Below are 72089 nucleotides of genomic sequence, written 5' to 3' on the forward strand. Positions count from 1 at the left end.
AAAGGAACCAGGTAATAGAAATTTCCCCCTCAAATTCTTTAAAACAATTATCAGCATCGTTATCTTACATTATTTAATTAATGTGCTAAATTCTGTGCTAGTAAGCAATTTGCATGCGTTGTTTTTTAATCTCACAAGAATTTGATAAGCTATGTATTATTTTTTTAGTTTAATTTTTATTATTATACCCATTTTACAGAGGAGGAAACTGGGCTGGGAGAAGCTAAGTAAACTTGCCTTAGGCAAGCTCAGGGGCAGAGCCAGATTCAAAGCTACGTCAGCCTTGTTCCAGTCTGCATTTTTTAAAAAATTTTTATTTTGTTTTTATTAATTTTTTTTAATGTTTATTTATTTTTGGGACAGAGAGAGACAGAGCATGAGCAGGGGAGGGGCAGAGAGAGGGAGACACAGAATCCGAAACAGGTTCCAGGCTCTGAGCTGTCAGCACAGAGCCCGACGCGGGGCTCGAACTCACGGACCACGAGATCATGACCTGAGCCGAAGTCGGACACTTAACCAACTGAGCCACCCAGGAGCCCCATTCAGTCTGCATTCTTAATCATGGTGCTAACAGCGGTGGTTGAAGACCAAGAAACAGGTAACTGCAGAATGAGTTTCTGGAGCTCTTTCTCTTCATATTTGCTGCACTGGGAAGTCCCCCCAAACCCTTGAGAAAGCAACTGTGGCAGATCATGCAGAGACCACTGTTTGCCACCTAAGAGCAAATAGCCCAGATATCCCGGGTTCTGGATACACAGATTTCCGGAAACACTTAGTACTTATTTCAAGTTATTTTTTAAAGCAAAATAACTCACATTTGTTGTACTTTCTGGTAAATAAATGTTTTACAAACCCTAGCTCACTTAATTCGTAAAACCATCTTATAACACAGTCGGGCCTATGATCTTATTCTTCCCATTCCCCAGAGGAGGAAACCAAGACCCAGAAAGATTATTGACTGTGCCAGTAAGTGGCTGAATAGGGATTTGAACCCAGGATTTTTGCTTCCTTCATGTCTCACGCTCTTCCTATTTAGCCCACTAACGCTCATCTGTCCCTCACCCACCCCCTTCCCTGAAGCAAGCTACAGAGAAATTGTTTTCCGGAAGGAAAAACAAATAATACTAGGTTTTAAAATATTTCGAAATGGTTTTTTGGAGGTATCCAGTCCCGATAGCTAGGAAAGCTGTTGTTGAAAGCACAAAGCTGAGTGGTGTGAATTCAGCCAAAACTGGGGGAAAAATGCCATCCAGAGTTTTCACTTAGGTGGCCAAAGCTACCTACGTTTTTCTAGTAGTTTCTGGCCAAAGCCCACATCTGACAAACCGTCTTGAGCCCTGAGAAGTCTCCCGCTCGCCCACCTCCGCAGAGAACAGGATGGGTGAGGTCCAGGTAACGGGAAGCCAGCAGGGCAGGGGCCGCACTCTGACTCCAGCGCGGACGGACGCCGGGCACCCACAGGATGCCGGTTTCCACCGGTGCCAAACACGCATGAAACGCCCAGTCTTTTATTTCTCCATATTCAGGTCGGATGCAGAGCCCGTTCACCTGGACACTGAACTTTTTGGTTGAAAGCTTACCTGAAGCGAACAGGGAGTTTCTGTGCTGGGTATGTTCCCGGGGCCGTGGGTCCACGGGGGTGAGGGGAGGATGACTCAGCGGCGAACAAAGGCCTGCCTGAGTCACGCAGGGCCGCTGCTGAGGACAGCAAAGACAGCGGAGAAGAACGGCCGCAGGCCCAGGGAGGGCAGCCGCCAGAGCTGTGGGTTGTTTTCAGGAGCCACCGCTGGGCTCGGCCGGTCTGCTCCCGGGGCCGCAGGGCCGGCGACCGCCGACTTGGGGAACGTGGGGACGTGGGGACGTGAGGTCTAGCCCAGGCCGGGCGGCCTCCTGAGGCCAAAGCACTGTTAACAAGAAAGAAAAGGGGCCAGACCAGGGCAACAGCCTAAGTCAGGACAAGGGGTGAAGGTGTGAGAGCAGAGAGAGCAGGGGGAGAGCGGGATCCTGGGTGTGTGTGTGTGTACGTGTGTGTAAGAGAGAAATCCTTTGGGGGTGGGGGACAACCAGGTGAACTGGTGGCCCCTGGGAAGTGGTGGACATCACTTCCTCTCTCACCTCAGGCCAGTCCCTGCCCTGGCCACTGCATATCACCACCTCCACCCTGCCACCCCCTACCCCCCACCCCTGCAGCCTTCCTGGTCCCAAATGCCCCAGGAATCACTCAGCCCTTCATCCCTCCTAGCAAGCACCTCTTCTGTTTTCCCAGCACTGTTGAAGAAGGTTGGGACACTCTAAACAGTCCTTTGGGCACCTTCCAAAACTATACGTCTAAAAAGAAAGGGGGGTTGTAAAAGAGGCCTTTTAAAATGAGGGCTCCCTCACCTTCCTTGACTAGGAACAGACTCAAATCTCCGCAGCTCACTGCTGTTTCTCTCTTCGGAAAGATGTTCCCCCTGCCCGCCCCCCTCCCTCAGGCTGTCTGTCGGCAGGGAGGGAGGTTTGGAAAGCCTTCAGGATAAGCAACAGTGGGAACACTGCGCTTTCACCCAGAGAAGGCCACACACGGAGACAGTGCACGAAGAAACACACACACACACACACACACAAATACGTGCAAACAAAAAGAAATCTCCATTCATTCCATCTTTCAACACGAAGCAAACGCATGGCAAACATTGCAAAATCTGGGCTTGGCTGGAGGTGGCCACAGGGTCTTTAGATGGGTATTAAAGCAATTGGCAGACATTAACCCTTTGTGTGCTGTCTGTCATTTTATTCTTCACACGAGAATGGAGGGAGATACTGGGTTTTAAGAAAGCCTCAAAAACAATCAAAAGTGATGGCATCAGAGAATGCAGTTAAGGAAGAGAAGCAGGACACTAAACTGAACATTTGAATGATATTAAAATAAAATTAAAATGTTTTAAAAGTCGATGACTGCCGTATTAATTATTGCGTATTTATCCCAACTTCAGTAACCATATAAACTACCAGGAGGTGAACTCAAGTGTGGTTGTGGGATTATCTAGCTCAGGGCTTCTTAAACTTGAATATGCACACAACCCCGCTGGGGGTCTGGGGAAAATGCAGAATCTGATCTAGGAGGTTGGGAGTGGGGCCTTGCTGACAAACACCTGTGGGACAGCGGCTGCTAGCCAAGGGTACATGGGTTTTTCTCTTCTTTCCATCCTATGGTATTTTCGAATCTTCTCTAATGAACCCAGTACTTACTTTAACAATCGTGAGGATATTTTCCTTCTGGAGATAAGGTATTTGTAGATGGAGCCCAGCGCCTCATCTGACCGGATCCTGGGAGATGAGACTTCGCAACAGGAAGGGCAGTTCAGAAGCTTTGATCCTCAGCCTAGAGTAGGGGTCGCTGGGGAATCCCTGGGAAGCTTGACAAAGCGTTTGCCCCCTGGGGACTTGTCGGAATGGGGTGGGGGGAAGCTGTGTAATTGGAGCACTCCTGGACCACACACCACGCTGGTTCCCCAGGGCAGAGAGCCACCACTGCAGACACTCTGGCTCAGACTTTCCACTTAACTCTCATTCAGATCTAGGCCTGCATGTGGCTCTGGCTGCAGTGGCCTGGAGTGGCAGAATAGAAACATACCATATTTTATGTTCTCAACCAGTAAAACCCAATGTTTATATAAGGAGGGCCATTCACCCCTCACACTTTGTGTTTGTGCTAAAGAAGCCATCCCACAACTCACTTTTATATATAATTGGGAAACATAAAGAAGTGGCAGCGGCCGAGGGGTGAAGGGGTGTGGGAGGTACAGACTTTCAGTTATGGAGTGAGTCAGGAGGACCACAGGTCCAGCACAGAGAATATAGTCAAGGGGGGAAATTTGGTGTGAGCTTGTTGCTATCATAGTTGCAGACTGAGGCAAGTAACCAAACAGGACCCTGGGTTTTAGAGGTTTACAAAGTGGCACCAAGAATCTGATAGTTACAAAATACCAGATAAATGGGCATCTTGGTGAGTCTTTCCGTCAGTAGGATAATGTGAGAATAAGCCCACTGACCCAATCAAAGGAGGGACACAGAGACTCAGAGCACAGTGAAGAGAGGCTTTAATCAAGGCATTTGCAAGAGCAGGTGTCTGATGGACAGGCACACTTGGGGCAGTTACAGCAGGTAATTGATCTCCTAGCAGGCGAGTCCTCTCCTGGTTCCTCATTGGCTGAGTACTACAGAGTCACAGCCTTACCCGGAGGTCACCTATGCCCCCGAAAGGCAAAAAGTAGTCTGATTGGAATAAACATACATTCCTTGAGGTGATGCAGAGGCTTTCAGTCCCTCCTCCCTTTATCCTATGGCGCATGCTCATTGCAAAGCCCATGAAAATAAGCCCATGAAACCAAGCCTGTGAAATGGAAAGGAGAAGAACCAGGAAGTGAGGTGTGTACAGGTTTGGGACTCCATTGTAGGGGGTGGGGAGAGTTCGTACATATTTCCAGTAGGTTGTAAACCTACTGTTAACTGGCCAGCTTTTATTTAGTATTTCTAAAAATGAATCATCTTCCTTACTTCTCACAGATAAGTCAGAAGCATCACTGCCCAAAATGTTCCTCTTCTATGGAAATACAGAGAAATTGGGTTCATTCAAAATGCTGTCATAGCAGATGATAGTTACACATGGGGTGAGCATATCATAAGTATAAACTTGTGGGATCACTACGTTGTAACCCAAAACTAACATAAAATTGCATGTCAACTATACTTAATTTTTTAAAAAATATAATAAATCCAACTGCTCTGCAGTGAAATGTAACTGATGTTAAAAACAAGACAACGGGTTCAAAATGGAGTCACTTATGCCAAGCCTCACATCACCCAACCAAGACTTAATTACAGTCTCAGCTCTCCCAAAAATGAAATTTTAAACCCGTCAGTCAGGAATCACCTGATCAGCACTAGTTAGTTAAACTGCCTAATAGATCCCTGCCATCCCCTGAAGACAAGGGAAAGGAAAGAAAAAAAAACTTTGCAATAACCAACCCACTTTTTTGCCTACTATAACTTCTTGTATCTGCTCCCTTCTGTCTATTAAAGTCTTTAATTTTGCACAACAACTTGGGCTTCCTATTTACTATATTGAATTCTGCCCAGTTTGAATCATTTTTGCTCAAATGAGCCCTTAAATGAAAAAAAAATGCTGTCACAAATACAGCAATATTAGTTTAATCATCAGTAATGTGCACATTTACATTTTTTTTGTTGTCATGCTTCAAGGATAAGGAAAATGAGGTAGGTTGGTTTGTGTGCTATATTCTCTGTGTTTTATTTGATTAGTCAGGTCTCCTACAATTCAAACCAGTGTAAGAAAATGAGAATATATTGAATTATGTAACTGAAATGTCTACCTTCAGACATAGCCAGATCCAGAAACTCCAGTGAGGCCATCAGAACTTAGCCTCATTCTTTCCCTCTCAGTTCAGCTTCCCTCCATGTTGGCTGTTTTATCAGGCAGACTGGAGACAGATGCCAGGAGGTTCAGGCTTATTCTTTATCCTCTGAAACTCTAGAAAAAGAAGAATCTCTGTCGTAACAGTTCAAACATCCCCTCACTGAGTCTTATTAGGTAGGCTTGGATTACATACAGGAATCTAGACCAATCACTCCGACATGGGAAATGTATTCCTCAGGCCTGGGGTAGGTGTCCACCTCAGATCCAGACATAAATGTAGTCAGGGATTTAAGAGTGGAGAAGCATTCTGGAAAAATATGGATTCTATGATTAAAAGGAAAATATTTCTAGGCAAGAAAAAGAATGTGTCCAGTTCGGTATATAATTATCAATATACTAATATTCATAAATAGTCTTTTTTGAACTTTACAATTCAGGTTGATTAGCTGGAGCAGTGGTTCCCAAACTTCTGTATGTCTTGGTTCACATGGAAGAATTAGAATGTGTGTAGGCAGCCTGGGGTGGGGAGGAGTTGGGCTTTGGGATCCCCACGGTGGCTGCTGATCCCCTGACCAGAAGTTCCAGGCATCCCAAGTCCTGAGAGGAGCAATAACTTGTTTTGCAGTCAACTCTTGGGAACCTCTAAGTTTGGGCACAATACGGTGCTTCAGGCCAAATGTGGCCATTAAAGAAAGAAAGAAAGAAAGAAAGAAAGAAAGAAAGAACTATTGCAACACAGTTCCAGGTTTATTGCTACCTACCCTAATAACTTCCCCTCCTCACCACACCCCACCTTACCTCCAAACAATCATTTTCTGAAAGCAATTATTTATTGAGCAATTATTTATTGAGCACATGCTGTGTGCCAGACAGTTTTAGGACCCTGGAGTATATTAGTGAATAAAACAAAGATCCTCATCTGGCAGAAATTCTTTCGAGTAGATGTAGGTGGGTGGAGACAGACCATGAGTAATAAACATAATACATGAGTAAATTAAAAAGCATATTAGAAGGCTGTGTTAGGGAAAGAAAGAAAAAGTAGAGTAAAAGAAAAAGACTATTTCAAAAACAATTCAAGAAATGGCTCTGCCTCCAGTAGTTTGAGCTTTCCTTGTCTGTAAATTTCAGGAGACTTCAGGACAACGGATTTCAGTGCCCACATTTGGGCATCAGAGCATACCTGGAAGTTCTGAGCCCAGGTCTACAGAGGAAAGGAAGGGCAAGACTTTTGCTCAAGAGAAATATAGCTAGTATCAAATACCAATATGGGCAAGCCATCACAGTCTCGAGCTTCAGACCTGCAAGGGATCTTCTAGGTTAGAATCACTTGCTTGTGCTGTAGATGAGAGTAGCACCAGGCTGGTCTCTGACTCAGGGTCTTGTGTGAGGGGACACAAGTCGCAGCTGGGGACTGTATTTATTATCTCTTGTTGCATAATAGATTATCCCCAAATTCAGTGTCTTATATAAGAATGACTTGTTAAAATCGCAAAGTTTCTGTGGGTCAGGCACCTGGGCATGGTGTTAACAGGGTCCTGTTCTTCAGGGTTGACAAGGTGTTGGCTCCAACGTCACCATGAGCTTTAAACAGAGATTCTCAACTGGGGCAGGATCTACTTCCAATCTTGCTGGGTGGTTGTCTGCGGGATTCGGTTCATCCGAGGCTGCTGAGCTGAGGACCTCAGTTCCTGCCACATGGGCAGTTTCATCAAAGCCAGCAAGAGAGAGAGGGTGCTAGCCAGATGGAAGGCACAGTCTTTCGTAACCTAATCATAGAACAAGTCAGTAGGCCCAGCCTGTGCCCAGGGCAAGAATTGCATCAGGTTATGTCTACCAGGAGGTAGGAATTGTTGTGAACCATGTTCAAAGTCATCTACTCCTAGGACCCTGGGCTCTGCCTTCAGGATTTCTCTGTTATGTTTCCTTGGCCCCTCACATTCTGTTTCTACTAAATGACAGCAGTGCCAGTCCCACCACATAATTTCTTTAGTCTTGAATGCTAGGGCGTGCTTTCATTCCCTCCCTGCATCTGCTTTTCCAGGTTTCTCTTAGTGAAGTTCACCCAAGGAGGCCGCCTCACTCAGAAGCTGACCGCAACTCAGCCAGGTCCGCATGGCCAGACGACTCTCACTCAGCTGGTTTTAACTCCATTTCAAACTCCTAGCCCCAGTCAGACCCCACACCCGCCAAACCCACTGAGACACTTAGGAAGAAAGGGTTTTCCCCACAGGGAATTTGGAACAGGAAGCTTTTGTCAAACTGAGGAGTGAGGCCCCAACAGGGAGGATCAGTGGAAACATTTGGTCGGTGTTCATTGCTCTTGGGCATTTCCTGAGAGGATGGTTTCTCACGAGCTGGCAGATAAATGATAGTAATGGATGGTTCTAAATAAAGAGAATTCTAACAGCCCTGCTCCAGCCTTGTCCATACAGGCCAGATTGCATTGTAAAGAAAACACAATTGAGCTTTCCTTCTGAGATCCAAATAAGGCAATACCACAATTGATAGGGCACAGATTTGGTGGATGGCTGTAATCTCTCATGGTCCTTTCATAATGGGACATAGAGAAACACTGCACAGCACTGTGTCTGTGGCCCACAATCTAACACTATTCTGAACACATGCAAATGAAAACTTTGATGTGCTGACACACACTTCCTTTGTCCCTCCTCTTTAGTCCATTTCTTTTTTTTTAATTTTTTTTTAATGTTTATTTATTTTTGAGAGACACAGAGTTTGAGTGGGGGAGGGGCAGAGAGAGAGGGAGACACGGAATCCCAAACAGGATCCAAGCCCTAAGCTGTCAGCACAGAGCCCAACGCAGGGCTCGAATCTACAGTGAGCCCAAGTCAGATCCCCAAATGACTGAGCCACCCAGGCTCCCCTAGTCAATTTCCCATATTTTATTATATATTTTCTTTAAAATTTTTTTTAATGTTTATTTATTTTTGACAGAGAGAGAGAGAGAGACAGAGCATGAGAAGGGGAGGGGCAGAGAGAGAGGGAGACACAGAGTCGGAAGCAGGTTCCAGGCTCTGAGCTGTCAGCACAGAGCCCAACATGGGGCTCGAACTCACAGACCGTGAGATCATGACCCGAGCCAAAGTCGGATGCTCAACCGACTGAGACACCCTGGTGCCCCTATATATTTTCTTTAAAACCCCTTTTCTATTATGGCATCTACCCATAGTGGCCATTTTGAAACTCCATCTGCTAAAACATTTGGGTCATTTATGTCTTGTCTCCCTCCCTCTCCCTTCCTTCATCCTTTTTTTTTTCCTTCCTTCCCTCCCTCCTTCTCTGTCTCTCCTTCCCTCCTTCCTTCTTCCCTTTCTTCCTTCTTTCCTTCCTTCCTTCCTTTCCTTCTTTCCTTCTTTCTTGCTATGATGCCTATGCCTTTCATAACCTTGAATGGCTTTCATAAACTCAACTGACTTTTCCAAAGCAGTTTTTAAAAACTCATCTGAAGCAGAGAGGTAATGGTTATAATGTATTCCCCACAGCCCAGTGTGCTCACCAAATGTAATCCCTTGAGGGCTGGGTTCCCTTTGATTGTACAGCCTTCACCTCAAGATCACTGTGTCTGACCTTCTCGGGCAGGATGCCACTGACACATCCTCTTCTATTCTTCTTGGGGTACTCACATCTCTCCTCTTATCCTTACAGCCGGTTTTTAAAGAAGGCTTTCATTTCCACTTGGAGTCTCAAGCATGTTGACAATGTCTACTTTGGTTATTCTTTTTAAAAGATTTTTCTGTTTCTTTTTCTTTAATTACTCGTTTGTGTACATACTTTTCTTTCACTGGAAAATCGTCATTGTGTTAGCGTGCCAGAGCTGTCAAAACATAGTACCACAGACAGGGTGGCTTAAACAGGAATTTATTCCTCACAGTTCTGAAGGCTGGAAGTCTGAAATCAAGGTGTAAGCAGGATTGGTTTCCTCTGAAGCCTCTCTTCTTGGCTTGTAGATGGCTGTCTGCTCCCTCTGTCTTCACACAGTCTTCTCTTCCCTCATGTGTGTCAGTGTCCTAATCTCCTCTTCTTGTGAGAACACCAGTCAGATTGGATTAGAGCCCACCCTAATGACCTCATTTTAACTTAATCACCTTTTAAACCCGCGTCTCCAGATGCAGTTACATTCTGTGGTCCTGGAATTAGGATTTCAACAAGTGAGTTTTGTGGGTGGATATGATTCAGCCCATAATAGCCATAAAATACAAATAAACAAAAAGAAGATAAAAAATCACATAGAATCACAATTTTTGGCCTTCCAGTGGCTTCTGATTGTGCTTCGCATAAATTTTACCTCCTTATTTCAGCTACAGCTCCCTACCTGATTTGATCTCATCCCTCTCACACACCTCCTTGGTCACTCACACCCGTCACACTGGCTTGCTTGCACACGCCCAATGCCCTTTCTCCTCAGGGTCTTTGCACTTGCTCTTCCCAAATATGTGCATGTCTGATGCCTTCTGATGTCTTCTGATCATGGACTCAGCTCACCTATAGAAGATATGAGCCTTCTGTGACCCTCATCTGATGTTGCCCTCTCCTCAGGGATTCTAGAACAGAACTTCTCCACCTCAGCACTGCTGACATCTTGGGCCAGTTAGCTCTTTCTTGTGGAGGCTGTTCTGTGTATAGTAGGATGTTAGCACCATCCCTGGCTTCTACACACTAGGCAAGTTGCGACAATAGAAAATCTCCCCGGACATTTCCAAATTCTCCTTGGGGGGCAAAATTGGCCCCAGCTGAGAAGCCCTATTCTAGAGAAACAGTGTAGTGTGGTGGTGAAGTGTAGGCATGGGAGCACCAATCCTCACTCTCATCTCTGCCTCAGTTTTCTCATTTATAAAATGAGAATATTAATCATTAATGATATACTAACTCATTTTATATGAATTGGGTTAGTTAGTTTAATATGAGGTAGATTATTGTGAGGATTCAATGAGATAATATACATCAAGCGCTTGGAGCAACACCAGACCCAGAGCAGGCATTCAGTAAACTTTAGATGTGATTGTTCTCTCTCACTATCTGGATATTTTCCTATATATGTGTTTATTTATTAGTCTGTAAATGCCTCAAGGTGCCTAGAACACTGCACAGCACATAGTGAGTGCTCAATGACTATGTGATGAGTGAGGAAACAGGGGTCTGTCTGCACCAGAACAGAAAGCCATTGTCTATTGTGTTCCAGGACACACCTCAAGTGCAGATGGCACACAGCACATGGCACATAGTAGGTATTCAGTAATTATATGCGCTGATTTATAGAACATATTGAATGAATGGAGAGATTTATTGTAAACTCAGGTACATATTTCTTCAACTTGCCTTTTGTTATTGATTGCTCTTCCCATCATCCTTTTCTTTCCCCAGGAGCTTTGGAGGAAATCAGAGAACAGATTTGGCCCCTTTTCCTTCTCTGAAGGGACTCCCATGCTGAGGGGATCTTTAAGGTTCATGACTAGCTCAACGGTCTAAATCTCTGCTTGACTTCCCCTTCTCCCAGCCCTGACAACCCCCACTTACCCTGGGCTCCTCCCCATCCATCCCCACCCATGCCCAGAGCAGTGACCATCTTACCTGCTTCCTGCAGAGAGCCATGGCCTCTCCCTCCAATAGCTCACAGTGAGTCTGTTGTTACACCATCCTACCAGGAGGTGGATTCACAGTCACCCACAGAAGCACAGGAGATATCCAAGCCCCCAATGTCACTGCATGGAAGTTACCAAATACCTGTTTCACAAGCATCTCACATAGTGAAGGAAGGTTCCAGTGGACTCTTCATGATGTCCATAAGTGATGTCTGCATTCTGGTCATTAAACTGCATTAGCTCTCTGAAGCCCATCTGTAGCATAAGCAGGCCATTTTTTAGTATAAAAGTGACACCAAGCACATTCGTGTTTGTTGTATGTCAGGCATGGTTCCAGTGCTGATTGTCTCCTGTACTCCTCCAACCACACTGTAGGTTGGTTACTGTAGTAATGCCCTCACTTTATGGACAAGACACTGTCTATAAACTTCCTCCAGTTTAGGATGGCCAGCTTGTTCCTGTTTGCCCAGGACTTTCCTGGTTTCAATGCTATAAATCCCATAACCCAGGAAACCTCTCAGTCTCTGGCAAACGAGAACAGTTGGTCACCCAATTCATGTCACCCAGCCTGTAAGCAGCAGAGCTGGGATTTAAACACCTGCCCTCGTCAGTCAGGGGCCTGCAGAATCCACACTCTTAACTCCTATGGAATGTGGCTTCCAAGGTTTTGTGATGTACAGTAACCTAAGAAAACTCAATCCATCAGTTAATCAAATTCAGGAAGACCCTCTGAAATAAATCTTATTTTCATAATGACAAAAAGAAAAAAAAGGTGTATCTGCTTTACCAAACCATCAAGAGTACAGAGGAAATGAAGTTGACATTCCCCCTTGGCTAAAATTATCCAGTGTTTGCCTCAATTTTCTCCCTTGTCCTTGGCCATGAAGACCTAGTCATTCGTTTTATGATCTTGATCCAGAAGCTATCCCCATGGCTAAGAGGATGAGTCAATGATCTCACATGTTGATACTAGATGAACAGAAAACATACCTAATTTGTTTCTTCACTGCATTGCTTACTTGGCAAAAACTAAAAAAAAACTACTGTTGGGGCACTTGGGTGGCTCAGTCGGTTAACCGTCCAACTTCAGCTCAGGTTATGATCTCAACGGTTCGTGGGTTCAGGCCCTGTGTCGTGCTCTGTGCTGACAGAGCCTGCAGCCTGCTTCAGATTCTGTATCTCCCTCTCTCTCTGCCCCTCCCCCACTCAAGCTCACTCTCTCTCTCTCTATCAAAAATAAACATTAAAAAAATTTAAAAAAAATTACTGCTTAAGTATTTCCTCCAACCAACAGGATTGTTTCCTGAAGCTAATGGTACAGCTTAGAATAATAAAATAGGGATAAATAAAATAATAAAACAGTGTCAGCTGTTGGACTGAGTTTAAATCTGTCTTTAAAAAGGACAAAAAACACACACACAATTGGTTTCTCTTGATTATTATTATTTGTCTTTTACTCAGCGCATATTAAACTCATTGCAAATATGCAGCCACATACCCTGGCTTCCAGGCTTGTTCTTAAAGTAAGAATGGCATTCTTGACCTCTCTCTGATCTAAAAAATTGAACCTAAAATCTACTCAGGGGTCCTGGGCTGCTTGGCACTCTCTCTTTGGCGAACTGTTCTTCATAAATCTGATTCTTGAATAGCCCGGGAAACGGGGGAGGCATGGGTCCTTCCCAATTCTGAATGATACTGAGCTTAGCTCTTGCCTTCAACTGTCAAGGGTATTCCTGGTGTTTGAGACAATAAGAAAGCTAGGAGATTAACGAAGAACCACCCTCTTTAGGAGTTAAACTTTACAACAAGTTTCTGCAGTAGCTATGCAAGAGAACCAGCTGGGGACTTGAATACAATCCTGCCTGTCCCACCTGGAGGTTCTGATGCAGGGGTACCAAGGTGAGCCCAGGCATCTTCATCTTTAGCAAGCTCCCCAGATGACTCTGATGGGTTTTGCAGTCTCACTGGGAGAAACTCTGCCCTGAGATGCCAATTAAAGTTTGTCTCAGAAGGTGTTTTCTTAAAATCTCCCATTTAGGAAGAAATGGAAATCTAAAATGTAAAGTGTTTCCCAGATTTTCTCTTTGTTGTGAGTTTTGTGGGACACCCTCATCATGGGTGTCTGGGCAGGCAGACCATCACACCACACATTTCACATGTGCAGGTGTAGCCATCCATTGTCATTGTGGTATAATATTCCAGAATATGGCCACACCATAGTGTACATCTGAGTTGGTTCCAGCTTTGAGAAATTATGTACACTGCTACTATGAATATTTGTCTACAGTGTGAGCTTTCTTTAAAAAGGCTAAAGGTGGGGGTGCCTGGGTGGCTCAGTCGGGTAAGCGTCCGACTTTGGTTCAGGTCATGATCTCACAGTTTGTGAGTTCAAGCTCTGCATCGGGCTCTGTGCTGACAGCTTGAAGCCTGGAGCTTCGGATTCTGTGTCTCCCTCTCTCTCTGCCCCTTCCCCACTTGTGCTCTCTCTCTCTCTCTCTATCAAAAATAAATAAAATGCAAAAAAAAAAATTTTTTTTAAAGCCTAAAGGTGGTCAAAGGATGGAAAGAGCCAAATGTCCATTGGCTGATGAATGGATAAAGAAGATGTGGTATATATATTCAATGGAATATTACTCGACAATCAAAAAGAATGAAATCTTGCCAGTTGCAACAACATGGATGGAACTAGAGAGTATTATGCCAAGCAAAATAAGTCAGTTAGAGAAAGACAAATACAATATGATTTCACTCATATGTGTAATTTAAGATACAAAACAGATGAACATAAAGGAAGGGAAGCAAAAATAATATAAAAACAGAGAGGGAGACAAACCATTAGAGACTCTTAAATACAGAGAACAAACTGAGGATTGCTGGTGGGATGTTGGGTGGAGGGAAGAGCTAATGGGGTGAGGGACATTAAGGAGGACACTGGTGGGATGGGCACCACTGGGTGTTATATGTAAGTGATGAATCACTAAACTCTATTCCTGAAAAAAATATATATATGTGCATATATATTTATATATATATATATACACACACACATATATACACATATATATATATACACACATATATACACACACATATATATACACACATATATACATATATGTGTGTGTATATACATATATATACACACATTATACATATATATTATACACACATATGTGTGTATATATATATACACACATTATACATATATATGTGTGTGTGTATATATATATACACATATATATATGTATTTGATTTAAAAAAATCTTAAGAAAAAACAAAGTTATAGTGATCAAAGCAGTTTGGTACTGGCACAAAAATAGACCATAGATCAATGGAATAGAATAGAAAACCCAGAAATAAACCCACAACCATATGGCCAATTAATCTTCAGCAAAGCAGTAAAGAATATCCAATGGGAAAAAAGAGTCTCTTCAACAAATGGTGTTTGGGAAAACTGGACAGCTGCATGCAAAAGAATGAAACTGGACCACTTTCTTACACAAAAATATTCAAAATGGATTAAAGATTTAAATGTGAGATCTGAAACCATAAAAATTGTAGAAAAAAGCACAGGCAGTAAGTTCTTTGACATCAGCCTTAGCAACTTCTTTCAAGATATGTCTCCTGAGGCAGGGAAACAAAAGCAAAAAGAAACCATTGAGAGTACATCAAAATAAAAAAGTTTCTGTACAGTGAAGGAAACAATCAACAAAAATAAAAGACAACATACTGAATGGAAGAAGATATTTGCAAATGGAATATCTAATAAAGGGTTAGTATCCAAAATATATAAAGAACTTTTACAACCTAGCACTCAAAAAACAAATAATTCAATTAAAAAATGGACAGAAGACGTGAACAGACATTTCTCCAAAGAAGACATCCAGATGGCTACAGACACACAAAAATATGCTCATTATCACTCATCATCAAAGAAATGTAAATCAAAACTCCAATGAGCTATCACGTCATACTTGTCAGTATGGCTAAAATCAACAACACAAGAAACAAAAGGTGTTGGCGAGGATGTGGAGAAAAAGGAACCCTCTTGCACTGTTGGTGGGAATGCAAACTGGTGCGGCCACTGTGGAAAATAGTATGGGGCTTCCTCAAAAAAGTTAAAAATAGGGGTACCTGGCCGGCTCAGTTGGTAGAGCATGGGATTCTTGATCTCGGGGTTGTTCGGCGTAGAGATTATTTAAAACTAAAACCTTTTTTAAAAATGATTAAAAAATAAAAAGGCTAAAGGTGGAAGCCCACCTTTACAAAGGCCATCTCCAGTAAAGGCAAGGGTCAAAGACTGGTTAGAGACCAGAGACTGGGGACAAAAGACCAATAAGGCAGAGCAGGGGTCTCTGCAGAGAGGTGGACATGTCTACAACATCACCTTTTCAAAAAATGTTTATAAGGAATTCAAATAAAATGAAAAATAATTTATAAGAGACTAGCTTTAGTGTTGAGGAATGTCTGAGCTGGAAAGTTCTAGGTAATCAGTGCTCTAATTTCACAGATGTGGCCCTGTGAAGTGATTTGCCCATGGGCAAGAAGAGGTGTGAGAGAAAGAAGAACAGGACTAAATTATTTCACCAGGAAGCACTCCTTCGGAAAGGTTGGTGCAACTGTGCACAGGTGGTGGAGATCAAGCTATCTGCTGTTATTTCCTTTCTACATTTGATTTTCAATATCCCTGCATTTGAAATGTGTAGAGAAAACTGGTGTTTCAAATGTTTTTTTTCAAATGCTGTGTCTGATTCCTGCTGGCTCCATCATCTCAGCCACATCTGTGATGGAGAGAGACGTCAACAACATCACCAGGCCACAGCATCTGGGACTGAATCTAGACTGGGCCCCACTATGCAGGTGCCCACTCAGTTCCCTTATTTTGGAGGCAGTGGGGACAACCATTCAGCCATGCTCTACTTTTTTTTTTTTAAGATTTTATTTTTAACTAATATGCACCCCAGCCACACTCTACCTTAAGCATCTCTTTCTTCACACATTTGACACAAATTCAGTAGGCATTGGGCATCTATTAAGTGTGGGCACTGGGTACACAAAATGAAGATGACATGATCCTGTCCCCAAGTACTAGCAGGCCAGTGGGGAGGTGGACAGAAAATGCCCGAAAACCAGGTCATGTAATAAAGGCGAGGTGCCCACAGAGATACGATTGTAAAGTATTTGCAGTGACCTCCTTTGCGGCCATCAGACTCTGATGCCCCTGGCAGCTCCCAGCTGCCTGACCTTTAGTATCAATGCAAAACGCCAAGAGGTGGGCCACCACCAGAGGGCAGTGTGGGGATGTTGGCCTGCACATGCTCAGTTTTTTAGTTTCCCCCTCATTCTGGGGTTGAGGATTGCAAAGTGGATTTCAGCAACAGTATCAATTATAATTTTTTCTTTTTCTCTAAGAAACAGTGCATATGACTTGCACAGCAGGCTGCTATGGTTTAATTTATAGTCTGAGGGGTGCCTGGATGGCTCGGTCGGTTGAGTTTCCAACTTCCGCTCAGGTCATGATCTCACAGTTCGGGGGTTCAAGCCCCGTGTGGGGCTATGTGCTGACAGCTCAGAGCCCGGAACCTGTTTCAGATTCTATGTCTCCCTCTCTCCCTGCCTCTGCCCTGCTTGCGCTCTCTCTCTCTCTCTCTCAAAAATAAATAAACATTAAGGAAAAAAAAAAAAAATATATATATATATATATATATATATATATATACTGAAAAAAATGAAGTCCCATAACTTTCTCGTTTGGATTGCAAAATTTGTATTATCCAAACCAACATTGTCCATTGTTTTTCTCTTGCTTTTTTTTTTTTTCTTCCTGGCCCCTGAGGCATAAAGTCCTGTCTGTAACAACCATATTTAAAAGTTTTATCATCTTCATTTAAAAATGAAATAAAGCAAAATGAAAAAGTAATGTCTTTCCATTTCTTTACAGCTTAACTTAATTTGCTTTCGACCTCTGTGGACATATTGATTTTTATGACAGAAACAATGGCTTCATCAAACCACCTATGGGCAACTTGATCTAGGATTTCTCTGGTGAAGAGAAATTCCTTGGGTAAAAGAGCAACATTACTTAACAGAAAATGCTAATTCTCAAGCAAATTAATGAAAACTGTCCCTTCCGTGCCTGCCAGTTGGGTATGGAGGAAGGAACAAAGATATATGTCAGTAGCAGAGATATGTTGTGATGGGCTCATATTCTATTTTCTCTATCAATACAAGATCATTATTCCGTGATTTAAATTACAGAAGAGGGCAGGAAGGGTTGAGGCCAAGGGATTATACAATAGAGGATCCCAGCTAAGTGCTCCAGGTGAAAATTGAAAAAAAATGCAAAGTTCCTGCCAAAATGCCCTAGAGAGAAATTCCTTCCAGAACCCAAATTTGGCAAAAACTTCAACGCAGTAAAAATCACCATAGCTTGGTTTCTGATTTCATTTTCCCCTGAAACTATATGGGAGGTAGAGTGGCTCTGGCATGCCTGTTAGAGCAGAAGTGGTAAATACTAATCTTAAATTCTAACTTCTAGTTACTGTGAGGCCTTGCATAATCCATGTACTTTCCTTCCCCAAATATGTAAATGATATTTTAACAAGCGCATGGATGAAACTGGCCTGAGAGCGACTTGGAAGACAGGGGTATAGGTTTCACTTTTAGAAAATTATGGAAATTTGTCAAAGAATTCAGTTAACAAAAACTTACAGAGATACTTTGTAGTAAGGGCAAAGAATAAATGTATATTGTCTCTTTTTCCTTTCAGAAATTCCCTTTGCTTTGCAAAATAAAAAAAAAAAATAGGGTATATTTTTTAACTTAGCAAATAAGTATAATTAACCTGGATGCTTTTGCAAAAAAAAGACCAAGAGTTTTTCTTGCTTTTGTTTTACTTTTCGAAGTAGTGAACCAATAAATTTTGGTATTTGTGAGAAATTTGGTAGCAGAAAGAAAGATTAATATTTAACATGTATCAGACAACTTTCATGCACAGGTACTGTATTAGCTGTAGAAAAAATCAAAAGCCTCACGTGAAAGAATTCCTACATTAAGATGTCGAGAAAGGATATGAGAAAGAATGGGAAAGGCGTGGTGGCCTTTTATACCAACCAGACCTAAGTTTGAGTCTTAATTCAGCTATTCACAAGTTGTATGACTTTGGATAAATTGCTTAACTTCTCTGAACCTAGTTTTTGACAGCTGGGCAAAACGATCATGAATTCCTAATCCCACTTTGGCAAGGCTGTGGCCTGACAAGAGTGTGTCTTCAGAAAGCAATAGCTAATGATCCATTACATAATTGTTGTTCACGACAATGTCCACCCTGCCCTGCTGCCCTTGACACGATAACAGCCTAGTTAGGGATGTAGGGAAGCAAATGCACACCTTCCAACTCCAGTTCTGTATTACCAACTACTTGCTAGGTATTTCCATTTGGGTGCTTTGCCCCTAAATTCAAAGTGCTGTCCTTTGCTTCATTCTTCGGGATTGCTGGTTTCTGTCTAAGGTATTTTCCCTTTACCTGTCACTCAGATTCAGGCCTCGCCTCCAGCCTGGTCTTGCTGACTGTCCTCACAGAGCCCAGCGGACTCCACACTCTCTCCCATCCCCCTCTCCAGCTGCCTCTCAGCTGCCCACTCCTTATGCTTGGACTCCCTCAGGCATCTTCTCTTTCCAAGGTATCTGACCTCTTTGCCTGACCCACCTTTTCCAGCCTTTCCTGCTCAGGCGTTACAAGGGAAGGACTGACCTCTTCAAAGAGGATTCAAGCTCTTCACAATTTGGCCAGAACTTGCTTCCGTAATGATAACTTTGACCATCTTTGGAAGCCAAATCAAGTCAAATTTTCTTGAAGCCTTCCTGCTCTTTGGCTCCTTATGCCTCCCTTGACAACTCTAGTGACATTTATTCTCTGGGCCATTGCTTTGCCAATTCTCTATGACCTTGAACGGTTGATGATCTTGTCCATGAAAGGTCTTCTGTCCAGCCCAATTATAGGTTCCCTGAGGATGGTTTCTAGCCAGACTTCCATAGCGTCCACAGTGCCTTGAGCCTTAAGCTTTCTTGTGGCAAATAAGAATGTTGATGTAGAGAAGTTAAGATATGTGTTAAAGGTCCCATGGCCTAGTAAGCATGGAAGGGTCTGGATCCTATCTCTGTGGGTACTTGCCTGGCACCCTTCCTGCACCATACCATGGCCTAAAAGTTAGCCATCCCTAGGCACCACATGGGTGGCTCAGAGCCTCTGAAAACTCTGGTCATACCCAGTTCCCAACTTTGGCTTCCCTGGAAGATAAAGGGAGAAATCAGAAATCTCAGGCTGGGTCAGCTGGCTCTGCCCACTCCCTCACTTCCCCGGTGAAAGGACAGGTGTCCTTTTTGTTATTTAAATGTCCAGGGCCCTTCTTCCCCATTCCTCACACCATTTGCATTTCCAAAACTGTCCCTTCAGACTTAATCCAATAACTGCCAACCTGGGGCAAGACAGTGGTTCAGCTGCAACCGTAGTGCATTTACTGAAATGCTTCTCTGCACCAGCCCCTACAAGCACAAGTCTGGATCTGCAATTGTCTCAGACTGTCGGCATCTAAATGCAGCATCCCTATCCTCGCTTTCTTTCAGTGGCGGGGGTGAAAAAAAACCCAAACTAAGTGTGTGCGTGAAAGCTCACTTTTTAGACAACTCTGTCCATGCATTTGAGTCCCAAACTGAGATTTGAGATCTCAACGCACATGAGATATTTTAGGGAGTTCTAGCTTTGGAATTTCCTTTTCACCACCAAACAGCTAAGGGAAAAGATCTGATGCCCAGGGAGTCTGAAAGTATCCAGGGCTGCTGTCATTATCCACAGACACAGCACCTCTGTAGGCACCCCTCCCTGCAGACAGCCATTTGGACATCCTGTAACCTGAAACACATACTTTCAAGCAGTTGAGAGGGGGCTGCAAATGACAGTCAGCTACACAAATAATTTGCCCCCCAAATGTTTGTCAGCTCCCTGCCATGGCCACTTCCATTTATAGCTTATAAACGGTTATTAGCTGGCTCCTTCACATCTGATAACCCAGCCCCAGAGCAGGTGGCGAGAACGGTGGGTGATTACAGGGCCTCCCAGGGAGGTGCTGTGTGCTTGCCTGTGGGTGGTCTTCCTGCCTGAGTGCAGTGCCCACATGAGAAGACATTGTAGAAAGCCTCCAATTTGGAAGATAACAGTCTGTGTTGTCTGTTTGTGTAAAGTGCTGTCCAAGTACAGCTGGCTTTGCTTTCTGGCCAGCAAACATTGCTAAGAAGGGTTGAAAGTTCAGCATCAGCCCCCCGAACCCAAGCCCTTCCCCCTCCCGGTTTGGCCAAACAGCCTCAGTGTTCATGTTCCATGGATTCCTTAGGAGGTTTGATTGAAACTGAAAATGTTGCCCCAGCTGAGACAAGGCCCACACCCCAGCCAAGAACACGGACGCCAGAGCGGAATACCCAGTCAGGAGGAGGGACTGCTCAAAATGCTCTGGCTGTCTGTGATTTTGTTCTTTGGTTTAACAAAGCTTTACAAGTCCTCACGACTCACTTTTCCCAAAAACACTGCCTGGTGTGAGAGACCAGTCATCAGGCCCGCTCTCTTGGTGGTTCTCAAGCAGAAAGGGGAGGAAGAATGGAGGTTAGACCAAGAGTTTTCTCAGCATCAGTACTACTGTTTGGGGGTAGATTCGTCTTGGTTGTACGGGGCTGGCTCATGCATTTCAGGATATTTCACAGCACCTCTGACTTTCGGCCAGGAGATGCCAGTAGCAAACCCCACTCCGATTTTGACAAACAAAAATGCCTGTAGATATTGCCTAGGAGCTGGGCAAATTCATCCCCAGGGAAGACCCACTGGGTTAAATCCATGAGAAATAGAAGTTAGCCTGAACTACCCTGATAAGATAGGAGAAATTTCACCATACTAGAGCAGTGTGTTAGAGCAGTGTAGAATAGACTGTCAGTAAATATTTATTAATTAGCCAATAAAATTCTGATTATGTTGCCTCTTGACAAAAAAATGGTGGTCAGTTAGTGAATCAAAAACTAGACAATTCTTGGTAATAAAATTGAAAACAAAATACAAAAAACCAAAACAAAACAAAACAAAAAAACTAACATCATCCTCCAAAATTTAAGTGACTATGGTGATGATAATGTGATTAGTTAAAACAGTAAAGACAATTGCTAACATATTCGAGGATTTTCTATGGAACAAGAACTGTGCTAAAATATGCAGTATTTTCTTTAACCCCAGCCACTGTAAAGGAGGTAGGTCCCGTTATCATGGCAACTTTATAGATGGAGGATCTGAGCCTGATCCAAGAAGACTGTTCCCAGAGTGCTTTTCAGAATGTTCTCTAACTCCAAACCATTTCCTATTCTCTGAATCCAAATATGAGCTGAAGAGTTTGAATGTATGTGGATAATGGGCACTAGAAAACTGGATTTTAGAAAATCCTAAACTCAAAGTAATAATAAAAATAATATGAGCAGTTACCTTTAGTGATTGCTTCCTAGGAGGCAAACCACCTGCTAAGTGTGATGCAAACATTCTTTCTTGAACCCTTGCAATCATCTTGAAGGAGGAAGAACCCCTTTCATAGGCAAGGAAAACAAGAGGTTAAGAGACTTGTTGGAGGTCCCAAAGCAGAGATATATTTCAACCCAGCCCTTTAGGTTCCAGAGCCTGAGATCTGGATGCTTCTGTTCCAGTAACGTCTCTCACCTGAGCCCAGCTGAGGTGACAGTCTGGTAGGACTGCCCATCTCAGCCCAAGATGCCCTGTGGTCTCTCTCTGATTCCTCCTTAGCCTAATTTAGGGCTGAAGGTCTTTATGGTGGGATCCTATGTCCCTGGCCCCCATTCTCATGGCAGTCTTCTTCCTGGTCCCCATTACCTTCTATTTTTCAGCTTCCTATTCTGTTTCAAGACTTGCTTCACTGGTAAAGGTAGTAAGGAGTCACCATCCTTTGGTGGGTGTCATTGGGCCTGATATTCATTGGGACCCCTAAGTATGTGACCAAAATCTCCTTTAGGGGCAGCTGAAGTAGCCCATGTGCACAGGTCTTCCCTGAAAGGGCATGGGAAGAGGGTCCCCTTGCTAGTGCCCTGACCAACCTCTGTAGGCCTGGCTCTTTAGCATCATGACTGTCCATCCAGAGGCTAGCTGACAGGACTGGTCACCTTCTAAGTTCTTTCTTGGAGGACAAACTGCTCCTGCAGGATCCCATGCTTCTGCTTGAATTCTCCGACCTTGAGGATCTTGCATGCTTTTTTGCTGGTCCATGCCACCCTTGGACAGCTATGTTTGTTGGGATGGGGCATTCTTACTCTTAGGTTGGCCATAGATCTGCCTCCCTGAAGCTCCACCACTGGTTCAAGTTTTGGCATTCAAGACACCACTACTTTCCCACTCTCCACACCCTCCTTCACATAGGTGTGAGGGAGCAGATGTGGAGGGAAAGACATGGCTTTGGAAACTTACCTAAACACAATATGATTCCTACTTACCTACAGCGTGAACTGGGGTGGGCTCTTAAACCCATGACAGTTGGTGTTCTTATCTGTAAGACAGGCATATACTTAAAGAAATGTTGTAAGAGGGGCACCTGGGTGGCTCAGTTAAGTGTCTGACTTCTGCTCATGTCATGATCTCGCGGTTTGTGGATTCAAGCCCTGCATTGGGCTCTCTGCTGTCAACAAGGAACCTGTTTTGGATCCCCTGTCTCCCTCTCTCTCTGCCCCTCCCTTGCTTGTGCTCTCTCTCTCAAAAATAAATACAACATTTAAATAAATAAATAAATAAATAAATAAATAAAAACAATAACAACAGGGGTGCCTGGGTGGCTCAGTTGGTTAAGTGTCCAACTTCGGCTCAGGTCATGATCACACGGTTCATGAGTTCGAGCCCCAAGTGGGGCTCTGTGCTGACAGCTCAGAGCCTAAAGCCTGCTTTGGATTCTGTATCTCCTTCTCTCTCTGAACAACCCCTCTCACTCTCTCTCAAAAAATAAATAAACATTAAAAAAAATTAAAACAACAACAACAAAAATGAAACATTGTAAGAATCACAAATAATATGTGAAAGGCCCAACATGGTCCTTCTCGAATAGCAACACATTTTTTTTTTTGGCCCACCCAGAAGGATCAACAGGTTAGCATTTTTTAAAAGGATATAATTTGAAAAGTTGGAAAAATGACTTGTGTTCCTAACTAATATAGTCTTCCCTTGGCTTCCCACCATGTCACGTTGGCATCACAGTAGAGCTAGTCACTGCCCTGACAACACTGTTATACATCCTCACTCTCTTGCCGTGCCCTAATGAACATGACACCTTTCCCTGGCTAGGCTTAACCCTACGGTCTGTCCAGTAACTCACTCAGCAGGGTGCCCTTTAACCTTCCCTTCTTCGCCCAACCAGTATAACTTAACACCCTGACCTCCAGACGGTATCATAATAGTGCACACACATAGCCTCGATTGTAGGTAGAACACATTTGTATATATTGATCAAAACTTGGTGGGGTTTTCTCCGGCATGATGGTGGAGAAAGTGCCTGTACATAGAAGGGACTTAAGGGGCGCCTGGGTGGTTCAGTTGATTAAGTGTCTGACTTTGGCTCAGGTCATGATCTCACCATTTGTGAGTTTGAGCCCTGCATTGGGCTATTTGTTGTCAGCATAGAGCCTGCTTTAGAAACTCTGTTCCCATCTATCTCTGCCCCTCACCCACTCATGGTCTCTCTTTTGAAAACAAACATTTAAAAAATTATATAAAAAATGAAAGTACTCAAAAATGGCAATTATTATCATCATGGAAAACTTTAGGGACTGTTTTCAGGTTTTTCTTCTTTAAAAGCACACAGGACTTGGGGTGCCTAACTGACTCAGTCAGAAAAGCATGCAATTCTTGATCTCTAGGGCTGTGAGTTCAAGCCCACATTGTGTATAGAGATTATTTTAAACATAAATAAACTTAAAAAAATAAAAATTAGTAATAAAAGCACTCAGATCTTTATACCACTTCTTGTGGAAATGGTCTTTGAGTCATTGCATTATGCCTACCAACTCAGCACCAACCTCTCAAGATTCCAAGTGCCCCTGTGTGCCCTGGAAACACAAGGTTGAATCAAACTTGGCTCCTTCCTGCAAGAAATGGCTGTTTCCTCAGTTACTCTGTGGATTTTGAAATTGTAGCTCAGAGTTCCCTAAAGTAATGGTGTCTGAGCCTAGGTGTGTAAACAAAGGCCTTGAGTTCTAAATAATTGTAAAAAGCAAATATAGGCCTTACATGCCCTTGAGTCTTCAAGACTAGACTTTGAGATGTACTAGGTGGTATAACCTTGGACATGTGGGATAACTAGCAAAGTCGCACTTATGTCTTCTAAATAGGCAATAATGCTTACCCTGACCACTTGAAGGTCTTGTCTGAGAAACATAGAAAATAATGCTAGTGAAAGCATTTGCAAAATTTAAAATTACAAATAAATTTTTTCTTCGTAAAATGAAATGTATTAAACAGACTCTCTTAGGTCCTTTCCCCTGTAATCTACTAGATTTGCAGGATGGATCGACAACGCAGTTTGAAGCTGAGGCATGTGGGAACACGCTGTGCGCACTGGCAGCTGCTTTCTACTACCAGGGATTCAAGATTTTCCTGAACGGGGGACAAATGATAAGCGGTGGTGTATCAAGGGTGGGGCAACGGGAGCGGTCCAGCCAAGTGCACAATGGGATGGAGTGTTCGAGGGAAATTTAAAAACGATCATAAAGCCCACCCAAGCAAGGTCTGGCCGGCTTTTTATTTTCTCCACGTGCAATCATCCTAAACAGCACCAGTGATAAAGTACTCCTGGGGGGTGGGGGTGGGGGGGTAAGGGGGTAGGAATTTGTTGGTCTTTGTAAACAATTGCGGTGATTACGGTGGAGTGTTAATGGTGTAGATGCTTCACATCAGCATGTTTTTGGACTTATCCTTTAATAACATTGCACTGTATATGAGGTTACTTTGGAGTGCTTCCACTGACTGATACAGGTGACCTCCAACACATGTGGGCCCAGCTCTACTACGGTTTCATCTTAAGACTGAGTTCAGAAGGCTTTGGAATACTTCAGGTAGGAATCCTTCCCAGAGCAGCCCCCGTGGCACCATATTCCTGGAGTAAGCGGCAGCTTTGCGATCCACGGGGATAGCCCAGTGCATGTAAAGATGAGAAGCTCGGTCTAAGGTATTCAATTCAGGTACTCCAGGTGATCACTTGGAGTGTTTGTGTTTAAAATTTAAAACTCTGGTGCAAATTCCAAGGGGTAGTATCTTTTCATTAAGTGTAAATTTTGCTTCATCTGCGAACCATTTTAATGAATGTGAATCATATCTTTAAATTGCAACTTACTCTTCTTTTTTTTTTTTAATTTTTTTTTCAACGTTTTTTAATTTATTTTTGGGACAGAGAGAGACAGAGCATGAACGGGGGAGGGGCAGAGAGAGAGGGAGACACAGAATCGGAAACAGGCTCCAGGCTCCGAGCCATCAGCCCAGAGCCTGACGCGGGGCTCGAACTCACGGACTGCGAGATCGTGACCTGGCTGAAGTCGGACGCTTAACCGACGGCGCCACCCAGGCGCCCCATCAACTTACTGTTCTTTTTAAGTTGTTTTAGAACTAATAAACAAATTAGGATAACCATGATTATGAATGATTAGTACTGAAAATAATATTACTATGCAGAGGGGGTATTAAAAAAAACTAACCCAACTGGAATCAAATACACCACCAAAGATGAGAATGATGTTTATTTCTCTCCATCACCATGACTAATCAATCTGGAATTGCAGCTAGTAGGACAAGGCCAATCTCCTTCCTTAGGTCTCAGATGGGTCTGCACCCCAGTGGAGAGTTGATTGGCTGACTTGAACATTTCTATGATGTTTCTCCTGAGACATACAGTAAGTAGTGCAGGTATCCATTTTCTACCAAAGAATAGCAGAAGAATGGGAACTATTCATTCATTCACTCACTCACTCACTCACTCACTGATTTAACAAATCTTCATGGACTGCCTACTACTGCATATCCGACACTCTTCTGGAAGTTTGGGGGCATAATGTCTTTAGCCTTGAGGAACTTCCATTCTAGTTTTTGGAAGAGGGGTGCAGGGAATCGAACAATCACAACCAAAATATACAGTAGGTGATAGGTGGGGAACCGTAAAGCAGGGAAGGGGGACAAGGAGCGGCACGTGTGTGTGTGTGTGTGTGTGTGTGTGTGTGTGTAGGTGGGCTTGTTTAAATACAGTGGCTGGGGAAGGACTCACTCTAAAAGGGTGACACGTAAGCAGAGGCTCAAAGGAGGGGAGGAAAAAGTACTTTAGAGAGCCTGAAATTTAGGGAAAGAGAATTCAGATATCTGGCCTGCTAGTGCCACGGCTCTGAGGCACATTAGAACGGAGGAGGCCCACGTGGGTGGAGAGAAGGGACAGCAGGGGAAGAGGCAGGGAAGAGTGCCGGAGAAAGTGGGGTCAGGTGTGCAGGGCCACATGCACTGAGGGCCCTTCCTGTTAAGCTCCGGGAGAAGAGCTGAGAAAGGACATGATGCGGCAGGTTTTACAGAGATCAGGCTGTAGCTACATGATTAGATCAAGGGAGGTACGCAAACCTGGGAGCCACATCTGGTCTTCCACCTGTTTTTTTGTACAGTATGAGAGATAAGAAGAGCTTTTACATTTTTAGGTAGTTCAAAAATGTCCCCCAAAAGCACTATTTTGTGACATGTGAAAATTTGTGAAATTTGAATATCAGCATCCATTTACTTGTGTCCATTTATCTGTGACTGTTTATGTGCTCCAAGAGCAAACATGAGTAATTGTAACAGGACCATAAGACCAGAGAAACCTAAACTATTTACTGTTTGGCCCTTTATAAGAAAGAGAAGGTTTGCCAACACGTGCACTAGACCATAGAGGGCAGATGATGATGGCTTGGGCCAGAGTCCAGCAGAGGTGATGATGAGAACTGGCAGGACTGGGGATGTATTTTGACAATAGAGGCAACAGAATTCAGTGACAAATCCAATAGAGCATATGAGGGAAAGAAGGAGTCAAGGGTGACCTCCTGAGGGAGGAGCTTGTGCATTGAGCATTGGGGTTGCTTTTGACTAAGATAGGGAAGCTCCAGGGAGAACAGAGATTTTTGTGGGGGAGGAGACAAGAGTTCTGTGCATCACGGTCCTGCCTTGGTAGTGACCTTTGTGTATTCTTTTTCATATTCACTTAATTCAGCTCTCTTAGCTACAGCGATCTAACATAAATGACTGGCTATAATTATCAGGTCCTCCTACTCACTGACATGCAATTTAAAGTCATCTGTATGTTAGATAGACCAAGAGACTCCAGTTAACCTAAGAGACATTGCACGGAAAACAACTATTCCACAACATTGCATTAGGATCGGTTTCCCTGGAAGCTGATTTTGAGACACATTGATGTGCCCCACTTCATTTAGAAGACAATCTCAGAAACCAAGGAGGGGCACCTGGGTGGTTCAGTCGGGTAAGCCTCCTACTCTTGATTTCGGCTCAGGTCATGACCTGAGTGGAGCCCTGTGTCGCGCTCTGTAGCAACAGTGCAGAGCCTGCTTGGGATTCTCTCTCTCCGTCCCTCCCCTGCTCACTCTCTCTCTCTCTCTCTCAAAAAAAAATAAATAAACCTTTAAAAAATCACTTTTAATAAAACAAAAAGAAACCAAGAGGAGTAGAGGGGGAGTGAGGCAGAGAGGAGAGGAATGTCCTTACAGGCAGCAGGTCGCCGTTTCTGACAAGGGTCCAACCTGCTGGGAACCTCTAGGAGACAGAGGGTGGGGGGTGGGGTGCAAAACGTGCCTCTGAGTTGTCATTTTCCAGCTCCTCTCCGTTGTTGGGTTGTCAGCCGAGAGTGACTCCAGGGGCTGTTAGCTCCCTGACACTTCCAACCTGTCTCACGTATGGATTCAGCATGATCCTGCAGCTGAGAAAGCCTCTTGGAGAATTGGAGACACAGAATACTGAGGAGATGCAAGTTACAAGTGAGACACCAAAAGGCTCCTGCATTATAGTCATTGTAATGCAAAAGCCCCCTGGAGCTGATCCCAGGGATACCGATAGACTCTGGGGAATTTTGGTTTATCCAGGAACCTGTTTCTACCTACAGCCAAGGAACTTTCCCAAGACCAGCAGGAGTTTTTGAAGATCCAAGGAATTGTTGCTGTTTTTGGCCCTTGTGGACTCAAATTAAGGTCTTTTTGTGACCAGAGCTAAAACGTCTTTATGCAATGTGGTTCCTAAACTGCCCAAGCATTTTCAGTTATATAGCTTCAACATCTATTTACCTGGAAACAACACATATTTTCTTTTTGTCTCTTGAAAACAGAAAACATCACTTCATTTACTGTGGACAGTGGCAAAGTTTTCTAGGATGCTGACCAGAGGCTAGAATGACTCCCATTTGTGCTAATCAGCATTAAATGTAGGCTAGTGGATAGAGCTGAATTGCCATGAAGTGAGAAGAGGATTTTGTAGGCAAAAAGCACTTTTGGGGGTAGAAGCACATTTCATGGACTTTTAACTTAATTTATAAATATCTGAAAGACTGAACACATTCCACAAACTCATACTTCCTGATGTTTCTAGAAATTATTCAGATCCACCTCTAGTTAGATGTAAGGAAAATAACAATTAAGTTGTCCACATAGAAGGGTGAACAAATAAATGGGAACCCCAGAATTAGTTTGGTTAACTACTAGGAAACACACTCATAGACACATACACTCACGGGGACACACACACAGAAGCTCATTTGCACAACTGTGATACCATGGTTTATACTAAGAAATATATATTTGGTCTTTACCCTGTTTCTGACACAGAGCTCCTAAAACTCTTGGAATTTCCTAATTAAGTGCAACGGGAGCATCTTTTGTTACATCGTCTGGTCTTAGTTGTCCTTAGACATCTGTTGTCCTTACATCTGTTGTCCTTAGTTCCTAAAATAGTTTTAAAACATAAAGGTGAAAGCAGCATCCTGTTATTCAAAATGAGCCCCTTTCAACCAAACCTGAGTTTACATTGACTTTTGGAAAGCCTCCTGGTAACTTAAGGATGGGGGCTGGTTGCCAGGAGAACCAACAGTGCTTGGAGGGCTGGAAATTTCAGTTTTCCCACTAACTCCCACTGTGACCTCCAGGGAGGGGGGAGGGGCTGGAGATTAGTTCAATCACCAATGGTCCATGAGTTCATGATTGATGAACTTTTATGTCATGAAGCCTCCATAAAAATCCAAAAGGGGGATGAGGTTTGGAGAGCTTCCAGGTTGGTGAGCACATGGAAATCTGGGGAGAGTGGCATATCTGAAAAGGGCATGGAAACTCCCAGCACTTTACCACATACCTTGCCCAATGGATCTCTTCCATCTGGCTGTTTTGAGTTATATCCTTTTACAACAAACCTGCAATCTAGTAAATAAGTGTTTTCCTGGGTTCCGTGAGCAGCTCTAACAAATTAATTGAATCTGAGGAGGGCCTTGTGGAATTCATAGGTAGTCAGAAGCACAGGTGACAACCTGGACAGGGGATTGGCATCTGAAGTGTGAGTGGTGGGGGGAGGCGGAACCAGTCTGCTTGTCTCCAGGTAGATAGTGTCAGAATTCAATTAAACCGTAGGACACCCAGCTGGTATTGCCGAATTGGTTGGTGTGGGGAGGAAAACCACATATTTAGAGGACAGAAGTGTTCAGAGTAATGTGTATCACTATAGAGTTCTTCCCTTACAACAACCCAATGGCTCTAAATGCCAAATAAGTCACTGAAAGCCTGCCAAGTTCTGAGTCTTGGAACTAAAAATTGCTTAAACATTTTTTGTTGAATCATCCAGATCTTTTAAAGATTTCCATTTTTCCTACCAGTTAGGAGTATATAAAATATGCAGTGATTTAAGGAAAATGAAACTCCTCGGTCCATAAAATTATGAGGGTTGTCATGAAAAGGATGTCAGTAGAGAAAGCCGTGAATAGGAAACATGGTAGGAGCACATTTCAATTGCGCATGCTTAAATGCTTCACTCAGTCCTCAGTATGAAGTTAATGGAGAACTAGAGGAAAAGCAGAGTTCCCCAAACACAGTATTATTTTTAGTTTAGTGATGAGCCACCATCGTTTGTTAGAGAAACCAACCAAGCTTTGCCATTTCTGAATCCTGACTAGATCATTAGTGTACATACACGCATTTTGATCAAAAAAAGATTTCAGCTCAAAGAATGTACAATTAATTAAAAACATTTTTCCATGAAAAGATTACTTTTTAAAAAAACTGTTAGTTAAGGGGTGCCTGGCTGACTTAGTCAGTAGAGCATGCGACTTTTAATCTTGGGGTTGTGAGTTTGAGCCCATGTTGAGGGTAGAGTTTACTTAAATTTAAAAAACAAAAAACTTCTAGTCAAAACAGCTCATATGTGAAAGGATTTCAGCTCCTCATTAATTTAGACCAGATAATATTTTGTGGAAGGAGGTCTTTAGAGTGGGGTTCAACAAATGTCATCCACTCACCTTGAAAGTGTGAAAGCTAGAGCATTCCACCTGCTGGTAGTGACTGGAGATCCAAAACTACCCCCATTCTCAAGATCCTTCCACTGTCAAGAGTCAGAGATGGTGTGGGAAAGGGAGGTCAGTGCAGGGAAAGGTATTGGATAGGCAAAGCCAGCTCAAGAAGCCTGTTCAGCGAGCTAATGCCAGTCAGAGCCCAGAAAAGCATCTGGGCTTTGTTCCCATCAATAGCAGTTCTTTGGGGTGGACTGCCATTAATCTAGCACAATGAAGAGACACCAGCTAAATTCGGAGGCCTGCAGAGGTGGGCGGCTGCTGGCTGAGGGGCAGGCCAGGAATTCTGTATGCCAGTGCCTTCTGGAAAGGACACAAAGAAATGGGACATATGGCCACAGTAGACTCTATCCAGCAGAAGCTGTGGGATACAAGGAAGTGGGAGAGACACCTGTGCTGGTGAGGTGGTTCTTAAAGGCTGAGGCCAGAAAACCTTGGAGGAGCCACTCAGAGTGCTTTGAGCAGAGGTATTTTGCAGTGGCTGTAATGGACAAGGGAATTATTCTGCTGCATACTCAGCCTCCAGGGCTTCACAAGAAAAAAGCCTGTAAAGATACACCTCTAGGAACCTGCTCTCACATCTTCCTAGGTCCAAGCCAACATCTAATGCCCTGAGGCAGGACCATTGTTGCTATCACCCAACTGTAAGCCATGAGCCACTGTTTCCCTTGCAACCTCAGGCCACCCCTTCTAGCACAGCTAGGACCACCTTTCACAGGGATGTTACCTTCATGAAGCCTGGACATTTTGTTTTCAATATCTAATGGCTTTCCAGACTTATATAAATTGTTTACAGCTTTTGCCCATTTTCCTGGTGAAGTGCTTGTCTTTTTCATATTGATTTGTAAGAGCTTCTTTATGTTAGCAAAAAGAAACATCAACTTGTCTTAACTGTTGCAAATCTTCCTTTAGCTTTTCATTTCTAAAAATTTCTGTGGCTTTTTATGACATGCAGAATTTTATATTTTTATGAAGTGATAGCCAAGGTCTTTAGTTTTATGATTCCTTTCTTCACTCTTATGTGACTAGGTAAATATCCACCTGTATTTTTGTAGTTCATCGATGTTTTTATTTTACACATTTAACTCTTCAGACCATCTGGAGTGCATTTTTCTGTGAGGTAGGAAATTTAACATTTTCCCCCAAATAGTGAATCAGTAGTATCAGCCATGAGCTACTGACTTGTTAGCAAGGTGGAGAATTTTATTCCTCAAAATGCCTCTTGAGTTCTTTATTGAAGTGAGGAAACAGCTCTATCTCCAAGGACTTGCCAGATGCTTTTGTCCACAAGAACAAAGGGATGGTCAGGAAGAGGGGCAATTCTAGATTCTCTGGCCATCCTAGAGAGATCTAGGAGAAGAGGCAAGTGGACACAGAAGTCCTAGTGGCCAGTGAGGTACTACACTGTGATACAGTGTGGAAGAGAGAAGAACTTTTAAAGGAGAGAGTGGGGGAGCAATGAACATGCTGCATCCATCCATGCTGAATGGATGAGAGGAAGGAGGGAGATTGGTAGCTATTGGGAGTATTGAGCTTTGGGAGGAGAAAATATTTCTAGAGAACTTTGGGAAGTTTTTTAGAGATGAATTTTGTTAAGAAAACGTGTAGTAAAATTTCCATCATTCTTCAGAGCATATTCATTTGAAAATGTTTTCTTTGAATGGGACTACAAAAACTGGCCCACACGGGACATATATTTGGGTTACCTTTGGAATGGTGCCTCATTTGCAAATGCATTGTTTAAGTATTCTTTTACTTCGGTTGTACTACTAAATTCTTATATATACTAGAATCTCCTCTGAGATGTATATTCTGCTCCTTCCTTGTACTAGTGCCTACTTGAAATAGCACATGAATTCTCATCATTTCTAACTTTCTGTAGTCCAACTCATGAGGGGAATCAATCAATCATGAAGAGACATCCAGATGATAGTAGAATTGAACCCTCAGCAAAATACTGTATGAGAAACACAGCTGGAAAATGGTACCTGGTTTGCCAGGTAAGAACAGAGGGGCACTCTTTCTTGCTTTTTATCATGCTGGTCTAAGTAGAAGAATAGATGCTGGTGGTGACAGGAGTGCCTGGCTGCCAGAACCAGTTAGGCTTACAGTAGGCATAACAGATCGGGGTGAGAAGGAGGTTTATGCGAGCAGGGGCCACAATACTGAGTACTGAAGGGCAAAAAACTATAACAACAGGATAGCAATATAGATACAAGATCCCAGGAATATCACCGGGAACCGAAATTTAAGAAATGCAAGGGGGGTGCCTGGGTGGCTCAGTCAGTTGAGCAACCGACTTCGGCTCAGGTCATGATTCCACGGTTTGTGGGTTCAAGCCCCGCGTCGGGCTCTGTGCTGACAGCTCAGAGCCTGGAGACTGCTTCTGATTCTGTGTCTCCCTCTCTCTCTGCCCACCCCCCACTCATGCTCTGTCTCTGTCTCAGAAATAAAAATTTAAAAAAACATTAAAAAAAAAAAGAAATGCAAGGAAAAAGTGTGTCTTTCTGTTACCATCACCATAAGGCTCCAAGAACGTCCCTAAGTATATGGTGGACTTGGAAAAAATTCTGAGCCTTCTGTTGATCTGGAGTTACTTTTTATTCCTTTTATTTTAGACTCTTTTCTTTTGCACAGGATTTTACTGGGAAATCTTTAAAAATATTCAGACTTAAAGTCAGAATTTGCAATGAGGTTAAGAGAAAGTATTGCGATAGTAAAGGTAAAAAAATTTTCAATAAAATTCCACCAACCATTCTTTGTGTGCTAATGTATAGCAAATATGTCTTTTTTTTTTCTGGCCCTATGTTATCTTATTGTATAGACATTCATTGATGCCCTATCATTATGGACAGTAACTTGTTTCTAACTTTTTGCTATTGCAAACAAATCTGGGTTGAACAATTTGTTCATAAGATGAATCAAATCAATTAATTGCTTTAAAACCATTATTGGCCATGACCCTGTTGCCCTTCAGAAAACCCATCCTCTTAAATCTGGCACATGAAGCTCTTTATAATCCAGCCCCAGTTCACCTTAGAGCCTCCTCTCCAGCCAGGCTCTACACCCCCAGTGCCTCCAGACTCAGCTCAGATGTCCCCTCCTTTGTAAAAGCTCTCCCACCTTTTCCCAGGTCAAGTGTTGCTTCCTTTCTCTGAAGAACCACAGATCTTTATTCCCACATCGATAAAAACTGGCATCATAATTATTTTTCAGGATACTTCTCTTGCCCCAGAGTCAGAGTTTAAGGCTAGTAAGTAGATTTACTTTCCTGTTGTATAGCCAGTCTTGTGCACAGGGCCTGACACAGAAAAATAGTTGCTCAGTAAATGCTTGTTGAGAAAATGTATGATTATTTGATGGAGTTTTGTTAAATCACTGAGATTTTTGGCTGAAGTTTAAATTTTCTCTTGGGTTTACCCCTTTTTAAAAGTCAGTAGACTATCATCCAAGAGTAAACAGAAAAAATGAGGCTGTAACATCAGTAACAGTCCTCTTATAGCTGCCTAGAGTGTTATAAAGCCATCTCAAAGATCCCCTAGTCATGGTTTGGTGGGTTGGGCTAGACAAATGAGAGAGTGTGCTGGAAGGAAAAGAAAAAAAAGCCAGAAGTTTTTCTATGAGATCAGTCCCAGAACCATGTCTGCAACAGTTTCCCAGACGGAAGAATCCAAAGTCTACTCTAGGATGTACCACAGCATGTATCTAGGTAACATATTTTCTGAGGCCTGTCATCTTAGCAGGAAGTAGGAGTGTGGTGCTAGTTGGGGGACAGCAGCACTTTGGGACATGGAATTAGGAGTGGAAATGTTTTTGAGAAACTGGAAACATGGGGACAGATAGGACCCTGAAATCTAGCAGGGCACCTGATACCAGCCCATGAGGCCAAGTCTTCATGGCAAAAACTTGCTTGTGAGTTTAAGACTTCGCTTTTCAATAATTTAGTTCAGTGGCTTCAGAACTTTGCAGTGATCCACAATACATACATTTTATGCCCCAAGCCAAAACAAGCATACAGAAATAGGCATAACTAAAACAAAGTTCTCATATTTATTTTCATATATGCAACATAGTCTGACCTATTCTATTCTATTCTATTCTATTCTATTCTATTTTAATTTTTAATGCTGGTCATGGCACATTGCATTGATTTCAGGACCTGAAGTGTGAAAATCAGTGCCCAAGGATAAGGGAAAAAAGAACAATATCTTAATTTCATGACATTAGGAGTGGTTAGCTGCCAAATGGGAGGTTATTACACAAGGACGACTGTCATGTGTCCCATGACCATTAACCTTAAGTAAGTGATGAAGGCTCAGAATCCTCAGTTGTTAAGAAAACACTGGCCATAACCTGTAAAGTTTTAATTGCGTGTTGGGAAGAGACAAAGAGATTGAGAAGGAGAGAGGAGGTGCACGCTTGGAGAGAGGAAAGACCCTTTCAGAAAGTCCGTGTCTGTGCCCTCCTTGGGCTTTCACGAGTGGAGTGGCTGATGCAGTAGGAGGAAGACATAAAAGACAGAGCAGAAGGTCAAAAGAGTCTTTCTGAAGAAGAAATTACTCATACTCATCTTTTTGCTAAGCACACAAAATCACAATCTGCTAGTTGAGTTAATCTGGACATCGAAGCTCATTCCTGGTCCAGAGAAAGGAGGAGATTATAGGTAGGAGCTAAGCAGACAGCATGAACTTTTTAATAACAGAAAGTTCACAAATATTTTTTTTCCCACTCCTGGGAAAGTAGAAGGAAATAAATTAGAGGCACATGCCAGGACCTTCAACCTCCCTGCCTCCCACTAACATCTAGAACAACTAAACATCAAGCATCCCTTAGTGGTTTCCTCTTTGTGTGAACATGCATGAGCGATGGGAAAGAGATATACTTGAGGCCAGTACATTTTTAACTCCCTGGGAGGTATTTTTTTAAATCTAAACAAGCCTTCATTTGGACCTTCAAAGATGAAATAATGAAGCAACTTTCCTTGAGTGCTGTATCTTATTCTATCAGCAACTTTTTGTAGACTTGAACACTACATCAATTAACACCTTTTAACTCAGGATAAACTCCTCCTCTGGGAATAATTCTATCCTAAAGGAATGCAGATATAGGAAGGGCCAAAGGTGTACTGTAGTTGTGGATTTAGGCATTATCCTCTATTCCAAGCAGCAACAGTAGAGTTTGCTGTGTTTAGAATATCCCACTGCCAAAGGCAAGTGTGCCAAAAACAAAAACAAAAGCAAAAACAAAAAAACAGAAACAAAACAAAAAAAAAACCCATACACAATTTATTTTTTTTAATGTTTATCTATTTATTTGCGGGGGAAGGGGCAGAAAGAGACGGAGAGAGAATCCAGGCAGACTCTACCCTGTCATTGCAGAGCCCGACGCGGGGCTTGAACTCATGAACCATGGGACCATGACCTGAGCCAAAACCAAGAGTTGGACACTTAACCCACTGAGCTACCCAGGGGCCCCTTATTATTATTTTTTTTTTACATAAAACTTTATTTCTATTTAAAACCCTCATTCTACCACCTGGCAGAAGTGTAAAGTGAAAAATTCTTTTCAGCATTTTCCAGTTTCCCGTTTCTCTCTTGGGTTGTACCTTACATTCTGGAGGCCTTATGTTGGATTCCTGGCTGTCAGGGATGACAGCCTGCCATTCCCTGAGGTGCCACAGGCCCACCCGCCTCCAGCTGGGCCAGCCACACACTCCTGCTCCCTGCTGCACACCCTCAGCTGAACAGCCAGTCCTTAGCAGGTCCGTGTGTCCCACTTTCTCCAACATCCTTTTGGTGTTTCAGGAATATCCACCTCTCCACTGAGGTGGAAATTCTCATAAGGTCCCAGAAAAACATACTTGAAGCTCCAGGACACGAACTCCAAGTCCTTCCAAGTCCTTTCAAGTGATTTCCTTTCACTTGAAAATATGTGAAATGTAATAAGCAGGGAATATGCTACTTTCTTGGGACCGAGTCAGTGTGGTTGCTTCTGGCCAACAAGCACTTCAGGGTGAGGAAAGTGAGGGTGCTGAGTGTGATCTGCTCTGCCCTCCTGCGTCCCACCGTGCTCTGTACTCTGCCATATCTTCCCTCGGGCCTCTGCCCCTGGCTCTAGCGGCTTCAAGCAGACAGGCACTCTGGCAATAGATCAAAGGGCAGGAGGAGGGGGAGAGGGAGGTACTGATCTCCCCGGCTCCTTTCTTTCTGAGTCACAGGTGGGCAGACACTGTATTCCTCTCCTGAAAGCCGTGTGGTTGTTGTGTGGCCGTCTCCTGCAGACACAGCCACTGTGATGGCTACAGCTCTCTCCAGGCCCCGGTGACCTAAAGATGGCTGTGGGTCTCCAACGTGCCACCACTTTATCCTGCCCACCCACAGCTTTGTAAGTAGTTCCTTCACTGAACTCTCTCTAGTCACCCTGCTCGCCCGCTTCTGTTTCATCTGTTTTCTGCTGGAACCTGACAGAATCAGTTCATTTTACAGATATTCAGCAGTGGGAGGACCCTGCTTTCTGTAGTTCTAGAGTAACCCTTCTTGGATCCGGGGTGGGACAGGTGTTGGGTGATGCAGAACAGAGAGACTGTTCACACCCCATGGTACTATACCCAACACATCCATCCTGGTGACTGCCATATTTATAGCCCCTTCAAAGGGACCACCCTGTCCTCAGCCCCTGATGCAGAGACAGCCCTGGGTGGCCATTTCTTTCCCCATGTGTCTCTGTGCTTTTTTTTTTCTTGTCCCCATCTGTGTCCCTAAAGCTGGCTCAAGACCTCATACCTGGACCAAAGACAGTAAGGTCTTAGGCTCGTGGAAAGCTATGCCATACTCAGCTTGAAAAGTCAAAGCAGACCTATCAATATCTTCCTTCCAAAAACTGAATCTGAAAAAACATAAAATGATTGGCAGCTGCACCTGAAGTGGAGAGGTGGACAGAGAGTCATCGGGCAAAACAAAGTCCACATGTTAGGGAGGCCAGCCTGGTCCTACCAACTTGAGCCTCGGAGGAAGGTAGGAGGTGGTGGAGGGGAGTGGGGGGAAGCTGTGTATAGTAGAGGGAGACAGAGTACAGGTAGGGGGTGTTGGAGGCCACAGAGTGACTCTGCTGAGCGGGGTAAGAGCAGAGCCCTTGAGAAGAGAGTCTTCTGAGCCTTTCAGAATGTTTGTCTAGAAGAAGCAGGGGTGGCCTTCCCGACTGCTCCTCATGAGGCCTGTGTTTACATGGGAACAACGCTGTTCTTGCCTGGAACGTTGTGTCTATTTAGAGTGACTTCAGAGGACCTGATAGTGGAGGACCTCAGTGGGCCCAGGTATGGCCCCTGAGACCCCAAATTCCTCATGCTCCTACAGCTCCGGATCTTCTCGGAACAGCTGTTCTGGTTCCCCCGGGACGAGTTTCCTGGGAGATTGCCGAGCAAGGTCATTAAGAGCGTGGCCTCTGGAGCCAGTCTGTCTGGGTTTCTAGCCCAGGTTTGCCACTTAACTACGTGGCCTCTGGGCAAACTGCTAACTTCTCTGTCTCTGTTTTCTCATCTGTAAAATGATGATAATAATTGTATCCCTCTCATGGAGTCAGTGTCAGGATTAAATAAGTTAATACATACAATAGTGATTAAGACACGATGTTTCCTAAAATTGTTATTAGTATTACTTGCACAACCCTGATTCCCCTCATTCATTAGATGGTAGTGAAGGTGGGGGGCAAGGGAGTTGGGGGAGGGGTGGTCAGTGGTGATCAGCGGCGGGGGGCTGGTTGGCAGCAATGGTGCGGTGGTTAGCACTGGTGAGATGTAGAGGCTTCAACATTAGCCTACCAGTTCACCATCTGTATTGCCAGCTGCATGACTTTGCAATTTACCTCATTTTCCATTTCCCCACCTACAAAATCGGAATAATAATACCACCTTGAAAGGTTGTTGGACAGGCCCAGTGGACAATGTACAGGGAAAGAAATGCATTGCCAGAGAAGGGCCCAACACACAATAAATGTGGAGGAAAGCTGAAGTGTTCTTACTGCTCCAGTGAGAGTATGTGAACCTCTCTCCATTAAAGCGGTCTGTCTAAAACAGGACTATTCCACTTACATGGTGCTTTTTAGCCTAAGGTGTATCTTTGCTTTGTGGTAGTTCTAAAAGTGAGTTTACATTAATACTTACCTTCCAAAATATAGAAAACGTATGTAAGTTATTAGTGATGTCAATGTCTAGATGCCTTCAAAATCTAAAATAATGAAATCTACTTATCAGACCCTAGAGTTGAATACATGCCTTCCTGTCCTATTTATTGAGCACCCATTGGCCTTGACCCAGAATAAAGATGAATAAGATCTTACCCCTAACCGTGAGGAGTTCATAGTTTAGGGAAGGAGATGGGCATGTGAGCACATAGTTCCCGTATGACATGATACTTCTTCTGAAAGAGAAATTCACAAAGGGGCAATGACAGCTCAGAGGAAGGAGTAATTGACTCTGTCTGCAGGTAGGGTTGGGAGCAACCTCTAGGAAACCTTAATATATCACAGTTCAATTGGGTCATGAGGGCTGCACGGGAGTTCACCGGAAATCCAAGGAAGTGAAAGGAATGCATTGCTAGAGAAGGAACAATGTGTCCGCAGACCTGAAGCTGTCTAGGAAGAGGTAGAGAGAGAGGAGGGGAGGGAAAGAGAAGAAGATGGAATGAGGTCAGAGCTAATTCAAGAAGGGTCTCTTAGGAGGAGTGCAAAGGAATTTGGAGCCTATCTGCAGACAGTGGAGAGGAGGTCAGATGTTTTTAAAGACAGTGTGACCACTTTCTTGTTTCACTCTGGCAGTAAATATGGTGGACAAGAGACTAGAGCAGAAGAAGGTAAGAGAAGGAGGCATGGTGTGCAAAAATGACTTGATCCCAGCACACCTGAAATGCATATGTGGAAAAGTTTAAAAGCATAGATCTCTTCCATGGGATGTTTGGGAGCCAGTCCAATGTGAAATATCTCACTGTCTCTCATGAACAAGAATCCACTTTGGGTGGATGGAGTTCAGTGATGCATTCTAAGGAGGAGGAGAGAGAAGGATGGGTGAGGTCCCCATTCCATGGCCTTAATTTGGTCAGGAGCTCTGTTATCACACTGCCATCAGGTGGTGATTAACTCAACCCAAGTTCAAAGACACCCACCACAATCCCAATAAGACAAACCCTTGGACCTTCTTTCTCAGGTGTAGTGGATGCAAATCTTCTCCACTGTTCTCAATAGACATGTTTAAGAGTTTCTGGGTCAGCCGAGGGCTGGGCAGCCGTGGAGAAGGGAGGAAAAGCTTTGGGGCCACAGGGAGAGTCATGAGAAGGGCAGCTCTCCCGGGATTCACCAAAGTCAGAAGAAGCAAGGAGAGCACTTTGTTAGAAGGCAGCCTCAGCTCTGTTCACTAGAAAACCAGCCAACGTAACTACAGTCAGCGTTAAATGATTTTGGCAGGTGAACACAATGAAATCACGGAGGAAAAGGCAAAACCCCAGAGACCTCTGGCCCAGGTGCAGAGTTTAACCAGGTCTCCACCACAAGAGGGGTCCCCAGATGCTGCCCAGAGGAACTTGAACATGCCCACTCCTTTCCTTCTTCATTCTTCAAATACACCACAGGAAACATGATGCTAATTTTTCAGAGGAAAATTGCACCATACTTTACGGATCAAAATGGTCCAAAATTGAGATAAGCTCTGTGTACAGTCAGATTCTAGTAGCTGTTGTTCTCATAGCAATCTAACTGCTAGAGATCAGGGGCCCCTAGGCTTATTTGCGTGTTTGTTTTTTTAGTGCACCTATATACAGGTAATCATTTTAAGACCTACCAGGTCATTTCCAATTCCTGAACTGCAAACAACCATTTCAAATTGGAAACAGCCCACAACCAGCAAAATGGACCCCACATTTAGCTTTGGACCTCTCACCAAAGGCCCCGCCCGGGCACCACACACATACATCTGTGTCCCCATATTACAGCTGCATCAACAGAGGCACGCGGTTAAGGGACAGCCCGGGGATCGCCCAGAAAGTCCCTGTCTGAGCCAAGAATAAGATCTGGGCCTCCTGACTCCTGCTCAATTCCCTTAATGCTCTCTGCCCTTATAAGGTGATTAAATGGTCCTTTTTCTCCTTAAAAGGGGGGGAGTGGTGGGAAGTGGGGAGGGGGAAGAAGAAGGGGGCAAAATTAATTTGAATGCAACTATTTTGCACAAGCCTCAGAACACTGTAGTTCTTTTATTCGTTTGGAAGGAGTGGGTATACAGAACAGCTTTGTTTTTCAATTCATTCACTTCCACAGAAAAAGGCCACCCTTTCTGTTTATACTAAAGGGACTGGATGTCGGAGCCATCGCCATGTGTGTGGTGTAAATAAGAAAGGCCACCGATGGAGATCCGTCCCTTTCAGGATGGGAAAATAAAAGTTAGTTACTTGGGATCCAGGGGAAGTTTCTTCCTTACCAGATGTCAGCTTTTATTTTGTGTTTTCCAGTAGGTAAAAGAGCTGTGGTTTTAAATTCATTCCCTTTAATTTTTAGAGCCCTGGTGACTTCTAAAGCACTTCTACAGACATAAATGCTTTCATGGAAAAGGAAGGCATCCAGAAAATGCGCCCTAGATGAGAGACATCCAGAGAACAAAGTACTCAGGGTTATCATGGGATAATTACATCCCTGCAGCCTTGAGCTCAGAGCTGGGTGTTAGTAATTCCTCAACCAAGATAACCAGGCCCCCAAGGAGCTCGGTTATTACTGCTGTAACATCTCGGTGGGAAAGGGATGCAAGATTTGTGTACATCTGTTGCAAGAAGATAAATCTAGTTGTGCACATGGGCCAGAGGTGACATGGGGATATCAATAACAGATCTGGACTTTTCAAATGCTCCATCTGTACAATTTGCTCCAGTCCAGTTCTTTAGAGCCCTTGCCCCAAACAGCAATTCTTGACAAGGTTTGCAATGAGCACGATGGGGTCACTCATTTCATCGTCCAGCCCTCTCTCCAAACAAAACTCTTAACTACAGCATGTTTATTATTCATCTCCAGTTATACTCGCATAATTAAAATATATAGCAAAGAAAACATTTTGGTAATGTCAGTGTTGACCTTTGAACTTGTGCTTTGCTCCATCAGTGTTGTTTGATTTACAAGGAAGTGACAGTTTGTTTCTGTCTTAAGCTTGTAATTTTCACTCGAGTTCAGCAGTGACCTCCAAGGCACAGGCCAACTCTTGTGATCAGGGTGGGTCAGTGACTCAGAAAACAGGCTTCATGTCCAAGTAGTAACGCAGGGAGTTTTGAGGAGGCTAAACTTCACAAACTTCCAGGCTGGAGGTTCGAAGGCTGAGGTGGTTAATTATGTTTGAATAAGTTTGGAATAAGTTCCCAGTCCCTTGAGTCCCAGGATTGCACACCACCTAAGACAGGTGTGGACTTGAGAAACGAATCTCCTCCCTCACCTTCATAATGCCATTCTTTTCACCCTATCATTTCCTGTCTCGCCCTGGTGGCTCTGAGCCGGCAGGATGGCTGATAAACTGGCATATGCCCTTGTTAGCTTGATTAAGGAGCAAATGCTAGAAGAACCTGGTCTGACAAACCCATCTTAATTGTTCTGTGACTCTTCACTTTGATCCTACACAGGAAGATTGAAGCCTCATTAGCATTCAGAACCCCTTGTCCCCTAAGGGTTGAGGTTCCCACAGCTAGTCCCCAGAAACAGGGTCTCCTGGTCAGCGTGCTCAGTGTTAATCATTCTACCCAGAATTCTCCCCTCTGCCTGATGCCCCCACATCCAGCTCTTATCCAAGACGCCTCAGTTCTACCTCCACTGACTGTCCTCGACCATCTGTCTCCTGCGCTGAGAACTGCCTCTCACCGCATCGCCTCAGGCCCTACAGCCAGCGCTCCCTATGCAGCAGGCAGCCGGGGGTGATCCTTCGGAAACATAAATCAGATGGAGCCAACCCCCCCCTTAGAATCTTTTAATGGCTTTCTGTTGTACCAAGAATAAAGCACAATTTTCAACATGACTCCTAAAACTTCCGGTGATCTTGTTCCTTCCTGCCTTCCCAGCCTAGCTGTGGGCCTCTTTCCCCTGCCCACACTCCAGGCCAACAAGGCCGGCCTGTATTCGGCTGCTGGACCATGGCAGAGCCAAACTCTCCTGGACCCCTGGGACTTGCCAGTGCTGCACTCTCTGCTGGGAATGCCCTTCCTCCTGCTTCTGTGCCTAGATGTTGCCTACCCACCAGTCACACTCACGATCAGAGTCGCTCTGCAAGAGCAGGGCTTCCTAAACACTTCTACCCTCCAAACATGGGCTTTGACTCACTCCGGTAGTTCTTTTCTTGTGCTTCTCACAGCAAATCATTATATTTATCACTGTTAGATTAATAGCCGTCTCTCCCTGTGGATGGGTGGATGAGCCTTTTCATTAAGGATGAAAAGTCTGCATTTCACACTCTTCCCTGTGGCTGGCTGTGGCCAGTTAACTAGGTTCTGGATAATGACCTGTTCCCTTCCCCTTCCATCTTCTTTTTTGTGGCTGGAATGTGGTGGCAGAAGCTTGGGTGGCCATCTTGGACCTTGAGGTGAAAGTCAGAGGCTTACAATGCTGTCACAAAAGGAAAGAGCCTGGATCCCTGGTGATACCAAAATAGCCTCCGTACCAGCCTTGGATTGTCAGATTTCATTACCCCCTTCATCTGAGAGAAGCAAACTTCCATCTTGTTTAAGCTGTTTTTGTTGTTGATCTGATTGAATGAATATCTACAGAAAAGTGAATGCACTATAGTGTGAAGGATAGGCTAATAATTGAGCCCATCTCATATCTTCTCTGAGGAAAGAAAGGGGAGCATGAGCAAGGTTCTAGATCTTTAGAACTTTGGGGTCTTTCATGTGCCATGGGTTTTAGATCTGGTCAACATCTTTTTTACGGTCTCACACATCTTTGGCAAAGGTTTCTTTTCTCTCTTTGAAAAGCTGAAATTTCACTTTGTTTCTTACCATAATCTGCTTGTAAATTAGGTCACAATATTTATTGAGCCAGCTTTTTAGAATGTATGTGAGTTAAGATTCTCAGATCTATGTTATATAGGAATATGTTCTAAATATAGCTTCATTATAATGAATAAGTGAATTTGTAAAGAGAACACCTGCAGATCATATGTCTCAATAAGGTCCTGACATCCCTGAAAAGGAAACTGGCGTCCAGAGAGGCAACAGGCTTTGTCCAAGGTAAGGCTCATGTTGGCTCAAACACAAATGTTCAAGGTCAGTCTGAAGTCGACATAACATAGTGCCTATAGAGTTGTCATCCACAAGCTTCTTAAGTTAATTTCTAACACCAATAAAAAAAGGGACTAGTGCTTTAGAAGATTGTATCAGGGCTTGGCAAACTATGACACACGAACCAAATCCAGCCAACTCCCTTTATTTGTAAATAAAATTTTATTGGAACACAGCCACACCCACTTGTTTATGTATTATCTGTGTCTACGCTGGGACTTTAATGTAAGTAGTTGAAACACAGACAGTGTAGCCCACAAAGCCAAAAATATTTACTATCTGGCACTTTATGGAAAAAAAATGCCAACCTCTGGTTTATGTGATAGGGACATGTCTTTCTCAGCTACGTTTTTATTGCTCTAATTAATGAGAAAATAGAATGTTCTCCCAGAAGTACACCTCACATGCCCAAGTGAGACCCTATCCATGCCTGCTGTAAGTACTTCGGATTTTTGAACTCCATCCTGTGGGGGGTCTCTCAGTTTGTTGTGTGTGGTACATCTCTAGCCCCTTCTGTAGAGACAGAAGGAAGGTGACCTTAGTCCTTCTCAGGAGGGGTCCTCCCTGCCCTCCCTATTTGGGGGCTGCTGATGTCCAGGGAGGAAGAACTTCTCCCTACCTATCCTAGGAATGGCCCCACCCCTTCCCTAGACTAAATCCACGTGGTGGAAGGTGGAAATCATTCTTTGCTGAAGAGTAAGACTGTGTGGATGCCCTTTAAAGGTGCCACCAAGGACAGAGTCCCTCTCCAGCTGTGGTCTTTCCTGCAGGGGTGAGGCCTCTCCCCTTGGTCCCCAGGAGGTCTCCAAAAGCCAGGACTCCAGCCTAGGGGATGGCTCATGTGGAAGTGCTCCTCTTGTCTTTGGTCTCCCCTCTCCTCAATCCCAGGGTGCATTTCCTCTGAGCTCTCCTACCTCTCCTACCCCCTACCTCCTACATTTCCTACCTCCTCTTTCTGGTAAAAGATGAGTTTGTCACTCCCACAGAAACTCCTCTCCTTGTCTCTTGGCGTGTTTTATCTTCAGAGGCTGCTGGTATGAGGTAAAAGGTTAGCACTGGCACCCCTGAAACCTTCGATTTGGTTCAATTGTTTTTGAGACTCTATTTCTGGGAAAGGTTTGCAATGAGCCTTTCCAGGTTAGGGGGTAGAACAGTCTTTTTTATACCTCCCTCTCAAACAAGTCCTGTCCATACAAGCTTTTCCCAGCCATTGCCAGTCTCTCTGACCTCAGCAGATGGCCCTGGAAGAAATGTAGAAGCCAGGTTTATGAATCATTTGGCATTTAAAGACCCTGGGATTAGTGCTGAGCATGAAGGAAAAATATAATAACAATAATAATAATAGTATTAATAGCTGACATTTGTTAATTATTTACCATTTCAGGCTTTACATATATCCTGTTACTTGATAAACAATTTCACGTGGTAGGAACTAGCATTATCCCATGTTACAGAGGCACCAAGATTAATCTTCCAGGGTTGACTCAAGCACAGGAAATCTCCCTGCGAATTCCACCTGCACCCTGTGCTGCTGCTGCTGCTGCTGGCCGATAGGCATGCAACTTTCCCAGGAGATTCATTACTGCCATGTTTCAAAGCCTTGGACCTGGCTTTTCTACATTCTGGAACTTTTCCAAACCAAACCAAAGGTGTGGGCAAATATGTCTGTATAAGAATGCTCATAAAAATGTTTGTCATTCATGTAAACAATTAATAATAACCTGAATATCCAACAATAGGACATTAAGGAAATTGAAGAATATATTTATGATAGATTATCACAAGACTATTAGCAATTATGGTGTACAAAGATACTTATGGAAATGAAATACCTTTTATTCTATGTTGGGAAGGGAAAGCATCAGATTATAAAACAGTATCCCATAATCCTAAGAAAATGAGCACATAAGGACAAACAAACTGGAAGATCTCCAAAACTTAACAGTGTTTAACCCTGGGTGGGGTATTTTGATGTTGTTTCTTTTTTTTTTTTTTAATGACGGTTGGTAAAAAAAGTTAACAGCAAAATCTTGACACTTACCTATGTAGAGGTCTATTCTCAAATCTCACACACTAAAAAAGATTTGCTCTGTCACTTTTATTTCCATTAAGCTACTACACTGTCTGGAAAATGAAATTCTCTGGATTCTGCATGGGCAATTATCTTTTCATCTCAACTCTGAAAAAAAAACCAAAATAGATTTTTCACTGGTGAAAATTCCTTCATAACTGGAATCAAAAAATAATACCAAATAGAGTCTATCAGCAAAGACATATAATATACCCATCTATTCTAGCCTACCTCAGCCAGAGCCAGTTACTCAAGACCGCCTTAATCTATTTATACAAAATTTGATTTATGCAAAAAAAGAGGGGGAAGAAATTGCAGAAAAAATATGCATTTAACTGTTTGTAATGCCTCTGGCTCTCTAAGGTTTATTTGATAAATGAATATTAGTGCCACCAACCTAGATTTCATGAGGAAAAGCTATAATAACAAATGTTTGGAAAGATATCCTTTGAGATGATTGAACTCAAAATACAGCTGGCAGATGGGAGGAGGAGGGAAGAAAGAGAAGGAAAGACAAGCAGAGGAGGGAGAGAGGAGCAATGGGAGAGGGAGAAGGAGGAAGAGGATGATAGGATAAAAAGAAATATGGACCCAGCTAGGATGAGATGTAAGCTCTATTTTCTATAAGGAAGCTGAATTGAGGCAATGGTCCATCTGGAGATCTTGAGCTCTTCCTGAACAGCCAGTACTGTAGCACCAACAGCATCATCATCATCACCTGGGAGTCTGATTGGAAATGCAGAATCTCAGACCCCACCCCAAAACTACTAGATCAGAATGTGCACAAAATCCCCAGGTTATTCATACGCACATTAAAGTTGAAGAAGCACTAATCTGCATGTTGTCCAAAGCCCATGGCTATTCTGGAATACTTAGAAAAAATTGAGACTGTCTCCCATCTCTCTTTAGTGACCCCTAGTGGTAAACCCAAAAGATCTGTATAACAGAATGGCTGAATTTTGATCTCCAGCATAAACCAAAAGGTGTCCAACTTTCTGCCAGTTGATCTACCCAAGGTCTTAAGAATGTGGAAGATTAGAATCCTGGCCATCCTGGTGGAACATCGGATGTAGTCCAATGCAAGCTGTGACAGTAATACTTTTCTGTATATCGCTGCTGTTGGAATTTAAAAACAACATTCCTGAATGAGATTATTCTCTAGGAGTATCTGTAAAACACTGATAACTAACTTTGGGTCTCTTGACTGCAGACGCATCCATATGATCCATATTTTTATACTACCGAGTGCATCTTATATACTGCCTCTTGAATTGCCCCAGTGAAGTCTTTAAGAATAAAAATATGGGCAAGGCCTGGGTGGTTCAGTCAGTTGAACATCTGACCCTTGATTTGGGCTCAGGTCATGATCCCAGGGTTATGGAATCAAGCCCCGAGTTGGGCTCTGTGCTGAACGTGGAGCCTGCTTAGGATTCTCTCCCTCCCTCTCTCTCTCTGTCTCTGTCTCTAAAATTAAAGAAAAAATTTTAGAAATTAAAAAAAATAATAATAAAACAGTCTCCTTGGTGGCTCAGTCGGTTAAGTGTCCAACTGTTGATATCAGCTCAGGTTGTGATCTCTCAATCTTGAGAGTGAGCCCTGTGTCAGGCTCTGTGCTGAGCACGGAGCCTACTTGGGATTCTCTCTCTCTCTTTCTCTCTCTCTCTGCCCCTCCCCCACTTGCACACACATGTGCTCTTGCTCTCTCTCTCTCAAAATAAACTTAAAAAAACTAAAAGTATAAATTTCCAGGTTGATCAATGTTCAACTAGCCATAGAATTTATGTTATGGTTTCAGTTTTATGAGAAAAGTAGGCAAGTTCAAGGTCTTATAGAGGTGAAAGAACTACCTAGACATCATCTGAAACATTTCTCAAAGTGTATTTCATCTGGAGAATATTAATAGACATTACACAAAAGGGGTTCAGAGTCAAATTAGTTTGGGACATTGGGGTGAATAAGAGTGGAAAGGTTTCTTTACTGTAGGAGTTCTCAGAGCTTTTATTAAATTAAGATGCCTTGTAGGTCTCCAAAGCAATTTTTTCATAGAACACACACACCTCTGTTTGTTTGTTTCTTTCTTTGCTTGTTTTGTTTTGTTTTGTTTACTCTTGGGGAAATTTGGATATCTGGAGCCTCTGAGCTGTTGACTAGTTCACTGTCAGTCATCGTACTGATAACAGTGCCCACACCTGATTCACAGTCCATTGCTCTTTGCACTGTATTATTTATGCTGCACCCTAAAATTGTTTCCCATTATTATCAGTTCTGATCTTATCCATCAACCTAACCACCATTTTGTGTTCTATGGTTAAATGCAGAAGTGTGGAGGAGAAAAAAAGTAGCAGGGATAAAAGAAAGGAAAGAAAAAGAAAAGAGAGGAAAAGGAGGAAAAGCTAAAATGAGAAGTTTGCATCAATTTGGAAGTGAGGACTTGGAAGCAAATCAACCAAATGGAGACTGATTTTCTTTGATGTTTTCCTCTCAAGCAATGAGCTGCTGTGAACTGGTCACAAAAATTCACATGAGACTACTAGTGCACGGTTCAAGTAGTCCAAACTGCTACCCCATGTTGATGGACACAAAATACCTTTTCTTCAGTTCACAAGGAGCCTGTAGACATTGCTCCCATACATGTCACAGCTGGATCCTTCAGTACTCTCGTGACATGTCTTTACTGGTAGCTTCTGCTTCTTCAGAGGAAGTCTTTGTACCATAAGTATGCTCCAAAAGGATTCTTAGAAGTTATCTGGCATTTATGCCTTTTATTTGACTTGATTCCCACCAGATGATTTCAGATCTGCCCACTGTGTACTGGATTGTTCTGTTGTTAACTGTGTGTCCTTGAATTCTCTTCTCTTTATGGTTCCAAGTTAAAGTTGACCAAAAATGGCACTGCACAAGACTTGGGGTACAGTAGTGAAATAGTACTTTTATTTCCTGAAGGTCATTGCTCAATGTGGAGCAAGCAGTGCCAGTGGGTTCCAGTTTCTCCTCACCCCTCCCCAACTCCATATCTATCTGTCCTTCCCAACTGCTGCCCTGATATCCAATGGCAGTGTCAGGTTCTCCACCAAATACACTGCCATGAACTCACATTTCCATTAGCCTCAAGGGATCAGGGACTCCCCTTCTCAGTCCCAGTGCAGGACCTGAATGTGCTTCGCTTCAAGATTTCCTGAAAACTCTGACTCATTCACCAGCATCAGGGCTTTTCACCAAAACTTCAACTCCCATTTTCAGATTCTTGCTTCCTCATCTCTGCCCACAATTGCATAAAGCCCAATATCTACACTAAATTCTTCATTCCATGATATTCATCATCGTTCAGCTTCTCTAAGCCCTGGCTGATAGAACCCTGAACCCTGGCTCTTGTGTTCTTCTGCTCAGATTCTGATATTTCCTATTGGCCTGCCCTAATATTAGAGTCCAGTTCACTCTGGTATTCTTTCACAGGCCATTGGGCTTCTTCCCAGCCTTCACTTTTGCTTTGAACCTCATGCCCTGAAAATGGCATCTTTAGATACTGCCTCCTGCCACAAGTCCAAGATTTTTTCTATTTCTCACCCTCTCACCAGTGTCTGACAAAGGTCTCTGGTCAAAAAGAAAGCGAGGGGCGCCTGGGTGGCTCAGTCGGTTGAGCGTCGGACTTCAGCTCAGGTCACGATCTCGCGGTCCGTGAGTTCGAGCCCCGCGTCGGGCTCTGGGCTGATGGCTCAGAGCCTGGAGCCTGCTTCTGATTCTGTGTCTCCCTCTCTCTCTGCCCCTCCCCCGTTCATGCTCTGTATCTCTCTCTGTCTCAAAAATAAATAAATGTTAAAAAAAAATTAATAAAAAAAAGGAAGCAAGTAACTTAACACTATATGCATACTACTAAAGAATCTAAAGACAATATAAAGGTTTACGTTCTGTGACTGAAAACTTCAAGTCAAAGATTTGTAGTAGAGGGGCGCCTGGGTGGCTCAGTCGTTAAGCCTCCGACTTCAGCTCAGGTCACGATCTCACAGTCCGTGAGTTCGAGCCCCGCGTCAAGCTCTGGGCTGATGGCTCAGAGCCTGGAGCCTGCTTCCGATTCTGTCTCCCTCTCTCTCTGCCCCTCCCCCATTCATGCTCTGCCTCTCTCTGTCCCAAAAATAAATAAACGTTAAAAAAAAAAAAGATTTGTAGTAGAAATAAAGATAATAAATGTGGTTCAATGAGCAGAGATCCTTCTAGTTGGTGCTGTGAGAATAATTCATTATAGGTTATAGCCTAACTGCTTCAGGTACTAATTTCTAGTCCTTATTAATATGTGATATCTGAACACTTCTCTTCAATCTTGGTGCAATAGCAGAATGCTAGTTTTTAATATCAGACTTGAGGTGATCATCTGATCATCAAATCCTTGGGAATAAATGAGCGCTCTGACTTCATCAGAGTTAATACCCTAGAATACAATGTTTAAAAAAGCAGGGGGATTATAGGCTGTTCTATCAGTGCAGTGCTACTGGGCATGTCCCTTTGGCTTCCCATTGACTAGACTATTTTACAGCTCTGTAGGAAAAGAGATTAACTTGTAGAACACTGATAGCAATGAGAAATGATTCTTGTTTGAGGGCAATGCAAATGATTCCTACGTATTACAACACAAATGAATTGTGCTCAGTAGAGATGCATTCAGTTTCCATCTAATGGAAAGGATAGCCCCAATCAAACCCCAGACATTACAGTTTATTACTTTGTAGAATACTAGTTTCACTCTGTTAGCAAGTTTATTTCAGCATTTTTTAGTCTGAATATATAAAGCTGTTCTTCACAATCTCCTTTGAACAAGTCTTAATATTCTACCGGTTCCCTCACCAATTAATGAGTTATATACAATTTTTAATGTATGTAATTTATATTTGAATAAAAGAGTCATCATGTTTTTAACTTTTTGAAAAGTACATTGTATCAATAGCCCAAGTTCTAGTCATTATTTCATTTATAGTTGCTTGTGGTATTTATATCATGTTAATATAAACCAAGCTTGATGTTCTGACATCTGGGTGGCTGGTTTCAGGGACATCTGGGTGGCTCAGTTAGTGAAGCATCCGACTCTTGATTTTGGTTCAGGTCATGATCTCATGTTTTGTGGGTGCATCATACTCTGCACTGTCAGTGTGGAGCCTGCTTTGGATCATCGAGCTTATAAGAGGGAGCGCTCCCTCTCTCTCTCTCTCTCTCTCTCTCAAAAATAAATAAATAAACATTAAAAAAATAATTTCAAAGGGAAGGGCAGCTCTTCTGGTCTTAACTTCTCTTCCCATACATTGTAAAATACTTGGATGCCTTATAGCCTAGTCTATCTCAATATTCCAAGTATTCCAACAATATGAAGATTCCTCAAAAAATTTTTAAATTTAAATATCATAAATCCAGTAATTCCACTACTGGGCATTTACCCAAAGAAAACAAAAGCACTAATTCACAAAGATCTATGCACCTGTATGTTTATTGCTGCATTATTTACAACAGCCAAGAATGGAAGCAACTTACATATCCATCAATAGACGAATGGATAAAGAAGATGTGCTGTATATATACAATAGAATATTACTCAGCCTATGAAAGAATGAAATCTGGGGTGACTGGGTGGCTCAGTCGGTTGAGCGTCCGATTTTGGCTCAGGTCATGATCTTGCTGTTTGTGGGTTCGAGCCCTGCGTGGGGCTCTGTGCTGAGAGCTTGGAGCCTAGAGCTTGCTTCAGATTCTGTGTCTTCCTCTCTCTCTCTCTGCCCCTCCCCTGCTCATGCTGTGTCAATCTCCCTCTCAAAAAATAAATAAACATTTAAAAAAATTTTTTTATAAAAAGAACAAAATCTTGCCATTTGTGACAACATGGATGGACCTAGACGGTATTATGTTAAGTGAAATAACTCAGAGAAAGACACATACCATTTGATTTCACTTATTGTAGAATCTAAAAAAAAAAAAAATGAACAAACAGAAAACAGACTCATAAATACAGAAAACAAACTGATGATCACCTGAGGGGAGGGTGTTGGGGGGAGGGGGTGAAATTGGAAGAAAAAAAATGTCAAAGGGCAGCTCTCCTGGTCTTAACTACTCTTCCATATATTCTAAAATACTTGGATGCCTTACCACCTACCTAGCCTGTCTCAATATTCCAAGCACCATAACATACCTGGAGAGGTTAGAGACCCACCCGAGGTAGATTGGGCCATCCATCTTGACTCAGTTCTCAATTACACTGATGAGAACATGTAGAAACCACTGGAGTTTGAAATGTCCAAATCTCTTAGTTCTTTTAGGATAAGATGATAAGAAGAGGATTCCAGGCAACCACAACTGACTAGACTCAAGAGTTAAGAAGTATCACAGTATTTATTTTACCAAAACAAATAAGTGAAATAAACAAATCAAGCACACAAATTGTACAAGGCAACTAAAACCATAGGAATTCACTTAAGTTCCTCTTGTACTTTACCTCTGTAATGGCTCTTACCATTCAATTCTTTACTAGATTCATTTACAGTTGGATGTCACCCAATCCTTTCTGTATCAAGCCCCTTGATGTTGGGGAATGTGTCCCACAAGACCTTTCCTCCTGGCTTTCTTGCATTCTTTGCTCCTCCCTTCTTCCACATTCTACCCTGCTTCTGCAGGATACATGCTCTTTCTCTACTATCTGGAAAGTCCTGTGTGTATACACACACACACACACACACACACACACACTCTCCATGACTCCTCCTCATCCTTCTGCTCAGCATTTCTCAAGGAAGTTTTTGTAGCCATTGCTGACCAGAGCAGACTGTCCCATTTTACACCCTCACAGACTGTGCTTTTCCTTCCAAGCTCTTGTATGTGATTATTTGTCTCTCTCCCTCATTGTCAATAAAATCCGGGATCATTGTATCACCACTGTATCCCCAGGCCTGGCAGAATGCCTGGTACATAGAAGGTGTTCTTGAATGAATTAATAAGGACTCAATGCCTATTTGTTACACGGATGAATAGATGGTTGTTTGGTCTGTTATAGTCCCTAAAAGCAAAAGAAGCTGTTAAAATAGTGTGACTCTGACTTACTGTTAATGTCTGAATAAAAGAGACCATTCAAATTTTAGACTGAGTTTGACAATGTACTGTGTTGGTGAATTGTAAGGAGTCATTCCCCTGCATTTCTAGGGGGAACTGGTAAACTTTTTTGGAGGACAGTTTGGCAAAAGCTTTAATGCTGACAAAATTCTTTTGACCCAATAATTCCACTTTCAGAAATATATTTTCTTTATGTGCTTCACATTCATGAAATAATCTTTCAGTGGTATTTATAAGTGACATCTTATATAATTGAAACAATCTAAATATCCAAGGATAGGAGATTAAAATATCTCATAAGAAATTACATATTATTATGCAATGAAAGTTCCAAGCAACAGAATACTCTGCAGCCATTAAAAAGAATGAGGTAGGTTTGTACATATTGATATGAAATAGTCTCAAGGATTATTATATCTTTAAGCAAAAGAGCAACTCTTATGTATGTGTGCATTTGTGTATGCATGCGATGTTTCTGAAAGTATCTCTAACGGATTGGTCCCAGGAGTTCTTTTGGGGAGGGGAGATGTGTGGCTGAAGGGCAGCAATAGGAAGATTTATGTTTCAGTGTATACACATTTTTAACTTTTAGTGATGTACCATTATCATGCAAGATTTACTCCAGCAGCTAACAAATACAAGTCTAAAAAATATTTTAAAAATAATATAATTATTGATGTAGTAATTTAAAAATGTTAATGAGAGTTAGAGCTAGATTAGGTTTTATTGATGTTTCTTTGACTTTCTCAATCCCAAACTTTCACACATGGACTCTTAACACATTACTGATGTAAACGGTTTTTTCAGTCATTTCTTCTCTCCCTATCTCCCCCAAACCTTTCAGACTTCCCAGCATCCTCAAATTCTTATCTAATTTGGAAACAGGGGATCCCTTATTTGGGAGGCCCCAAAACAGGACCATGCCTGGATGAACACCAAGGCTCTTGACATAAAATCTCACCACCGTTGTGAAACCTGCCCAGCACATCCTGGCCTACTGTATTGACTTTGGCAATACTTGTTGGCCAGGTCTTGCCAATAACGTTATTGAAACTAAACTGAATGAGCATGTAGCTATGTCCTCCAAATGTTTTCTGATACAGTTAAATGGAAAACTGTAGATTACATTTATTTATTTTGTGATAAACCCTTTGTTTATGTTGCTGGTGATCCAGAAAAAGTGGTCTTTTACAACAGGCTATGACCCAAACAATGACAAGTTGAATTACTATTTCATTTACCATAGGAGACATTCCACCGTGTATTTCACAGAAACGAATTTTGACACAATTTTAGCAATGATAAATTACACCCAGCAGAAACAAAAGAGAAACTTGGAGTTTTATAGCAGATGATTGTAAAGAAAACAGTTATTTGCTTCTCTGTCTCCCACATTTTCAAAAAATACTATACTTGAAACAAAAAAGACCCAAGAAGAGTAAAAACAATTTCATTTTCCTTTTATAATTGGAAACATTTGGAAATGGCACTTTGTCTACTCAGGCTGCATATTAAGGGCTTAATTGTACATAGGGAGTATTACTAAACCTTTTCCCCTCAATTCATTAGTATTCTAATTTTTACAAATGACAAGTATTATGTCATTGAAACAAATGAAACAAATACATCAGCATTCCCATACATGCACATACCAGCATAGCTGTCTTTTGCATTCCAAGGCATTCTGTTGAAGTATTTACCTAGTCTGCAAGTTCATACAAAAGAAGGAGGCAGGACTAGAAATGCTTTCCACGCCCCTATCAGTAATAATAACAATTGTGTGGTCAAGTTGCATGAAAACAACATGAACTTCTGGTCATTGATGCACACACAAAGCTATCATAAAAATCAAGAGTGGCATGAAAACACTCACAGGACATCAGGACATCAAAGAGTAACTCTGATTTTAAACAGGCTTATGATGTTCTGCATCCTCCTTTTCCTTTAAATTATCTTTTAATTATCTGAAACTGATTTGGAAGGAACTACGTGCATGTTACCCGATTGTCAATTAGACAAATACTTCTATTGTTAAGAACCATTTTATTGTTAAGGAATAGAACTGAGTGCTATTTTTCAGAAATAATGACATTAGAAGTGCATTAAATTTTTGGAAGCTAAAATCATTATATTTAAAAAAAATTTTTAAGTTTGTTTATTTATTTTGAGAGAGAGAGAGAGCAGGAGAGGGGTAGAAAGAGATGGGGACAGAGGATCTGAAGCAGGCTCCACTCTGACAGCAAAGAGCCCAACGCAGGGCTCGAACTCACAATCCCTGAGATCATGACCTGAAGTCAAGAGTCAGATGCTTAATTGACTGAGCCACTCAAGTGCCTCTAAAAGCATTTTCTTTAACAGTGTCCAGAATCAAATCTATTTGTATTTATTAACTTCAAGCTGGAGATGAATCAATTCAGTAATCCAGGGATACATTCTCCAGCTCAATTATCCCAGTAAGTTCACTGAGAAGCCATGTTTTTGTTTTGTTTTTTTTCCAAAATAATTGGTTCAAGATAGATATATTGAGGACTTACATGGCTCTAATGGGTGACTAATTATTCCTGTTTTAAAATTTTAGTGATCAAAACCTCTTTAGCCAGGTTTTAGGCCATCATATATTGAGAACTCAATTAAGCAATGATTCCCATACTGTAGTTGGCACAAAATTATTTCCTGAGGAAAATTCTGACTCTACTAATGTCCCATCTCTGTTTGCTTAGTTGGCAATCCCTGATTGGACTTTTTATTTTCATAACAGGATACTAACCTCATCAACTGCCTGTTTTGTTTTTTTTTTAAGTCCACAGATTATCTCCTCGATTATCTCCTCACAAAGGTTAAAGGAAGAACTGCTTTCAATAGCAAGAAATAGGTAACGCCTCACTGCCAGAAGGATAGACCATATTTATGATTTCTTATTATATTGCTATTACTTTATTGTTTACTTAAGAATCTACTAGTGGGCTGTCTCAAGATTGGACTGACAGCTCAGTGTCAGCTCTCTCTCTTTTCTCAAGGACTTCCTCCACTAGTTGGCTTTTCAGTCTCACACTTTTTGCCCCATGATAGCTACCACTGTGCCAGGCATCACATCCATGTTCAAAACAGGAAGAAGAGAAAAAGAGGCCTTTATAGAAAAAGACAGGCAAGAGAAATGAGGTTTGGAATAGAGGTTGTGTTAGCCAAGCGATGAGTGGCTGCCTCAATAGGCAGAGAACCAGGACTTGCAGGCTCCATCAGTACTAATCTCTCATCGAGCTTACAAGAGAGTCAGGCATTCTCTCCACTCCTCCAGAAACTCTGAGATCTATCCTTGAAGGTTGCTGAATCACTAAGGATTACACGTTTGTCCTTTGCAGAATCACTGTCACTTAACTGATGTTAGTGGTATATCTTAAATGCTCATGGAATCTCTTATACTATAAGACCCAAGCCCATGAAATCCATTATTGAGATTTGCTGTAAAATTGTTCTTGAGGACAATTTCCATGCATTGTTCCTTATTCCCAAAATTAAGCCCTGAGAGATTTCTTTTAGAGCTCAGTGCTGGGAAAGAGTCTCTTGCTGTAGGGAAATTGGCATGCTGTCTTCTTTCAAACACAAATAATGTAAAGCATGGTCCCATCCACATAGCCTTGGGTACCAGGGAGTACAGATCCAATGTTGGACCACAGCTGTAACAGTGCATGACCCCAGGAGAGGCTTGTCTTCCTGTTCTTCCTGACATGGTTTTCATTTTGTTATTGTTTTATTGACTATATCCTGTTATAACCCACATCAAGTTTTCTGTAAAAAGGAACAATCGGTAGTTGGGGAAGAGAGAGAATTAATGTGTTCTTATTTCAACACGTTTTATCAAAGCCAACTCAAAAAGCTGCAGTCACCACAGTGGTAAATCAAAGGGGCCGTCCTCAAAGAATAAATTGACTGAAACACAGCACATTTTCTTACTACGTAAAATACTCCCAGCTTACATGATTCCTTAATGACCAAGGACTGGGTTCTAAAATCTCTATTTTGAGGATGTGTTAAATAGGTGATGAGGATTAAGGAGGGCACTGGTGATGAGCACCAGGTGTTGTATGTAAGTGTTGAATCACTAAATTATACACCTGAAACTGTATGTTAATTATGATTTAAACAAAAACTTTTTTAAAAATCCTATTTTTGTATTGCTTATACTTTTTATACTTTTATATATTTCATTTCCATAATTTTTTTCACCAATTTAATGCTTAAGAATCACCAAAAGATTGCTATTAACATTTTTTATCTTTACTTTTACAGGTGTCTGTGTCCGTGAAGGACCACCTAGTTATCTGTCAAAATGCAGCTTCTTCTTCCATAGAAACAGAACCTCGATTTAGTTGGAAGTGCCAAAGTGCCCACCTAAGAAACTGTATTATTTCCCAATTTCTCTTGAAGCTCAGAATGACCACACATCCTGATTCTGACCAATGAATTGGCTGGAGCTTATTAGAAAGTGTTCCTAGGAAAGCCCCTTAAATGGGGTGGACTCAATTGGTATCTTAGTTTGGGTTCTCCCAAAAGATCCTGAGATAAGGACTTAGGTGCAGGTGGTTTACTCAGATAGTGATCACAGGAAACAGAAATGGAAGGTAGAGTAGGAAGGGGAATGCAGAAGGGCAAAGGAAGGAAGCATTAGGGAGCCAGTTGCCAGTGGTAGCCTCAGTCCGACTAGGGACCCTAAGAGGAGCTGTGTAGAACATGCCTCATGACCATCTCACTGGAGGACAAGTGAGTTGGCACCCTTTGTACTCCATTGATTGAGATCTACACTAACCAGTTGTTCTTGCTTGTGGTTGAGTAGTCTTCTGTGACCCCAACAAAGCAAAGAGATGCTGCAGTGCGGCTGGTATGTAATGCTTATAATGTGTATGGAATTATATACACAGCTGGCTGAAATAAAGGGGGCCAAGGGAATGTGGTCAGAGCATCACAGCATCTACCAGAACCAGCACACATCCATGTGCATTCCACTTTTTCTTTTTCCTTCTGCCCAGATTGTAAACATGACAGCTGGAACTCTAGTCACCATGAGCATGAGACGAGGCCATACCCTTAGAAGGGCTGAGTGGAAAGTTATTAGAAATCTAGGCTCCTGAGTCACCATGGAGCTAATAAAGGCTTGGACCATATAACTCTAAGTGTGTTACATGACAGAAAAATAAACTTTGATGCTATTTAAGCTTCAGTTACAGGTTTTCTTGTAAATATTGCTGAACTGAACCCTAAGGGATACACATCCCTAGTACCATCCACACTCACCAAGATCACCTACATGGGTACCATTAATAAACCACTGATTTCTCACTGTGACAAACACCCTCTGATTCAGTTCAACCTGGGTTCCTTCTCAGTGAAAGCTACCCAGAGGAATCTTTCCCACTTTAATTTTCCTAAGCTGCCTGGAAATCAAGCAGCATCCTCCCCTCCATGTATAATATTAAAAACATTAAACATCTGAGTTCATGGAGTTTCTTCTTTTCAACAGATTTTGTATCAGTCAGCATAGGCTAATTACTGCAACAAAAAAATCCCAAACTCTCAGGGGCATAGCAAATAAAGGTTATTTCTTGATCACATTACAGTTCAAAGCAGATTGGAGGAGGCTTCCCTCTCCCCAGGCATTTGGGGACCAAGCACCATTTTTGTGGTGGCTCTGCCATGCCCTCAGGCCTTGCAGGCCTCCACTGGATCATCCACGCCTGAGCAGGAGGAGAGAGAAGAACAAGAGGGCAGGGGGATTCCACAGGTGGTTTCATGGTCTGTACTTACATGTGGTATACACCACACTATGAAGTGAAGGATGTTACTTCAGCCACATCCTCTGCTCAGAGCTTGGGCACATGGTCCCACATGTCTGCAGGCGAAATCTGGGAAACGAAGTCTATCTGGGTGCCCAGGAGGAAAAGAAAGCAGAGCTTAATGGGCATTTAACATGCCTTTGCCACAGATGTCAATGTTTACAAAAGGTTCCAAAAGAAGCTTTCCAACAGTGATCAGGGTGAGGACAATCTTGCTGCCATGACTCCAGAGATTTGCGTTCATATCCCCCTAAAACTGTGCTCACAAATTGTGTACCCTTTTGCATTTTAAAGTTTGCACCTGAAATTTTTCACCATAAGTATAAAATAGTTGTGAAAGCATATAATCCTAGCATATTATAAATAGGATGTTTGTGATGGTTGCAGTGAGCTGCCACCCAGATCCCCCTTCAAGGAAAGACTTGCTGCCCCCAAACCCCCTGATGCTGTGCTACAGCCCAGCCAGGGTCTGTCTCAGCTGCAGAGCTGCCTCATCCAAGGTCACGTCCTTTCCCAGCAACCTACCACTTCTGGATGATTGTGATAGGCATAGGGCAGGGGCAGGCAATGCTGACAGACCTTTTTAGTGGCAGAGCTCCCTTAGGATTGGCCAAGTCTGCACCAGGACTGTGCTGCAGGTTGACTTTCTCTGCCACTCCTGCTTTCCCCCTCTTCTTTCCACTGAGGTTCCTCTCAAGGGACCCCCAGAGGACATTCTTTCTGCACACAAAACTCAATGTCACAATCCCCTTCCCAGAGATTCAATCACAATGCCATTTCAAAATAAAATGGTCATCCTGGGGAGCCTGGTTCTGTCGGTTGAGCATCTGACTTTTGATTTTGGCTCAGGCCATGATCTCATGGTTCCTGGGATTTTCTTTCTCCCTCTCTCTCTGCCCCTCCCCTGCTTGTACTCTCTCTCTCTGTCAAAATAAATAAACGAATAAACATTTAAAAAATAAAAATAAAACGGTCATCCTATTCCTCTGTGGCAAAAATACATAAATCCAAATTCATTTTTTAAAACATTCCTTAGGACCATAAGGTTTCAAGTAATTAAAAATGTAGTCTGGATTGAGTTGTCATTTCATTGTTATTACAATTGATTGAAAGAAATGTTGATATTAATTTTGATGATCTTTAAAAAGAAAAAAGTAACTTTTTGGAAATGAATCTCTTACTGTGATGGAGGGAGATTTTGTTTTTTGGTCCCTAGAATGGAGGATCCACATTAGGAGACACTAATATTTTAACTATGACCTTGGTGGTCACTCTGAAAGTTTTCAGACCTTGAAGCAATTCACTTGAGAATATTCAGGAAGAATAAGGATACACTTTGCTTTTGTAAAATGGGAGAAGGCTGATTTTAAAAGTAAAGATGAGCAAAGAAAAGCAGTAGAATATCTCCTGATCAGTTTTAGGAAGAGGACAATACAAGTTGACTCTCTGAAAACTATCCAGATCTGGATCACAGATCACACTGCTAGTGTACCTTTTGGAAAATGTGTGAACCCTACTTGAAGACTGCTGTCCACTGCACAGAATTCTACCTCCATTTGTTCTTCCTTTCATCTCTGTTCTAGACATGTTGATCATATCAATCAATTCCAAAGCACGTTCCCAGCGCAACATCCTTTCCCATGGCCTTCTGAAATGGCATACCCTGCAATTGTGTGGTCCCAGAGACACCTGCCACAGCTATACCACGGGTGGCATCTGATGGGACAAAAGCTAATCTATAGGTGGGCCAGCAATCAAGGGCCTGGCACAAGATGATAAGCTGAGCTCATCAGAGGCTCTCTTTCAAGGGGATTTGAAGAGGAGACATGGGACATGAAGAAAGCCATGTATTTCGAAGACAGAACAGAAGGTAAGGGGGCTCAGAAAGAGAGGACCCCAAGGGCAGACTCATGGCCACAAGGGTCAAAAGGCACAGAGCCTGTGTGGGGCAATTGTAATGCCCTGGGTTCTCAGAGCTCTGAGTTCCTGGCCATCCATAGTCATAAGAACTATTCTGGCTCTCTGTTGCTGAGCAACAAACCACCCCAAAATTTAGTGGCTTAAAACAAGTCATTTATTTGGCTTATGAATCTGCAGTTGGGCAGAGCTTGGCAGGAGCTACTGGTCTCTGCTCCATGATGCCGGGGGCATCAGCTGGGATGACTGGGGGCCCAGGTCACAGAGCCAGTGATCCCAATTCAGATCTCTGAGTTCTAACTTTGACACTCATGCCATCTTCAGGCTGCTCTCTGGGTGAAAGGTGGACGTCACTGGGATGTACAAGTTGCTGGAGTCCTATCACTCCTTCCTTGTTCTTCCAGGAGCCATTTCCCCTCACACTTCACCTCCACAGCCAGCACAGAGTTGTCAACAGTTTCAAGGATGTAGAATAATAGCTGCAGTTAAAGTCAAATTGTCTGCAGTTTGGACTGAGCATTGCTGATTCAAGGCACAGACAGAGATCATGTCCTGTGGGTAGCCTGAGGCACAACCTGGCCAAAAGAGTTCCTACTTCACCTTGGAAGACTTATTAACGGAAGTGCTGGGAGCACCAAGGAAAGAATACAGAAAGAGCACAGTGCTCTACAGAGGGTCCCAGCCAGCCTTTCATCCAGAGGCCTCAGAATAGCTAGTGGCCTAAACAGCCCACAGACATATTTGTTTGGTCCATACTGTACTTAAAAAAAAAAAAAACAACAAAAAGTAATTGCGAACTTTTATTGGGAGAAAATGTAAAACCTTAATATTTTATTGAGAGAATTTGCATTTAAAAATAACTTTCCAGGGGTGCTTGGGTGGCTCAGTTGGTTGAGCGTCTGACTTCGGCTCAGGTCATGATCTCACAGTCTGTGTGTTCAAGCTCTGCATGGGGCTCTGTGCTGACAGCTTGAAGCCTGGAGCCTGCTTCAGATTCGGTGTCTCTCTCTCTCTCTGCCCCTCCCCTGCTCGCCTCTCCCTCTCTCTCAAAAATAAATAAACATTAAAAAAATTTAAAAATAACTTTCTAACTTCTCTTTAAAAAACTCAAAGTTGTAGAAACATGGCCTACTTTCTCATACATTGTGTGTCCTCTGGTGCCGAGTGTCCCTGAGTCTCCAAGTGGCCTGGTTTCTCCTCACTAGACCTCCTGCATGGCTCCTTTGAGCTTCCAAGTTTGAGATTCCTGTGTTTTGTAAGGAAACATGAGTTTAGAGAGGAGCACCTCTGTATGGTGAAGTACAAGCTCTCCCTTTTTTAAATGATGCCTGATGAACTTGTAGCCTGGCAGGTTAATTATGGCAAATCGGGGTCATAGGTCATAGTTTAGCTTAAAGATTGTTGTCCAAAGGTTGGGTATGAGGACCCTGCAAGCATGAAAGTGGCACATTTGTCATGAGGCATTAGCTTCTCCTGGCCACATATTTGGACTATTTTTACTGCATTCCTCATAATCATTTTATTACCTATTAAATGCAAATTCCCAGGTCCTAATCTTTTACCCTATGACAACATTTTTGGCACAGCAGGCCATTTAGATCAGCCCCACTGCCTGCTGGAGGGGAGGCCTTTCTTTGTCAAGAACCCTGGAGGCTGTAAGTCTTGCCCTCACTCTGGGCTCCACCAAAGCCAGGGGGCTTTAGAACTGAGACTTAAAGCAGAGTGCTCTTGCCGAGTTTGGTCTTGTTTCCTCAGAACGTACAAACCTGTGGGGTTTCTCCTACATACTGGACATGTAGCCTTTCAGTAAATTTGCCATCTTCTTCTTAGGATGCTGTTGCTCTCTTGTGGCACCTGCAGTTGAGGCCACTCAAGCTCCCTGGGGGCTATCATGTCCATATGTCCATGCAATGGCACATCTGGCACGCTGGCTACATGTGGCTCCAACAGAGACCCCCCAGAGAAAGGACTGTCATCACCCCCAGCCTCAGAGCTGCTCTGTCACATAGGGCAGTGAGGCCTGCGCCCCACACTGTGTAGCTCTGAGCTTGGAGGACTATTGCAGCCTCCTTTCCCAGGACTCAGCAGTGGTCCCTGGGGCTGGGCTGAGGACAGTGTGAGTAGTTGACATCATGATACATATTCAGAGCCACCCTCCCATGCACCGGCCCATTGTTCTTGAGCCAAAGCTGGGCCCTCAACTGTTTCTGCCACAGCATTTCCTCAAGTTCCCTCAGCCCCCACAACTGGTCTGGATACCAGGCCCAAACACAGATCAGGTTCCTACTGGGATCCTGGACATGGGACCACCCGCCTGGGGCTTTCCAGAATACCAACTACATGGGCTGTTTTCCTGACTCCCTCCAGATAAATGTCCCCCCACTTCTCTCAGTACCCCCTTTCAGTGTCCTTCTTCTGTTTATGCTTTTCTCCTCATTGCTTCCTGTCATACAATATCTTTCTTTTTGGTTATCTGTTTCCTATCAACTAGAAGATAAGCATCATGAGCAAGGACCCTGATTTTGCTGAATGTTGTATTCCTAGCACCTAAACCAGTGCCTAGCACACAGTAGTTGCATAATAAGTACATTGAGTGAAGAATAGAGGGGGATTTCTTTTCCATTCCAAAAACATGATTTTTTTTTATTTATTAGCCACAGTTAAGAAATGGAAGGCATAGAGAGTAGAAGATAGGATAGGAGATACTTCCTTTGTCTACTTTTTACATTCAGCATTGGCCATAACAATGCCCAACAAGGAAAGGTAAGATGTTAAGATTCTTCCCAAACTGATGCAGACTTAATCACTTTGGATGATGATGGTGATCCTTTGTGGATGAGCCTCTGTGGGATGAGGAAAAATTTAGGTCTCCAAACCTGAGTGTAGGGAATTGTCTGTACCCAGTTTGCCTCCTGTGAACATGGACACACCCATATTATTTGCTATTATATTGTGTTGTACGATTTCAATCAATATCTGTGGTAGAATGATAATGTAACCAGCACTATGCTAGGCCCTGGGTGCAGCACCTGGTGGGAATAGTTGCCTATTTGTGGCAACCTGACTCTGTTCTCAGAAGATTGATCTGATTTGGACTATGGAAGTAACACTTTAAATTACTTTCTAAAATATCTAAATCCAACCAGGAAACCAAGAAAGCTTGACCTGGAAGCCTTCATAGTACTTACAAATTCACCGAAAATTCACTGGCATATATTATTTTCTTGTTAAAGATTTATAGGTCAAATCTGAGTTCATGATTCTATCTCACTTAGCTTACTCATTTCCAATTTTTTAAGAGGCTCTATTCTAATACGTATTAGAATACTTATTTATTGAGGGTCTGCTCTGTGTCAGATATAGGAGAAAGAGATTCAGAAAAGAGATACATCATGGAAATGAGAGATTCTTCTTGGTGTAGGAGATTGTGCAGGGGCTTTGGAATCGAGTAGATCTGGTTTGGGAACCTGTCTCTTCCTCTTCCTTACTGGTTGCCAAATCTTGCCTCTGAGCCACGTTCTTCTTTTATAAAATAATCATACCCAACTTGTAGAGTTGTTAGCATATTTAAACAAGATAAATCATGTAAAGTACCAACTCCGATGGCATTATATAAAGGATGTTCCATCAAAGGACTCCCTGAAACACTCTGAAACACTCTGGTTGCTAGGGACCAACAGAAGTCTGGAGCAATTCAGTGGCATTTTATACCAAAAACGGACCTAACATTTTAGGAATTGGTACAACTAGAGACTGTCAAATGTCATCCAGTTTCCCAGAATGGTGGTCAAAGGAAGCCATGGTATTGACTGGTGGTGGTCCATTTTCTGTTCATGGGACATAGACCACTCACCTGGAGGCAGTCAGCTTCTATGAGGGCTTTGCTCCCTTTGGGCACAATTATCATACTTCATGACAATATGGAATATCTAATAATAGTCTTTTTCCTCCCAAAAAGCAGGGGGCTGTTTTGCATAGTTTGAATCCTTTGTAGAGCCCTAAATCACTTTGTAATGTGAAACATGTCTGTGGAGAGCCTTTGTGTTGTTTGTTCTTATGGTTTCATGCAAGGATTGAGCAAGAAGAATTTGTTATAAACAGCTTGCAATTATTTAGTGAAAAAATATAAAAATAAAGTTGGGAGGGCATCAAGCAAACTTCTGGACAAATCCAAGCTCAACAAGAATGATCAAGTGCGGTGGCACACAGGGTTCTGACCACAGACCTACATTCATCCTAGTTTAAAACTGAAGACTGTCTGCTTCTAGAGCCTCTGGTCTATACATGAGTGGCTTGGAATGATGGATGACTGAAAACACCTCCCCAGACCCCATACACCAGGACACATTCACCCACATGGAAAGTCAACCTCAGAAAGATTTGGAAGAGTGATTCTCAGCTTTAGGAGGCCAGAAGTGGGGAAATGAAGAAATTCTGTAAAAGGGATAGTGTGGGACCTCTCATCTACTTTTTTTTCTATATAATTTCTAGTTCAAATTTTCATGTTTATGAGTTGCAAGCTCAATGTGGCTTTAGACAAGCCATCTGCTCCTTCTTCCACTTACTTCATCACCAGGAATCTCCTGGTGGAAAAAGACAAGCAGGATGTGTGTGTGTGTGTGTGTGTGTGTGTGTGTGTGTGTGTGTCATGGAGAGAGTCTCTTATGGTTCTACTGCTGTGATATTTTTGAAAGTAACTGCAGTAGCAGCAAAAGTCTTGATATATGTGTTCAGTAAGCCATTGTGACAGAAGAATCGCTCAGGGAACTGATCTTTTGAGATGACGGTCAGATTGCCAAGTGCAAAGATATTTTGCTAATTGTGTCCATACCATTTTTGATAAACAGACTCTAGTCTTTGCTCTATCCTGACATAGTTACTGCAATTTGCACATGACATTTCCATGCTTCTGCTGAATTCATTAACTGTGATTGTTACCCTTATAAACTTCATAAACTACTTTGTAAATAACTGTATTAACTAAGAGTGAGCTCTATTTCCACTCTTGCTATATCATTTTTCTGATTTCTGCCGAGAATGCTTTATGAACTTTTGATGTCTCCATAGTTCGTACTTAAGAAGAATAGCATGTTCTGCTGTAGATGAAGTTTAACATTTCTCTTTCCACGAATGGAACCTGAGAGGAGCTATTTCCCCTACATTCTTTCTCAAATGGAGCCACTAATGCAGACGATCTAAATGACATAATTGTATGTATGCTGTGTGTGTATGTATATTTTGACTAACCATGGGAATACTGTTCTGGTATTCCTGAGATTGATTACTTCTACTCCAAGATTTTTCCATCAGCTCTGGGCCTTTTGTCAGAGGCCTTTCTGGTCGAGTGAGAAAATCAAGACAGCGATGCACTCTGCAGAGACAACACGTGCTTTATGTTCACGGGCGGGGAAAGGGTTTGCCACCCCAAGATGACAGCGCGAAGGTGAAGCAAACAGTCTCCACTTTCCGGACATAGACAGTAGCTTTGGAAAATGTGTCTTCTGGAATTCCACCTCCCCCACCCCTGCCATCCAAACAAGGGCCCTTTCCAAGAGAAAACATCAGCAGCTCCAACTCTGCTTCCATTGTCTTGCAAATGAAGCCTCTCCGATTAATAAAGGTACCTCTGGGTGTGTTTCAAGGTTTCCAAGAATGGAATAAGTCAGTGTGCTGCCTATTAGCCTTATTAGTAGTTGATGACAGCTATTTGTGACCCACAGAGAAAAACACAAGGGTGGAAGAGACCAAAGTTCTTGTGATATTTTAACAAAATCCTGCCACCCCACACCAGTCACACACAGACTTGGTCACCTCTGCATCTGCTCCCAGAGTTCTTTGTTCACACTGCAACTGGGGAATACACATTTAACACTTCTGCCTGGGCCACTTAGCCATGACCTCCTCAAGCTTAAAGATGTGCTTGCTGACTTTTGATCCTCAGTGCTGAGGGCAACATCTAGGACATAAAATAGATGCCTGCTGATTGAGTGGCCATATAGAATTTCAACCCTTTTAACACTTACAAGGACTTCCACATACATGAATATACCTGAAGACTCTAGAAGCCCTGTCCTTCCAGACCTCTTCTGGCTTTGGCTGTAGTAGCTTTTTGGGTCAGCCTCAGCCTCGCATTGACCCAAACCAGTAGCTCAGCATGGTGAACACCAAACAACTAATCAGTTAACTGATCTTCCACTATTCAGTTGACTTGATGCGTTGTCTGAACTTTAAAATCAATTAATTTATAAGTACAAAGCAGCTCTAGAATTGCTTTGGTATCTTGGGTTTTATCCCATACATTAACAAGAAAAATAGAATTATCTTTTAAGAAAAGTTACAGAAAAATATTTTTACATGTTTTATATGAACTGAATTTTTCTACTAAGTGCTTTTTCACCTATGTTGACAGAAAGAAAATAAATAAAGCAAATAAATAAATAATAAATAAATAAGTAAAATAAATAAAATAAAATAAAGTGGTTCTCAAACTTTAGTGAACATCAGAACCACCTGAAGGCTCTGTTAAAACACAAGTGGCTGGGTAGGTTGTGAGAATTTCCAGTTCTGGCAAGTTCCCAGGTGATGGTGATGCTGCTAGTCTGGACACCACACTTTGAGGACCACTTGATGTGGAAATGTTGGGGTTCAGAGCCAATGGCCAAGAAAGAATTCTTGAGACGTCTTTGGTGCAAATGGGTGGTTTTCTTAAAGCATGGGAATAGGACCTGTGGGCAGAAAGAGCTGCACTGGGGTTGTGAGCAGTGACTGATTATATACTTTCAAGTTGGGAGGGAGTTAGGGACAGCATAAGTCTCTAAGGAATTTTGGAAGCAAGGTTTCCAGGACCTTGAGGGGGCTAGCTGCTGTTAGGAAAAGTCATTTTTTATTATCTAATAAAACTTCAGTCATGAGACCCTTCAGATGTGTATCAGTGGGCCATATGCTTGGACAATGATTGCTAACATATATCTTGGGAAGTAGAGATAAAGGAAGTTTCCAAAGGAATTTTATATGTCAAAGTAAACTTACAGGATCCTGGAGGTTGGGATAATGTTAAGCTAAGATTCCCTTTTGCCCCTAGCAAACTGTCAACATGGAAGCAGCTGAACTCTTAGAAGAATGTCACTCTGCCTGTCTCAAGGACTTGTCAATGTGCTATAAGTTGTAAGGAATTTGTTTCTTTTGCCTTTGTTTCCCACATCACACTGACCTAGATAAAGAATTCAATCAGGCAGTGATTTTTTTGAGTATTTATTTATTTGAGAGAGAGAGAGAGAGAGCACAAGCAGGGGAGGGACAGAGAGAGGAGAGAGAGAATCCCAGCAGCCTCCACACTGCCAGCACAGAGCCCAACGTGGGGCTCCAACCCATGACACTTAACCGACTGAGCTGTCCAGGCGACCCTAATCAGGCAGTGATCTTAATGGTTCAGAATTAAGTTTATCAGCTGTTTGACTTGATATAATTGGGTTGATGTCCCATCATTGAATAGATAAAGGCCTCATTTTTATTTGTCTTATTTCCTTTCTTCAATGAGGAAAGGAATGCATGTATTTGATGGACACATGCAATTAGTAAGATGGCAGAATAGTGCAGTGGTGAACAGAAGGCTCTCGGCAACAAGAGAAGCCCTGAATTGTAGCATCTGCCTCCTGTGACATAAATCCCCCTGTGGCGGACAAGCTACCAGCACGAACCCTGGGGTCTGGGGCTCGAAAGGGAACCACACACAGGGCTGGCAGTAGGTGCTCTGAATTGGAGAGGCTCAGCCCTGTTACCTACTAGTCATTGACTCTGGGCATGTTGCTTAATCTCTTTAAGCCTCAATGTTCTTACCTGTAAAACAGGTAAGAAGAGCTCCTGGTACTGATGGGAGGGGTAGCAGAGCCTGCCAGGGGCACCTGGCACATGGCACTCCATGGGCAGCAGCCGTGGCATTAAAGGAACTGGCAGTCTGACCCGGTTCTCAGATAGTTATGCTTTAGCTGTCTTGAGTGTGGTCTTGTGTAAGAAGGCTGCTGAGAACCCGAACATCTCCAAGGTGTCTCTCATGTATGAAACCGCCTGTGGGTGTGCCCTAGTCAGGGCTTACCTGTGATTTACTTCATTTGCTCTAAGAGTTTGTTCAGCGACTCTCTCAGCTCTGCAGGCACGGCATTCGTCACAGTAAAAATTTGAGCTGAATGTCCTGTTAATGCTTCTTATTTCCACCTGCATCGTTGATTCGGTTCTTTGTTCATCACCTGGAAGATCTCATCTTCTGGGTCAGCCACAGAAGGATCATTGGGCTCTCTTCTAGCTACTTATCCCCTGCCTTTCTTGGGCAAATTTATAATCTGAACATTGGTCTAGTGTTTGGATTGTAAATTATCCTGCATTCTTTCCACACAACAGCATGCTAAGGAGTTGGCAACCTGTAAGCAGTTAAAAGTAGGCATGGGATTTATAATTGTGAAAAAAAAAACCAAAACTGGAAACAGCTCAAAGGGCCAACAATCGGGGATTGGTTAAGTAAAGTCTGTATAGCCACAGGATGCCCACTATGCAACAATTAAAAATGACATTTGTGATGTGTTTCTAAGAATATAGGAAAATGCCATGGCTTGTACTGTAACAAAAACAGTACAACACACACGTACTGTGATCTCAACTCTGTACCAGAGACAACAATGCACAGAGAAAAGACTAAAAGAAAATATGTTAACATATTAAAGTTGGCTGTGACTGGGTAGAAAGATGAAGCATAATCCTTGCTCCCCCCATCTTCCTCCTATAATTTCCAGATTTCATGTAATAATATCTCCTGTTTATTGGGCACATGTGTGCCAGGCCCAATGGTAAACCATTTGTGGATATGGTCTCTCATCCCCAGGACAGAAGTCAAGGTCAGTTTGATCCCTCTTGTACAGGTAGGCAGACTTAGGTACAGAGAGATTGGTCACCTTGTCCAAGACGACAGAGCAGTTAATGAGAGAACCAAGATGCGAAGTAACATCTGTTCGACTCCAAAAGCCACACTCTTTCCACCACACCACGCTTTGAAGATTATGCGTTGCTTTTATGATGTTAAAGCCATGTAGCAAACATTGTTTTTAAAAAGCATAGTATGAAATTTTTGTTTAAATAGCTATGAAAGCCAAGGCTAGCACTCATTTAAAGGCAGAAACATATGGGTGGAGAGGGTTGTACTCAAGGCCACTGCTTAATAAATCTTCTGTATAATTTAGAAAACTGCCTTTCCTTCCCACCAGCAGAGTCAGCCCCGCATGGAGGCACATGGCTCAGGGTGCAGGCTCTGGTTCAGCCGCCTTTCCCTTTTGGCTGAGTGCACTGGTGCAATAAGCAACCTGTGCTACTGCACCAGGCCACCACCCTGGCTGAGCATCACAAGCAACACACCCCTGAGAGATAAAGCCAGCATCTCTTTCATCTGTGTCCTCACTGTTCCCTCTCAACATCCCTTTCTCTGAGCTTTCTGTCACCTGGGTTTCTTCCTGGCTGCCCTCCCTCCCTGTTCCTCTCTTTTTCCCTCTCCTTTTTTAGACAACACAAGCTTTATTGCCCTCTCTTTTTTAATGCCTTGTGTGCTGAGAAAGGTGTGTGCTGCTGTATCCTGCTCTTCAATGCTCTTCCTCAGATGGTAGCATCTTTACCTTGTGTCTCAGACAACAGGTTTACGGGAAGAGGCTTGCAGTGTTTAAGATGATAGTTATTTGCCCTGAGGAGAAAGGACTTGTATTACTTGTAAAGCACGCCTGGGTGGCTAATTCAATTAAGCATCAGACCAGCTCACGTCATGAGCTCATGGTTCATGAGTTCAAGCCTTGCATAGGGCTCTGTGTGGACAGCTGAGACCCTGGAGACTATTTCAGATTCTGTGTCTCCTCCTCTCTGCCCTTCCCCTGCTTGTACTCCCTCTCTCTCTCTCTCAAAAGTAAATAAACATTAAAAAAAAATTTTAAGAGTATACTGTTAAAACCAATGCACTTAGACCCTAAGCTTAAGCCCTCTCCACTTATCACAGAGCCTTTCTTTTCTTCTTTCTTTCTTTTTTTTTTTTTTGAGTGTACTCAACATGTTACATTAGTTTTAGGTATACAACATAGTGATTTAATTTCCCTGTACCTTATGCTAGGCTCGCCACAAATGTAGCCACCATCTGTCACCATATGATGCTATTTTACAAGGTCATTGACTATATTCCCTATGCTGTACTTTATATTCCTGTGACTTACTCATTCCATAACTGGAAGCCTATATCTCCCCTTCCTCTTCACCCATTTTGCCCATCCCTCCACCCTCCCTCCCTCTGGCACCCATCAGTTTGTTCTTTGTATTTACGGGTCTATTTCTGGTTTTTGTTTGTTTATCCACTTGTTTTATTTTTTTAGATTCTACATATGAGTGAAATCACATAGTATTTGTCTTTCTGTGTCTGACTTATGCCACTTAGCATTATGCCCTCTAGGTCCATCCATGTCACAAAAGCAAGATCTCATTTTTTTATAACTGTGTAATATTCTAGCGTGTGTGTGTGTGTGTTTGTATCATGTATTTCTTATATCATCCTTTTAGCATCCTCTGGGATCCCATAATTCTTTGCCCATCTCTATTATTGTATACATCGCACTTTATTGTGATGATCTGTTTTATGTATGTTTCTGGTGTTTGACCATGAGCTCCTTGAAGGCAGGACTGTGTCTTCCTATCTGTACCCCTGGCACATGGATTTGGTCAGAAAAGATGTGAATGACTTCATCTCAAAAAACTAAGAAGCGACACATGACCTTGAGCATGTGTGTCCTACACAAGAATCACGAATCATTGGGGACAACACGAATCATTGTTCTTAAGGTTGCTCATGAATTTATCTCTTAGAGAGCACAGACCTCTCCATGTCCCACCAAATCCTCCCAGCTTGGATCTCAGTCCCTTCCCTTTTTTTCAGTCCTGAAGGCCACAAAGAATATTGATTGGTACTTATTTTGTAAAAACACTCACATATGTATATCTATTTTCACTTGCCTTGTTCCAAGAAAGATTTCAGTTGGCTTATAAGAATACAAAACCTCTGAGGCACCTGGGTGGCTCAGTCAGTTGAGCGTCCAACTTCAGTTCAGGTCACGATCTCATTGTTTGTGAGTTTGAGCCCCGCGTCAGGCTCTGGGCTGACAGCTCAGAGCCTGGAGACTGCTTTGGATTCTGTATCTTCCTCTCTCTCTGTCTCTGCTCACACTCTGTGTCTCTCTCT

The 72089-nt window shown here is 42.8% G+C and overlaps 1 long non-coding RNA gene across 1 annotated transcript; it reads right to left on the reverse strand.

Annotated features, from left to right (window-relative positions):
* Positions 1-4065: 4065 nt before the first annotated feature.
* LOC131490889 (uncharacterized) lies at positions 4066-9940 on the reverse strand. Its single transcript, XR_009251250.1, has 3 exons — positions 9753-9940; positions 5376-5533; positions 4066-4375 (listed from the first exon to the last, which is right to left on the reverse strand). It is a non-coding gene; the product is annotated as an uncharacterized LOC131490889 (long non-coding RNA).
* Between the last annotated feature and the right edge of the window lie 62149 nt (positions 9941-72089).

This window comes from Neofelis nebulosa, chromosome 12, assembly GCF_028018385.1.
Source record: "Neofelis nebulosa isolate mNeoNeb1 chromosome 12, mNeoNeb1.pri, whole genome shotgun sequence".
Lineage (NCBI taxonomy): Eukaryota > Metazoa > Chordata > Mammalia > Carnivora > Felidae > Neofelis > Neofelis nebulosa.